The sequence below is a fragment of the Parasteatoda tepidariorum genome, chromosome 3, assembly GCF_043381705.1.
Source record: "Parasteatoda tepidariorum isolate YZ-2023 chromosome 3, CAS_Ptep_4.0, whole genome shotgun sequence".
Taxonomy (NCBI): domain Eukaryota; kingdom Metazoa; phylum Arthropoda; class Arachnida; order Araneae; family Theridiidae; genus Parasteatoda; species Parasteatoda tepidariorum.
The window spans coordinates 45,689,312-45,761,400 of NC_092206.1; the positions used below are offsets into that span (position 1 = coordinate 45,689,312).

A 72,089-nucleotide genomic window follows, 5' to 3' on the forward strand; every position below is an offset into this window, starting at 1 on the left:
TGAATGAAACTTGAAGATATTTATAATTATCGACTCATAACTCTTTTGTCAAACAATTCAATGAAACAGACTTTGATGTTGATATAAACACACCTTTCTCAGAAGTGTTTAGTCAAAACTCGACATCATATTTGCTCCTTCCTTGATTTAATACTAATTTGCAATAATGAAGGTGCATGTTTTATTTAGCTGCTTCATCGCTTACAAGGATTATAATAATATGTATTAAAACGTTGATTACCCAGAATTTTCAGAGAAAGTCACTTGTTCTTCAAACTCTATGTTTAGTGGCAGAAATTACAGTAAAAATACCAACAAAATAACTAGTAAATCACCTCGAAACTTTCATAAATAAAAATTATTTTAAGGTAAATTTTTCGACATTAAAGTACATGAAAAATTATTTTTTATACGAAATATTTGAATGTATATTTTTATTTGTAAATTATTATTTAATGTAAATTATGTAAATTAAATTATTATTATGTATGCAATTATTAAGAATGTAAATTATTATTTAATAATAAAGTATTTGAAAAGTTAATTTTTTTATGTGAATTAGGTACTTACAGCTGGAAAAAAGAAGTGATTATGTCTACCATGTGATTTAATTCATATTTTATTGGATACCCGTAAGTGACCTCACACGCTAGTGTCGAACCTGATTGGTTCTTGAAATGACAAATACCCATGATAATAGGATATGCCTACGATGACGTCAATTGCAGACATCCAATTATTCTGGAATCAAATGAATTAGTAAAATGTGTGGTATCATAAAGTTTAAATTGCTTAATTTTTTTACATGGTGCTAATTTTTATAAATAATATTAATTTCGATCTTTTTGCATTTATAAAAACGAAATAGTTCGTCAATTAAAATTATTAAATTAAAATAAATTTTTTGAATGTTTAAGTAGATCATAACCATATGTTTTATCCTCTTATTCAAATTTAAATTCGAATATTAACTATTGAAATTAAGTTAAATGTGTAACTTTGCTTTAAAATATTTTTTTTTAATTTAAAAATATTTTATTGAAAAATATGAGCTGATTCTTAAAACAAAATATCTTTTTTAAAAATTAATTTCCCTGTTTCAGAATTCCTATTATGCAGAATATAATAATTCTTAAAATATCCTCTTATAAAATGCGAAATAAAAGTTTTTCTGTTCATTATAATAATAAAGTAAATCGAAAATATATTCTTGGCCTAAAATCATATCATTTTAACAAAATAAAATGAAATGGAGATATCTTTCTTAAAGTGAATAAACAGGTTTATAAAAAGGGTAACATTTTCTTTAGAAGAAAAGAGTTTTTAAAATGCAATACTTCGTGTTTGTGTCCTGCAGAAAAATAATTCTCCGTAAAAAAGACCAAAAGACTAACGTTACTAAAATAAAATCACCAACAAAAAAAGCTTTGTTTTTTTCAAGAGAAAAAGAAATATCATGAAAAAAATATACTAAAATAGTGTCTTTTACATTTTCTATTCGAACATTTCAATGAAAAAAAAATTCTTGCAGTTTTCGTTCTAAGTTATTTTTTTAAATGTAAAATTTAAAGAAAATTTTTAAAAATGCTTTTTTTTTTTACTTATAAGACATTGAATTTGAAGCTGAACTTAAAACTTAATTAAAATTCTGTTTTATTTCAAAACTTATTTTGTCAAGAATTATTTTACACTTATTACTTATTTTATACCTATTACTTATTTTATTTGAACTTATTATTAAGAGTAAATAAAAATTTCGTTTTAAATAAGGGAGAGTGGGGTTATAACGGACATGGGGCAAGAGTGGGCAATTTTCATTTACTTGTCAAACTTCCTCTATAAGATATCGTAGAATGGCAACACTGATGCACACTTCTATGCGGAAGTGCAGACTCATGCTGCAAATATGTTATTAAAATCTATTAAATGAAGGTGTTTAAGTAGCAAGCATCTTTCAACTGTTTTCTTTACTTTTTTATTAACGCATTTTGTTTTCAGAATTTCAACAAAAGGTGATAATTTTATATAAATTATACTGTTTTTTTTTAAACCTATTTTGATATTAACTATTGATCTGTATAGTTTCAATTAACCAGCATTAGACATAAACAGACACATGTTTTCGTAAGGCTTGTTTAGACACATAATGGTGAACTGGTGGAGCTAGAGTGGACATGTCTACACTGTATTCAATTCCAGGGGAAGACATATGAATTGAGTAAAATGTAACACATTTAATTTTTTTTACTAAATTAGAATGATTTTGTTGAATAATATACCTTTAAATATAGTGGTTTCAATTCCGCGTAGAAAGTATATCACAAAAATTTTATTAATCAACTTTTTAAAATTTTTTAAAGGAATTTTAAAGGAATGTTTCATCAAATTTGCTAAAATTAAACTGAAGCAGAACATCAGCTCACTCCTCTTTTGTGAGTTGTTTACATTGTTCTAGTGAGAGAAATATCGATAAGGCATGCACTCCGTATGTTGTGCATTTAGAAAATTTGATCATCGAGTTGAAACTGGTTATTAAAATTGATTCGCTTTAAAATTGAAGCTATACTTGTCAATACTGCAAAAGAAAGCTAGCTAAAACCTATCTCAACCAATAAACACACAGTAAAAGCAACGCTCATTATGTTCAGATAATGCGTATGAGAGAATAAAAGCTCAATTTTTTGACAAAGATGATAATAAGAGTTAACGACTCTGAACTAGTCAGGCCTAAAAATCAGTGTTATGCATTATTTTGGCGGGAAGATAGTTGTTTATAAATATGGAGATTAAGATGGTCCAATTAATTATTAAAAAGAAAAGATGGACGTAATATAGTCATACAATAATTCTTTCTTTTTTCCAGAAAAAGAAATCTCAGGGCAAGAAATGTCTACTAAGCTTACATAGCCATGAACTGCTACAACTACCAAGACTGTATCCAAGACCATGATACAGACAGTTAAAAAAAAAAAACCCTGGGAGTTTTAAAATTGTAATACAAGTTCTATAGAGAGAAGAAAAAGAATAAAACTCAAATATGTCATTGGTATAGAAAAAGGATAGTAAAAGTATTTCATTTTAAAAACATAATATTCCAGGTGAGTTATGTCGTAAACTTTTACACTAAAATGATCAACATCCGCCCAAAATGTTTTAAAGGTACGCATGACAGTTTGATGGATAGCGTTTCATAACTTCTGTCTAAAAAATTTAAACCTGATTCATCTTTTTTTGAACAATACAGCATCAATCTTTCGAAATATTAAAAAATTCAGTTCGTTTTAGGTACATAAAATAACATATTACCGTTTTTTAAAGTGTGTTTTATGTTCTGTTTTAAATCGAAATAGTTTTTTTTTACGGTTTATTAAAAAAGAGGTGAATTAAATAGCATTTCATGTAATTAAAAAGAGGTAATGCTAAAAACAGGAGTTTAAAGCAACTGTAATGTGTTTTCTAAATTAATAATTTTCATCGAATTGGCAAATGAGTTTTAGTTTCCGTATCTAGCATAAAACAATACTTAGATAAAGATGTAAAAAATTTTTGTTGCAGAATTTTTAGCATTCGATATTAATAGTTTTATATTTAATAATTCAATTATTTTTAATTCACTATAAATGAAGTACATAAATAATTGTAAGTACCCTTTAAAAAATTAGGTTTGATAAACATGTTTAAAACATCATTCACAGTCATTTCCGATAAATGTAACCGAAAACACAAGAACCTAAGAATAACATTACTTATTTTTTTGACTTCAACTCATTTTGTTCATCAGTTATTTCAAAGAGAAAAAAAAATCAATATAATTTAAAATGTTCATAATTTAATTTTGAGACAGTAAGTTCAAGAAGAACTTTTTTAGTATGTATTTTCAAGTTTGAAACATGACACAGTTTTCTCTGATAGTTATAGCCACACTTTTAAAATGTTCCTTTTTTTATTCTTCTTATGCAAGATATTGATAAAAATAATTAAGCTGATAACCTCTACTTACTCCGATAATCCACTGAGAAGTAAAGTATGTTCAAAGTTATCAGAATATGGTAAAATTTACCGCGTTTCTGGTTTTGTGGGAAAATCAAGAACCTCTGTAGTTCCTACCTTGGCAATGATTTCGGTAAGAGTAACTATAAAAAAAAAAAATTATCATAAAATTTGATTATTTTTCTAAAATTTGTCTTAGGGACCTTAGAGCATGACCTAAATACGTAAAATTACTTTTAATATTGATAAATTTACTCTTTAACTTTGTATTTTTTTACTAAATGTGGGGTAATAACAAATATTATTTTTAAAATCAGAATTTCCGGTAGAGCGTTACCATATGAGCAGAACAATCACCAAATAAATGGTTTAAATACCGCATATTTTTAAATTTAATACCAAAATTATAGGGGTTTTTTTCCCAACCAGAAATGTTTAGAAAAAAATGAATACCTGATGTCTTTCTTCGAGTTACTAAATATCGAAATGAAACCTTTTAAGTTTATCTATTTATCTCATTAAGAACGCATGATCCGAACTTTAGATTTTGAGGTTGGTGAATAAAAGAGAATTAAAAAGTGGGGTTTTTAGTAAAGAGATAGCGAGAGAGTTATAGTTATGAGCATCTGACATAAATTTGACATAATGAGCAATTGACCGGAAAATGACGTAAATGTAAGTAATAGCAAAATGCAAGTAATGCAAAATGACGTAAATGTAAGTAATTTCTTAGATGTTTTCTAATGTATTTTCAAAATACTTATTAAAGGCAGCTACTTGAGGTTGAAATTGGGGTGGTATATAAATAATCAAGGGAACTAAAAATCCTCTTTTCATAAAGTTTCAAATATTTAAAAAAAATCTTCAGTGTTTAATGGAAGACGGCGAAGATTCCGTAATGACTCTTTTAACATGTTTATAATACTTAGGGATAATAATTTTTTAGTTCTTTTAAAAATGAATTATAAGGTAGACTTATATTTACAGTTACCATTTATGTGAAATTTAACACAATACTTATAATGTACAATATTTGCTTTAGCTTTAAAAGGAAAAGTTTCTCATTATTTAATTTTCTCTTTTTTCGATTAATTTTACCTGCTAGATAAAAGTTTAAACTAGTGAGGAATATTCGTTAAACAAAAAGGAGCAACTCCTGTGAAACGCCATCATTATTTCGTAGCGGAATCTCTTTTATCACTTCATTTATTAATTTGGCACACTCTATTCCTCCCAATGGGATTAATGTTGAAAATGAATATTATATATACGCTTCAATTCATTTTCTGTCATCTGTTTCTAAAATACGTAATCAAATTTCAACAAATCATCTTTATTACCCCATTAAACTGCATACCTCTGAAACATTATTTTCTGTTACATGAGTGCATTAAAATTTTATCCGTTCTTTCATGTGTATTTATCATTAAAATTGTCTTTTTTATCGATTGTGAATATAAAACAAGAAGCTAATGCGGTGTCGTTAAGATAAATTCAATGGTTAAAGATGAGAAATATTTTTCATTTCGCCATTTTAACTATTTTATATTTAGAAGTAAATTACTAAAACCCTTAATTGTTGTAGTATTGCAGTGCTTTTATTGTGCATTAGTTATATAAATTACAGTAACTAATGCCATTTAAATCTTACATGCGATACGATAATTTTGTTTTGGATAAAAGTATATTTAGACTAAAATTAGGTTTTTTTTTAAACAAAAACTATCTAGGATCAACATTTTCTTTGAATTAATTTAACACTGGCGTCCTTCACAAGTGCCATTTCGTAATATCCTTTGTTTAATATCTGATTCAATAATTATGTACTTGTGATTTAGAATTTATGCTACTTATCTTTTCAACATAGTTTTGTCATACTTAGATTTATTTTCATATAAAATTTTCCCAGTTGATGTTCTCTGTTTCTGGAATATTCGTAAAAGCGTGTTTGTCCCTTATCTTTTTGACAAGAGTTTAGATATTAGATTGGTAATTAAATTTCTCTGAATCTAATAATTTTTTTAAAAACAAAATGACCTAATCTCTTGTTATTTGTTTTAATTTTCACAAAATAAAAAAATGCTAAATTTTCGAACATTTTTTTATTTTAGTTTAGGATTAGTTCAAATTAATTACAAGTCTTTTACCTAAATAAAAAATCATCTCAGAAAAACTGTAAATCTCAATTTTAAAAATGTGCTTCTGAAAAAATGTATTTCAAAATTCGAAACGAAATTTAGTAAGTCAAACTTTGGTTTGAAAATTTGTGAAGAAAATTTTTGATGAAGAAAAATATTTTCACTGTCAAAAACAAAACTCTCACATTTGAGGATTCAACAATCCTTGAGCTGTATTTTGTTAACTTTCAAAATCATTTTGCCACAAAATCACGTGATTCGTGATGAAAAGCGAATTCTCAAATGCATGAAATGACGAAAATGTCTTTTCAATTCCGAAACCTCATCATACTGCATTGTGGGTGATTGTTAACTAAAATGACCAAACTAGAATGAAGAGTAGACGATCGAAAAAAAGTGACTATAAAGAGGAATGGATTGTATGGTGGTCTAAGAGTTGTCCTCATACCTGGAAGTATCAGGGTCCAAATCCCGCTCCGGGCATGAGTGTAGTTTATTTCTCTGTTCTATCAGTATTTCTAATATTATTTCTGCGACATTGATTCACTAATATGGTGCCCACGATAAAGTGATTATTGGAAAGTTCGATGCATATGATTTTTAAAAGGTAAAAACTAGATAGACGAAATATTGAATTTGCTTCCTCGAAGAAGTGACGATAGTTATTTCGTCATTTTGACAAAATTTTTACTCGGAGCATATACCAAGAAACGGTTTCGTAAAAAGTGATGAAATTTGCATATCCATTTTCTACAGTGTTCATTCTCAAATGCTCATAAAAATCATCAAATAATTTTTTACTTCTATATAAAAAAGTAAGAATTAGGATATTTATAAAAATGAAACGACTTATTTTTGATACTGAATAATTTACAATCACTAAACATTGATTTGATCATCACTGATTTTTACATCGGAAAAACTTTTGACGAATTCCAACACAAAAATCTTCAAACAGTTTTGACACGCAAATCAGAGATATTTCGCTGGTATACTTATATTCCACCAAAACAATTTTAAAAAATGTTGGCAGAACATTCTTTTTTCAGAAAATATTACCGGAGATCAGAATTTTGCACTCAAAAAAATAATTCCCAAAAGAGGAGCTGAAAGTTAAATTTTTCCCCTCAACTCTAACTTTTACGATAAGCTTGTTCAAACATGAAAAGTTAAATTTATGAATGGGATAACAAACAGTTTTGGCATTCACAGTTCTAAGATTCTTTCTTTTAAAAAAGTAATAGAACTTTTATGAACTTCATAGAGGTGATGTTTGCTTTTCAAAGTAATATCACAGTCTCAAGAAAATGAAAGAAACGTACCCTAGTTCCCCCTTAAATGAAAATTTATGTCAGAATATGTAATATTTTCTCTGATTTAGGTTCTGAAATAGTTTGTTCAATAGAAAACAAATGGAAGAGAAGATGTTTTATATTATTGTTTTGCATAATTTTGCATAAAACATGAATTTTCTTATTGTTTGAGTTAAGTAACTAACATAAATTGAGCAAATAAAAGATTCTGTGCTTTTTTCTTCAATTGTACGCTTACTGTAGCTTAAGATAAACGTACAAATATTGACAGTGTTTAAAATGAAAGAACATTAAGGGTAAATGAGTTTGATTTTTCAAGAAAGATTGACAGTTTTAATTCTACTCTTAGTTATACTTATTTTGTAATTGTCTTTAAAGGAAATATGAATGTTTTCCTTTAAAACAACAACAATTATATTATTATTATTTGTATATGTTCATCATATTCCTATATCATGCGTTTCTTTTAAAAAAAAGCAATATCTAACATATTTAGCTTAATAAATTTACTTTTGTTTATTTGTGTTTATTTACTTTTATGTAACTCTCTTAAACTCTTTTTAAAACAATTGCAGTTTCTGTCATTATTATTATTTTAAATTTATAAAATATTTGTTTTATCCTAAGCTTATGATTATCTTGTAAAACACAACATTACTTAAAATCAATACTTTCATTTTGTAATGTGTTTATTTTTATCTCATAATTTTTGATAAAGAAACAATATCGAATAGTATTATTTTTGTTTTATTTTTACCTCAAAAACTTTCGTAAGAAGCAGTAACAGTTTATATTATTATTACTTTAATTTTATAATATCTTTTATTCTTATCTCATAAATTGTTTAAATATACTATAAAATTAACAGTTTTATTTTGTAATATGTGTAGTTCTTTTCTCAGATTGTTTTAGATTTATTCTCATATTTATTTTTTTTAATTGTGTAATATAATTATATTATTCCTAATTTAATAAACTGGCTTTAAATGAACATCAAACCTTATTGGTATTATCTTTACTTTTTAATACGCTAGTTTTATTCTTAGTTAATAAATAATCTTTTACTAACAACACAAATTTCCGTTATTATTAAATTCATTTTATAATAGTACTTGTCAAATTCAATAATACTTTTAGAATTCATAAATGATTTCAAAAGGGTTCACGTACTTGATGAGATAATGATTTGAAATGAATACCGTAACCAAAATATTTGTATATAAGATTGAGACAAATTTTACGGTAGTGTGAGTTATGCACTGAATAAGGTTAAGCATAATCCTTTTCTCAAAATTAGAAATAGATATTGACAGAGAACTTTCATTATACCAATTTCCAACATAAATGTTACCACTGAAGCTCGAAAGCCGTCACATTACCTAGCTAATCTGCAGATTTAAGAAGAATACCAGAGCCAAAATATTTGTACAAAATAAGGTTGAGACAAATTTTCCAGTTGTGTCAGCTATGTACAGTCGGCAAAAAAAAAAAGATATCACCCTGAATAATTTTCGTTCTAATGATCGGATTTTCACGAACTAAGTGTTAATCTTAATGGTTCCTGGGGGTGACCTCAAATATGCTAATTAATTAGTGCTAACTATTAATNGACAGAGAACTTTCATTATACCGATTTCCAACATAAATGTTACCACTGAAGCTCGAAAGCCGTCAATATGCACATTACCTAGATAATCTACAGATTTAAAATGGATACCAGAACCAAAATATATTTACTATATAAGATTGAGACAAATTTTCCAGTTGTGGGAATTAATACTGAATAAGGTTAAGCATAATCCTCTTTTCAAAATTAGAAGTAGATAATGATAGAGAACTCTCATTGTACCAATTTTCAATATAAATGTTACTGTTGAAGGTTACTGTGAATGCTAATACGAAAACAGTCAATACGCATATTATCTAGCTGATCTGCAGATTAACTAGGATTAGTCTGCAGATTAACTGTTAAAATGAAAAATGAAGTGTTTCCATATTTACCTAGGTAATATGTGCATTAAATGGTGACGTTAAATTTCGGGAGTTTGCTTCTCTCATTCTTCAAACTAATTTGTTGATTGGTTGTATTAACTAACTTGATTCTTTAGGCATTGAAAAATAAATATATGATATAATGTTAGCTTCCTTAATTATAATAGTTTTTTAAACCATTTGCATTTTAGTGTTTAGGGCGATTGATTGATGATCGATTCGATCAACAAATGTGTTAATTGTTTGATATTTCTTAGATAGCTAACAAAAAATAAATAAATAACATAATGTTTTTTGAGAAACATTGCTGTTGTTCCAGAAAAGATCTCAATTTCACTTTAACAAGTACTTTTAATGTAATGAGCGTATTATCTAGATAGTTTGCAGTTTACAATGATAGTTTTGGAGGCCTTAACGGATCAGCCTAGTTAACCAACTATGAAATGTGTAAAATAACTGATTGCTACTGTTTAGTGGCAACATAAAAACATTTTTATACTGAAAATTTGTATTTATACCGTATTGGATGTAAGTTTGAAACTTAAATAGCTTTATTAAAGGTTCATATGTATTTGATATAAGGATGTGTATGTAAGGACATCTATCGGATGTAAGAACGTAGCAAATGTATCAAATGCATGCTGCATCAAATAAAAAGCTTAATCCAGGTACCAGGTGTATAGAAGGTACCAAATACTTATATTCCCATATAATAGATAAACATTAATAAAACCTGTTCAAACAATAATGGATTTTCCTTTTAGGATATCAAATTATTGAGAAAAAAAATATTACAATAATACGACTTGTGCTGCGTATTTTTTGATTCTTATCTCTTACTGGTATTGATTGAAATAGATACTAACTGCCTATTATTATCTATTTCAATACCAGTAACTATTATTTCAAAATATGTGTATATTAAAACTCTTAATAAATTTAATTAATTTTTTAACTTTTGACAATTTCAATTAATGTTTCAAAATTCCAGAATTTCGGAATACGAGCCGGAAAAGAACATGTAAAAATTATTAATAGAAACATATTTTCTTAATTTTTAGTTAAAAAATAGTGCATGATTAATATATAAACTATGTTGAAAGAAAAGTAGGAGAAATTACAGAAAATTCAGGATATTACAGAAAACTTGTATAAAAATTGATAGGGGATATGAAATGTAAAAAAGGATAGTAAAGAAATTGAAAGAAGAAATTTCATAATTAGAAAGGGAAAAAACTCAATCTAATTGCGAAATCTCCTTTTCAAATGTTTAAATATTAAAATAATTTTAAATGATTAACTATTTAAATTTTATTTAACTATTTAAATGTTAAAATGGGATTTGCAAATTTGTTAGTCAAAATTGCAAAGTTAGCAGGATTTGTCAAATCTAAAAAAGTACTGTATAGAACAAACAGCAAATCGTAATTACTTTGATGAAAAAGATAGAAATAAAAATAGAACAGTTAGAAATAAAAAAAATATTTCCTTTAAATAAAATATTGCAAGTTATTTCATCATTATAAATGCAAAGAAAATAATTATACAATAATTTTCACACATTTTCGGGAAAATAACTTTTTACTTTTATCAAAATAAATTTTTGTATGGAAATGTATGTGTCCATAAAAAAGTCACAGATCAATACTTTAAATATATCGGAACTGCTACATTCGCATAAAACAAGAAATCTAAACGAATTCTTCAAACAGAATTCTCGCTTCCTCTGTTAAAATTTTTTATAGAAGATTCGATGTTACTATGATATCAATCTGCATGTTATGCAAAAAAAATGCATGCTTTAAAATATGAGAATTTTGCAGAAATACAAATTTGTAACTTTCAATTTTAGATTTGTTTTTTACATTTAGAAAGTAAAAAACGAAAATAATATGAGTTTGCGTCGCAACAAATATTTATGAAAAAAGTAGGCTCTAGGGAAAATGTTAGAAGTTGTCAAAGCAATTTCTGATGCAACATATTTATGTGTTGAACGCGCAAAAGGACGAGCTCTAATGCATTTTGATTTTATTCATTTACAAAATTTCAAAAATCTAATAGAAGTTTGTTTCAAACGGTTTCGGCTTGTCAGAATAGTGTGATACATATTCATTTCCATTAACATTTTACCTCTCAATTTCATCGTTTTTAAAGTTTTAGTTCGTTAATACAAATAGAGCGTTTATTCGAACGTTTCACTTAATTTTATTGAAAAACCATTTTCGAACTATTTCCTCACAATACAGATCCAATTAATTTATTGAAAAACCAATTTCGAACTATTTCCTCAATTTTTTTGAGCTATTGCTCATAAAAAATGATGGTAAAATGATAGAATATTTCTTATTTAATTCAAGTTCGGTATCAGTGAAATATTTCAAAATACATATTTTTAATCAAACATTATTATTTGAATAATTATTGGATAATCTATTGATGAGTTAGTAATGAAGGGTTCAGAATTAATTTCATAATCAGAATTAATTTCATAATCAGAATTAATCAGAATTAATTTCATAATCAGAATTAATTTCATAATCAGAATTAATTTCATAATCAGAATTAATTTCATAAAAACCTCCACTCAGTACACTGAAAAAAATTCCGAATCATATTACGGTATAAAGTACCCGCACTCTTGGGTGCTTCATCCGCAAAATCCATATTATCGTGCAATTTATTTTACCGTAAAATATTATACCGTAATTGTTTATTTAATTAGAGTGATTTTAAGGTAATTATTATTTCAAAAATTACGGTATGTTAGACTTTTTGTGCTCCGTCATGCATAACCTAACATGCTCCGTCAAAAATGGATTTTACGGTAGAAAGAACCGGCAACCTGATTGCCGGTACTTATAACTGCAATTTGATACGAATTTTTTTTATAGTGTGTGTATGATATGTGAAACAAAAGATACTAGGATACTTATTTGCAAGGCATCTGCGTAATTAAACTCTTAAGAAAATTTAGTTTTTGCAATGCAGAATACAATTATACCAAGAATTTAGAAAACTCACAGTAATGTGATCAATTATTTGTAATAAGAAATACAGAAAAGTGAATTCGCAGTTTATGTTTTTCAACATTAAAATTTTTCCTCTGTTTACTAAGGGTAGCAACAATGTGGAAAAATTTTAACAGAGGTGACAGATACAATATGAGACTATTGTAAATTTCATAAGCTTTGACTTAACGTCTATTTTAGGAATTTAGTTGGTCAGTTGTAACAATAATTTACGAATATATCTGGTCAATCGTAATTTAATATCAAAATGGAAGAACGGTTTATGTCCATAAAAGTCAATTCCGAAAAAAAAGAGAAAAAAAAAGAAGAAACAAAAAGAAAGGAAATTTAAGGCAGACAAGAACAGTTTTTTCAATGCACGACTCAACTTCTTTATTCTGCATTAACTGTCGGGGAGAAGTGATTTTTCAAGTTGTTGATGCGTCAAAACTTTGCAATTCACAAAATACAAGAGATTGCAACCTAATCGTCATTTTTGTGAAAAATGGACATAAGCCGATCTTCCCCTTTGTTAAAGCATTTTGTTTCCACATTTTCAACCAGTTTTAAAAGTTTTCCATAATGTGGCTATCCTGCCTTACTCTACTATTTTGTCCACCAAAACACTTCAATGTAAAATTAGTTATTAAAAATATTGCAAATAAAAAGTAATTTGCATAAATGTGAGCTTCACGAGGTTAAACTCCTTGCCAGTGTCGCTCAGGCAACTACTACGTGCGGTATTTGCGATGCCAGTATAATTAACGTTTGTATTTTGTGAAGTCCAAGCTACATTGTTTCTACTCTAAGATACTTAATTTACTATTTTCCTAATAGATGGCATTAGTAGCCCTAGTTTTTCACCGATTAAGACTTCAACCAAGGGAAGGAAATGTGGGTGGGGTTTTTGGGATATACCATACTGTAAAAGATTTGTAAAATTTGTGCATTGAAAATCGTGTTGTTGTGCTTTTTTTTATTATATTATACTAGTTATATTATATTTAGCTACGAAATTTTGGTTAATTTGCTGTAATTGATAATCCATTTATTTTTATGTGCATGTAAAAATTATAAATACAGAAGTTATTGCATTCAAATTTCTATTTTAGTAATAAAAAACCTTTTTCTAACTTTTATAATAATGTAAAAAACAGAATTGAACAATCAAAAATTTTTCCATATTTGGTCCGTTTTTCTAAATATATGTCACTGTTAAGGGGTTAAAAGAGTTCTATTAAATGGAAATTATCTTTTAAGCCCCGGTCATCTTTTAGCAAAGACGGTCGGCATACGGAGGATGTATATGATGGTTCTTTCATAGAAGGGCGTCAGATATTTTGTTACACTTGTAATGTGAGCAATCCACCAACCCGTCTGAATTGCCCGTAAGTTTTATTGAATAACTTAATGAAATATTAATTTTTAATAATTATTAACTATATTTAGATTAATGATTCTTGACTGCATAAAATTCACTAATGTGCTAAATTAAGAAAAAACAATTTTCATTTTTAAGTAACAACTTTCGAACGAAAAACAATAGTAGTAAAAAGATATGTTGTCTTACTGAAGTTTATTTTTTACATATTTATTTCGAAGATTTCTTTTTATGCAGAAGTAAATTTTTTTTACATGCATACTTGATATTCATCTTTTCCGAAAATAGTTTTTTTGTAATGCAAAACTTTTGTATCGTATTTTCAACTTTATTCTTTATTTTTTAACTTTCGTCATTATAATAAAAAAAACATCATTATAAAGTTCAGTAAAAAAGAAAAAAGACATGATAAAAAAAGCAGTTTGCTTTTTGTAAATTAAAATAAAGCAGTCGATTTGAATCATTAGCATGTTTATTAATAAACTAATATAAAAAGTATTTCTTTTAACTCAGTGATATTTTTCAGATTGATGGTTTACTATTTATAATGTTTGTTATTTTCTCCTAAGTTTTTAAGGAAAAGAAAAAGAAAGAGAGAGAATTTCTAAATAAGAAAAGTATCAGGTTACTCATTTTCTTTTTTCAGCAAATTTTTTTTTTAAAGCAACAAATTTTTAGCAGCAATTAGAGGACTTTAAAAACAATATTTTTTATGAGAATTTGCTTATTATTAGATTTTGTTAAGCGTTTATATTACGTTAACCGTAGCGCTAACCTTACTACAATTCGCAAAGAAATTTTCAATTTTAAAGCTCGAACAGCTCTAGCTTTTGAAGGAAAAAAAATTGATTTTTCGTTAAAATATTTGTTTTAGTTTTTTTCCAATGTTTTTTTAAAGGAGAAAGGAAAATGTATTTCCTTTAGTTTCAGTTAAGATTAAATTTACAAATTTCAAACTATGTGAAAAACACAAATTCGATAAAGAACTTTTCAAAGCTTCGTGATTTTAAACTCAAACTTAACTTAAGCTTTGTGATTTAAATGTTCTACAAAATTTTATTTAATAAAACTTAAATCTTTGTTAAAAATTTTGTATATCATTTTGAATCTTAGAAATCTAGCTCTTATTTCAACCTGTTTGCTATTAAAAATAAATAAATAAGTTCGGTGATTTTATAATTTCAATAGTAAGTTGAATCATAAAAAAGAGATTTTGTGCTCTTTCACATAGATTTTCTGCTCAGTCCAATGACTACAGAAAAAAACAGAACATTCTCAGAACCAACGAATTTTTACGTGGAAAATGCTACGAGAAAATGCGTAACTTCTCTATTTTGCTTATGCACATGCTGCACAATCATGTGCCTCGCTCGCTCGCCGACTACTTACTGATTTTTATTTTCTGTCATACTATTAGGTCTGCCGACCAGGTGGCCGAGTGGTTAGCGTGTCTGACTGCGGAGCCATTGGCCGCGGGTTCGAATCCTGCTCAGGGCATGGATGTCTCTTTCTCTCTCTGCGTTCTATGTCCTTTATGTGAATGTGACCCGCCCTATAAACGGGTTTGTGGTTGTGTGACGTGGGCGACGCTTCTCCACCGTCGTGCCTTCCCCACAGGTGTCCACTGGATAACAAAAAGAGAGTAGCAGTTCTGGCATTTTTGTGGCCAATGGGACAAACCCCAAGTGCCCGCCATTAAAAAAAATACTATTAGATCTGGTTTGAGGCTATTGAATGTTGTTATTTAAAAACAGTTAATATGTCCATATTAATGTGTTACATATTTGATACTTCTAATACTATTTGTAATAGATAGGCTTCGATTTCATTTGACTTGGTTTTTCCTTATTTGATTAATCCTAAAAAATTCATAGGATCTAAAACTTTGCTTTTTTTGCACAGCAATGTACTGTATGAAAAAGCTTTTGTATTCACAAGAGCTTTTCTAACTTTTGATCTATTAGATATCGAAATAATACGTTGCTTACCTAGATAGCAAAGTGTTAGTCCCCCACCTTTGTCCCTTCCCCTTCAGTAAGTACTAGATTGAGACTCCAGCTCATCTGAGGTAAAGTGTTAACTTCAGATAATTGGGCCTAAATTGCGTCTTTTAAAACAATTTACTGCATTCTCATAACTATTTCCATATTTAATTACTCACGAACAGGTCTCAAACGTTAGGGCTATATTATAAAAAAATTAAACCATTAACCATTGGTCTGTGTATTGATTTTGTTTCTGCTACACAAAAGGCTTCTTTTCCAGAAAATTTTAATATTTACTCAGTAGTGACGAAAGCAGTTAATGACCTTGAAAATTCAGTAAAACTTCGATTTTTTAATTATTCTAAGTTCAACATTAAGGTTATGCTAAATATACACCAGGCATATGTTAGTTATTTTTTGGAAATACCACTTATTGATATGTATTTACAGAAATATGCATTTTTGTGGTAATCTGTTGGTACTAGTAGATTTTGACGGTTAAAGCCTAAGAATATTGCATTTTATTTTGAAGATTTCTGACTGAAGTTTGGCCTTCAATCTAAAAGTCCACAAAAAGTATTTATGTCATAGTTAATGTGAACGTTGGAATAGTGGTGGTCAGTGTCGTAATACACTCGTTTCTCAAAAAGTATTGCCTCTTGTAAATTGATGTGTTTTTCTTAAAATTTCAGAGGATCTGCAGTTTTGATATCACAAATCTCCGAAAAAATTTATTTTTCTCAAAAATAAAAAAAAGTATAAACTTATGTCTTATTGTTTCATATAAAAATATCATAAGAATTCCAACAAAATCAAAAATTTTAAGTATCAATCCCTACCTGAGACTTAAAACTGGCTTTCAAATAGCAATCTCTAAACTATCTCACCACAGTGATGTTGATCCAGTAAAGAAAAACAGAGAAGATAACCTTATAAGAAAGGATGAAAAATCTCTCTATCCTTCTAATTTTGTCCTTTTGTGTGTCTGCCATAAGGAGAAAATAAAAGACTATCAAACACTCTGAACTGAACATTTTAGGTCTCAAATATACGACATTTTATTCAAAAGATTACTTCTTGCAAAACGTTAAACAAAAAAAGAACTACTTATTATTTCCGTAAAGTATGAAACAACTTTCAATGATAAAGTTTAGAAATATTTCCATCTCATTAAACAAATAAAGATTCGAAATTTAAGCGAAATTGAATAACTGTATAATGTGAATTAAAAATTTAAACCTTCTATATGGATACTATTTAACTATGAAATGTGAAAATATCAAACAATGTTTTTATTTTTCAACATCTATTTGATAATGTAGCAAAAAACAAAACATTTCAACAAGGAAATATAAAAATAAGAGACCACAAAATACTCCAAGAAAAGTCGATGCTATCCTAACTCAGAAAAGAACTTTTAATACTCCGTCTTACAAGTTTTGAAAGCAATAAATTTCCTTTGACTTAGTTCCGCCCAAATGTGGTATGATGTAGTTACTGTGACGTAATTAGCAAGAGACGTGACGTCATCATTGCCGGATAAGAAAACCTGAAGATGAGTTCCGATTATTGTTTTTCGATTGATTAAAGTGTTGTGAGATCTAATCAAGTGAATGGAATCAGGACATTATTCTGAAAAACTGCTAACTGCATTCCATTCCTTCACGTGTTCTCTTTCTTTCTTTTTTAGTTTGTGACATCGTTATTTTAGATGTTTCTGCTCTAAGCTTCGTTGATGCTTGTAAAAAAAATTATTTGTTTCATATAAATCACTCATAAAAAAATAAAGCGTAACATTATAAAAAAGTATTTCTACTATCGAAGTATCCACACTTTTCAAAGATAATCTGTATTTAAGACTTTTTCCCGCAAATATTTTTTACTGTACTTTATGAAAAATGACATTATTTTGTAATTTAAATGAAAATAATAAATATGTGGTAGTGCTTATTTAAGAAAATCAACGGAATGATTTTGGCATTATATCAGTGCGCACAAGCCACTTTTAAGGTACCCGACTTTTAAGTCGATTTTGACTACAAAATCCTTTGATTTATTTTTTTTTTTTTAACTAAGGTAAAACTTAGAAGTTTTTTTTTCTTTTTAAAACCCATAAAGTTTTGTTTCTACGTCAAATTATACAGAACTGATGATGATGGAAAAAATATTTTTTTTGTTATTCTATTGATAACTGTACTTTTTTTGTTCTTTTCCTCAAAATCAATTTTCGGTTATTTTCCTTCATTTTAAATGCAATATCTTCAAATATTTTAATTAGAATTACTTGAAGTTTTGCATGAATGTTTTCCATACTTATGTCTATGGAAAAGGCTACGAACTAGCTGAGTAAACTATTATTTTATATTTTACAGATAAAATAAAAATAACTAATTGCAACTTTTCGGCTTTTGTTGCCAAATTTGTAGTAAGTGTCGATATTTGCTGTAAAATATCTGACATTAGTATTATGCCTAAAGAGTTATCTGTTCCTTTAGTTGAGTTTTTATAAATTTTATAAAGCAAGAGTAATGAAAAAAAAATAACATTCGACAAAGCTATGTGATTTTGAAAGGAGATCGGTTTTTGGTATTTTTTAAAAAGTCCTCCTCCAGCATTTTCCAAAAAATTTTTTTTTCATATTTTTTATATTTATATCATATCTTAGTGTATAATGCGCACATGGATCCAAATAAGAAATTTCTAAACTAAAAATCAATTCATTCAATCTATTTATTTTGCCTCTGAAACCTGCCGATTACATTAACTCACAAGTAAGCTGGTAGCCATCGATATAATGCTGGGTAAGTTACAAGCGTTTGCAAGAGATAGAACCTTGGTCGTATTCATTGACAGCTCAGTGCCTTAATTCTGCTATCTTTGACTAGTACATTATTGTATTATAATAATAATCAGTATTTAGGAATGAAAAAGTAAAGCAATAAAAATGGTCAAAATTCTTCAACTGGATTAAGTTATTCGAAAGATAATACCGAAAAATGAATTCTAAAAACAGATAAGCAGAAAGAATACAGATGAAATTTGGTGTTTGCTTTTTTATTTAAGGGAAAAAAAAGAAACTAATTTGCAAAATAGTTTCTAATTATTATTTTATAATATGAAAAGAGATACAGAGAGAGGATGGAATAAGTTAAACAAAAAAAGCTAAGTCTTGATGCTAATAAAAGCCTCAGCAACTAATAATGTTTTTAAGCATTTATTTATTTTTTTGCACCTGAAATATTGCAGCCAATTTCATTTAGAAATGCTACAACGCATGTTGAGGGTTGCTTGCAAGGTTAACACTAATTATTATTTTTTGCCCAAAATTGCTGAAATTTTTTTCTTTTTTTTACAGTCTAGCATTTACACTCCAAAATATTAATTTTTTTATGAAATTACATGTTTCTTACATCACAAAAACTTTACCCAGTGTATAAAAATAACAATGAAACTTATCTTTTTTTACTAGAATTAAATGTTATTGTGGGTAAAATAAAGGAAAACATTTTTGAATAACCTTAAAGAATTGGTTAGCTTAAAAATATTTTTTCCACGAATTTTAAGTTTTTGACTAAAATTGCATTTAAAATTATTTTAATCTTGAATGTTTAAATTTTTCAACATTAAATATAAACTATTTCCTGATCTCAAATGGTCAATTTTTATATCTTCCCTCACATCATAATACATAGCACTAAGGGAAACCAATCCCTGCCATTCCTTCAAAAGACCGAGGAGTGCAAAATGTGGTGAACGAATACAGTCAGACGACGATCCGAAGCGCTAATCAACTGACGCTCACTTCCCAACTTCTCCCGGAAACGGGAACACATGCTATGACTTTCGCGGTGTTGTTTTTCCTGTTTTCGGCGCTTTTTGCTTCTCCTACAGAGGGATATTATAATAGTGAACGATCATCTAGAATCGGGACAGATAAATTACTTTTAATTCTTGTGGATGGTTGTCGATGGGATTATCCTGACATGGCCAAACTTCCAGGATTCAAAAAATTGGCTGAAAATGGTGTACGTGCCCCGTATGTTACGCCCATTTTTCCTTCGAATTCTTATCCTAATTGGTACACTATTGTTACAGGTGAGTGCATCTTTCAATGATTTTTTTTTCAGTTAAAACTTATTTTTAAGCAAAATTTCGTACACATAATATATAAGTTTAATGTAACAGTTTTCTTTCTTTAAAAGAAGAATTAAAAAAACTTTTGTTATGCGTGTTATGACACTAAAATGATATTATGACACTAAAAGTATTTAAATTCAAAAATCAAAAGTTAGTGACTACAGCGTAGTTGCATTAGATTAGTAAAAGAAAAAACGTACAAACATATTGCATAAAAATGAGTAAAAAAGAAAATGCAATAAACAGTATTATCCACTTCAACAATTTTATTTTTTTACAGTGCTTGAATGTTATTTCGTAAGGTACAAAGGTAACTTTGTTTTGCATGATACATAAGTTTGATACACGCAAAATTAGTACCCATTAATGTTAATTTTATTCTTTTTACAGTATCTTGTAAGGAGTATTTTTTTAATTAACTTATAAGGAGTGAATTTTTAAATGGAGCTGTGGGCAAAAGAATGTTCTTATAAAGGTTTTGAGAAGCATATGTTGTAGACTGATTTTAATTTTCGATTTGAAATTTATTGACATTTTTAATAAATTTCAACAACATTTCTAATTTCTTAATTCTATTTTTTAAAATTTTCTAAAGTCTTAAGGGTTTTTCTTACATAAAATTTTCAACACAAACTACGAAAGTTTAGAAGTTCAACTTTTAATTTTATTGATATTTTGAACAAAATCTCTTTTTACTCGATACTAAAGTAGCATTTTTTTCTGAATTCTAAATTAAAATCATTAGAAGTTAAGAGTAAGAGAATAATAGCGAAGCTGAATAACTATTTTTTCTTGTTCTAAATTACATTTCTATAATAAAATTTTGCGAAATTTTAGATTGTTAATTTAGTGAGTATTCTTTTTATTTGAGAGTAATTTCTTTTTTCTTAAAAGTATCTCCACAAGCTAAGTGTCTACTTTCATAATCAATGAAGAATAATAAATAATATATATTATGATATATTAGTCAATAAATAAAGCAACAATTATTTATTTTTAGAGAAACATATCAATTTTATTATTGCTTGCAGATATTGAAACTTATACTCTAGTAGAGAATATTACATTGTGATAAAACAAACAAAATGTTTTATTTTCACAATTTTTGTTCTCACAAAACAAATGGAGATATATATTTTCATAAAGTGATGGTACTTTCTAATAGTTTAAAAATGATTCTTGAAGGCATTAAAATTTGCTTAAAATTGGAACATTTTATTTTTTGTTTTATAAAATTTCATAAAAGCCCATTCAGATGTATATTTAAACATACCGATAACAAATATTATCGGTAAGGAAAAAGGTTCTTAAAATCGTGACAATTTGTCTGAACATGGAATACATTCCTTAAGAATTATTTAATAAAATGTTAAAAGACACATCTGCGAATATATAAAATGTTTCAACAACGAATAAGAGAACGATTCATGTTAAAATAAGCCATTTAATTTAAGGAAAAAAAATAGAAATCAAAGATAAGATTATTATGCTTGAATTAGTGGATGCTTATTGCCCACTTTTCTAACGGAAAAAATATTGTAAGAAATGAAAGCGTTATTGTTGCTTGCTCTAATTTCTATTATTCTTGTGTTTCAGACAAACCTTGAAAACATTGTAATTTCTATAATATTTAATATATTATCATATTAAAAATGAAATCGCACAACAGCAACAACTATTTTACTTTTTGCAAATCACAAAAAGCCTCTGACAGCGCTCTTTTGTGAGTTAAGATTTATGTTACATTTTGTTTTGCTGCGCAAAAAGTATAAGACTGATGAAATTACTAAGGTGTGCATAAAAATGTACAGGGAGTACAATGGAATAAATAATATAACATGTGATAATTAGTTCAAGCATTATTAACTGTTAAACTTGAAGTAAAATTATTACACCAGCAGTTCTGCAGGCCATAGAAATGCAACTGCAGAGTGAAATCGCATGCTGAAAGTTTTGTTTTCGTTCATGAACTTAACACGAGTATTTTTTAGATATTTCAATTAGATTGAAAGCTATTGCAGTTTTTAGTGCTTCGTTAGCAAACTGGATTTTATTGCTTTGCATTTTAATAATTTAGTATAAATAGTGCAGTAGCAAGCCTTCACTTATCATGCCAAAAGTATCTCGACACCCACTTGAAGCATCATACTGTGGGGATGATTTTCATGGTTTTCAGTTCGCTTGAATGGAAACACGAACTGTGCACTGTGTGAGGAAATTCTGATTCATAATCCCATCTGAAATCCATAATCCGACCACCAATGAGGATATTTTACGTCAGTACTGTGGTTCGTGTGATCCAGGTGAGAAATTCGCATCAACCAGCCATCTGTGGAACTCAAACCCAGGTCTCCTCATTGGGATGCGGGCACTTTATCCCCTAAGTCAAACAGGGTTTGACTATATTGATGTTCAAAAAATGGACTGGAGTTCTCCGAGCCGCGATCTAAATTTTATTAAACCCTTAATGAGTGAATTAGGTAGCAGTTTACGTAGCCAACTAAATAAACTATTATTCCATCAACCAAATCAACCAGCAGCAATGGATTCCTGGAAGTCAAGAACAACATTATATGTCGTCAAGATTTTGCGCATCCGTACTACTTGAGTCAAATGTAAAGTTTCTGATTTTCAACTTAATAAAAAAAAATTTCGGTGTTGTTTCTCATACGACAACATAGGCCAACTTTCTGCTGTTTAACGAAGGATTAACATCACCCATTACAAGAAATTAATAATAGAAAGAATGAGGTCAGAGTTAAAAAAGAGATTTCCATCCAAAGATGGAACTTTTCAGTTGGACTTGAACCTTTGCCATAATTCCAAAAGAAAAAGAAAGAAAAACTTTCAAAGTGGCCATTTTAAAGCAACCAGAAAGTTATCTGAATTTTAATTCCATGGACAATTTGAGGGTATCTGCAGGAAAAGACTCGCAAAAATGGATAGCAGAGTGAAAATACCCTCTTTTTTTAAATTGATCAAAATATGGTTTTGGAATGGGGTAAAATGTCGAAAACTGTAAAAATCTGGTAAATCTTTGTCAAAGCAACTAAACTGGTTCAATAATGGTAAGGAGAGCATCTTAAACCAAAACGTAATAATTTCAAAAGTATGTGTTTAGTTTATTATCGCATTTTCTACTGAACTTGCACTATTAGTTCACATTGTTATGAGAAAATTAGATGGAAAATATGTGCATGTACGCTCTAAAGATGCAATAATAATCTCGTGCTATTGTGTAAAATTAAATATGATAAATTGTAAAAAGTTTTGCTTTTGTATAATACCTATAGTTTTGATGCGACGAAGCCAGTTTATTCAAGGCAACAACCCGATCTCTTACAAATGAAAAAATATGGAATCAAATGTTTTATTTGCATGCAAGTCAAAAATTGAAAAGAGAAAATCTCGTATTAAAGATTGATTGATTAGTCACTGTTTATAATTAAGTAAAGTACTCATGGATTCCAGCCACAGAGAGGTAAAATGTGGGTCAAATCCTAGAAGAATAGAAAAAGTAACTAGTACTTTAACAAATGAGATATAAAGATATTCATTCATTTTTAATGGATTCTATAGAATCCATTAAACCATGAAAATAGAGACATAATGTGTTTCGATTATTTAGCTTTAGTCTTTCGTTCCAAATAGAATAGATAAGTTTTAGATAAAATCATAAAATAATTTTTAATGATTCAAAAACGTCAATGGGAAGTTTTAGTTGCAGTTATAGAAGCACTGAAGAAAGAATAATATATAAATATTTCTACATCTATATCTATCTACCTATCTACATATATATATATATATATATATCTGGGTGTGGGGTGTGTGATTGATTAATTTTCGTGTAGTGGTAATTCATAATTTTAATACATTCACTTCCAGCTGAGTGCTGGTGGTGAAATGAAGAGTGGTACTTTAAAAAGATNTATATTTAGTAATGAATACAAATACGGTGCAATGAAAAAATATAGTAAAATTTCGTAATTTTATCATGATACCTGTGATATGATAGAGCATGGCATAAAAACCATTTATTCGGTTAAATTCACTTTTCAGGGTTGTACTTTTATTAAATGTGTGGTAATAAGAACTATAATTTTGAAAACCAGTATTTCCGGTAAACTGATCCCATACGAACGAAAAAATTACCTAATGCATGGTTTAAATAGGGTTTACAGAATTATGAAATTTTTAGCAGAAATGTCATTACCATAAAAATACGGTAATTTACCAGGATTGTTTTAGCATGAATATTAAATACGGTTCCCAATAAAATGATAGTGCATTTTACCTCAATATATAATTAAGCTGGCTTTTATTGAATTTAACTCATCGTTATTTTTCTCATGAATCTTGCTAATTATTTGCCAGGAAGCTTTTTTTCCCTTCCTAAATATTAAATTACGACGCTTTATATGAACAGTTTATTTATATCATTAGGGTGGGATAGCCTGGTTGGTACGACGTTGGGCCCATGTCCAAGAGATTGTGAGTTCGATCTTGGCCGGCCAATGACTCCCCATGTAGTAAATGGTGACTGGTTCATGTTAAATCTGTCGGATCACGAAGTCCTACATGTTCCCATCATAAATAATACCCCTGGAGGTACTGAATTGAAGATTCATTGATCTCTGGTCGGGTCAAAATTACGATCTGTGGATGAGGGAATGGATGTATGAATGGATCCGCCCTATAAACGGGCTGTGACGTGTGCATGGTTGAAGTCGTATAAGTCGGTTGAAGTCGGCCATAGACGGCGCCTCTGAGAAACAAGAAACGCTTCGGAAGTGGCATTAGGAGCAACAACAACATTGATATCATTTTCGAAATGGAGTTTAAAAGCTGCATTAATGGGTGTTGTTAAGATTATATACATTTAATTATATACATTAAGATTATATACTAAGCTAACATTATTTCAATTATTTCAAATTTATGTAGCACTATGTTAATTTTATTCACACTTTAACCAATCAGAAAATGTTTGCCGTTCAGACAATATTTTACTCTCTTTTTTGCAGTCTATTTGGGCAACACAGCTGTTTCAATTTCATTGTTTTATTCCATAAATAATGTGTGTAATCATCCAGGAATTCGGTTTTCGCGTTAAATAGAGAGAGAAATAAATAAAAAATAGTAACACTAGCTTTGGTTCTGTCATATGAGTAATAGTTGTAATCAAATAAACGGTGTGCTGAATTACTTCATGGTGAATGGATATATATATTTGACAAGTATCTCTGAGGCAGAAAAAATGAATGGTTCTCTCGTTTTGCCAACCTATATTTTTCGGTAAAAAATATTCTCAACGTAATTGACCATATGGTAGATAAATCAGGCAATGGTCATCAGCCATTAAAGTCGGACCAGAGTGTTGTTTTCAGTCAGATATAGATGGCTATGTAAGAAAAAGTGGAGTAAGAAATATATCTTTAAGACATTTTTATGTGTAAAAAAATCACATAGACTTTTTAAAAGGTTGAAAGGTAAATTTTTCTAAGAAAAATTTTTTTTGGAAGTTAAATGTTTCAAACAATGCATCATTACCTACTACGAAGGTTAATTTTACAGTTTATTTTATAAAACAGCTAATTCAAGTAAAAATACTCTAATGTTTTCATAAAATCTTGAAGCGTCACTTTATGTTGATGGGAATTATAACTATTTATGTCTGTCATCACTTATAGCACAAGCACATTGGATTCTAAATAAAAATCATTTTATTTTTTTTACTTTTTTCATAATAGCTATTTTTGATAATTTTGTTCCATTTTATTACATATAAAATAAAAACTTACATTTATGATTAAAATAAATAGAAAAGACAACGATGAACAATAGAAAATTATCTGTATGGCAAATACTAAAATGAAATAGAAATTTGAAGAACATCATTTTTGAAGTGAACTGAAAAAGAAGAAATAATTTTACTATCTTTAGATTTAAAACGAAAAACATATGGTTATAACTTTTTTTGAAATACTGAAGTACAGTTTTAAGTGGTGATAGAAGCTTATTACGTTGTTCGTGAATTAAACGTAAAATATTCTCATTTTAAGTCTAAAGAATACAATTTTTTTTCTGAGAAAAATTATATTATTGTTCTTTGTTTTAGTTTTTTGCCTGTTAGTTTATTCATATCGGAAAAAGATGGAAATTTTGACAGATGATTAAATATTTAACTTATTTACTACACTTACATGTACTTATTACAAGGAAAAAAAGTATAACTTATATTGTCTTTATGCACATAGTTCCAGTAATAAGCAATGAACATTCTAATTAGTTGCAAAGAGGTGAAAATTTGTTTACGCATTAAATTCCTTGTAATAATGTATAAATTGTTCTTGAGTAACTATAGAAATTATCCTGATTAGTCAATAAACGATTAAAGTTTTAATTAAAGATTGAGCATATTTCTTGTAAGAAACTAGTCAACATTTCAATCGTCAGCAAGTTCCAATCGGTGATAATAAGGTGATAAATTCTACTTGTAACTGTTTGGAAATGACTGAAGTATGTCTTTCCTTCAGGAACAAAACTCTAGTATGGATTTGAGTGCTTTAGCTAGACCGAAAGTTGTCAAAATTTAGATTACAAGATTCCCCCCCCCCATTAGTGATTTCTATTATTTTTTATTAGAAAAGTATTTTTAGTAAATTATAAATAAGGGCAGTAGAAAATTGTAAGACAATAAACACATATCGAGCTATTAAATTTATTTTTAAATCATTTTAAATTTTATAGATTTTCTACTTTGTGTTTTTTATGTTATTGTATTTTAGGTAAAGCTTTAAATTAAACATTCAAAAATACGATAAAATTAATTTGCTTTTATTGTAATTTTGACTTGTAATATATCTATCACAGTGGTTTTAGAACCATGAAATGAAATGCTCAAGCTGCTACTTAAATTAAACTCAAAGGCATAATCATCTAGTAAACTAATTATAGTAACCTCTTATGTAGCACACAGAATTCTGGTAAAATTACCGTATTGTATGATAATGACATTTCTGATTTAAAAAAAACATAATTTTAGTTAATGAAATCAAAATATACGCTATTTAAACCTTTAAATTGGTAATTTTTCTATCAATATGGTAACCGCTTACCGGAAATTCTGGTTTCCAAAATTAAAATTCTTATTACCACATACATAAGGTAAAAAATACAAAACTGAAAAGCAAACTTAATTTGATAAATAGTTTTAAACTCATGTTCTATCGTATCACTATAAAATTACTAACACAATTACTAAATTCTATCACATAGTATAAAACCATATTTTAATGGTACTTTTACTAGAATCATTACAAAAGCGTTTTGTTAAAAATTACCTAAGCTTTTCCCGTATAGTCAGAATCAAGGGTAAATTTTACCATAGTTCGGCAACGCTTTTGGCTTTGACCGCGTTTTTTCCCCCATAGTATGTTTCTACTACTTTGTTTTACAAAAATTATATCATATTGTAAAGTTCCGAAAACAACAATTTTATGCAATGATTTTTTCATAAAAGGAAATCCTAACCATCACTTAACGCTAACTGTAAAAATCATGAAAAACTCGTATTCTTTGTAACAATAAACTTTTATCTGGTGCACGAACAAAATACAACGGAAAGTCTTTCTTTTAAAACCTTTCCTTCACTTGACATCGATCGAATAATAAATTGAAGAGTTTAAAAGCATACGTAAAATTGACTTTTAGTATTTTCTCATATGTTTTGTGTTTTTTTTTCTCTCTCTCTATCCATTAGCTTTTTGATGAAATGGTGCTTTTTTTTAACTTCAGAATTTTTCCTCTTTGCGAAGTTTTATAAACAGTTTTTAGAAAAAGTTTACTATCCATTATTGGTCGAAAGCTCTTTTTTAAAGCTATAAAGTGACAGGAATAATAATGGCAAATGGCCAAATAAATGAAAAATTTTAAAGATAGTAAGCTGTACTTACACTTTATTCTTCATGGGTGGTACGATTTTGTAAAAAGAAAAAAAAATTATTTCTGGCAAATTTTACAACAATCTATCTTCTTTAGGCATCTGACCTAACATATAGAGATTTTTAATGCATTAAATGAGTTTCATACTTTAATATTAAATTTATGTTTATGATTAAATAGTTCTTACTTTAAAATATGAGGCATAAAAAGTTTAGTTATTAAAACAATTCATAAAAATAACCACACAAAAAAACTTAAAGTACACAAAGAAAAAAAATCTGGTAAAATTATAGTACCGTATATTAATGACACTATTTAATAAAAGAAAAACTTGATTCTGGAAATAAAAATAAAATATATGGTATTTAAACCATTCATGTGGTAATTTTTCCGTTTATTTGGTAACGGTTTACCGGAAATGCTGGTGTTCAAAATTACAGCTACCAGACATTTAGTAAAAAATGCAAAATTGAAAAGTAAATTTAACCGAGTAAATGGTTTTTACTCTTTCCTCTAAGAAATCAAAATAAAATTTTAAATTTTTATTTTATTTTATAAAACAATATTTTAATTTTACTAAAATCATTACCAAAGCAATTCGGTATAAATTTCTCATATATTTGGTTTTCCAATACAGTAAGAAGAACGGTAAATTTTACCACATTCAGGTAGTCTTAAAAATACTTTTTTCTTTGTGTAGTTTACATTAAGAAAAAAATTAAAAGAAGCGATTGACAAACTTTTGGTATTATGAGTAGACTTAAACATTCTAAATTGCAACCGTTATACTTCTTAAGATTCTAAGTTGGGAAGACGTTATATCACGAAGGAAATATTCAATGACACATTTTCTCCTAATTACATTAGTAATTTAAAATATAAAGTATTCAAAAATGCGTACAGATAAACCAAGAATAAACTATAAAGCTTCAAGTTCAGAAAAACTTTTTTTTCTCCAAATATCAAATTGAAAAAACAAATTATGACAATGTTTCTTTTCCTCTTTATAACAACAGCTAATCCTGTTAAAACTTATTTTAAATTTGATATTCTGAAGAAAAAAAACAATTAGCTTTTGACGTTTTCTTTTCCTTTTTTTTGACTTACCTGAACTCATTATATTATGAATTATAAACTACTAATGTATTTGATAGAGAATTCTCCATGCAACATTTCTTCTGCGGCATTTGTCCTCTTAAATATGTTATTCAATTTGATATGACAACTTATAAACTTTGAACAAAATTTTATAATTCTATAGAAAATATAATGAAAAAATGGCAAATTAATCTTTAAAAAATCAATAACAAATCTTAAATAAGAAGTATTTTTTAATATTTATTATTACTCTAAATAGAACAACGCTCAAAATTTGGAATAAAGTTTAGAAAATTAGCAGCTTGAGTAATGAGCTTTTAAGCAAATTGCAATGAAGTGAACTGTCTTTCAGAGCAATATGGCGTTATGGACAAAAATTCTGGAATAGATGATTGCTATTTTTTTAAGAATTGCATTGCTTTATTTCTCTCTACCAACGAATTAATCTTCGCAAACTTTCATCTCGATTTAAATAACCATATTCATAAACATATTTATAAAAACTTCTATAAACGCATTCGTGATGCTTGAAATATTCTAATCATTATGCATGATGGTTCTTTCAGATGCCATTCATTTAAATTCGATAAAAAGTTTTAAAAAAAAATAATTTTAATTTTTTTAATGCATAAATAATTATAGTTCTTTTAATTAACACACTTTTTGGATATCCCACTAAAAATGAACTTCTGATTTCTAATTATATAAAGAATAATTATCTTGTTTGTATTAAATTAAAACATCCACAGCCGAAAACAGGAATTATTATAATCTGACAACATTTCTCAAAAATGAATTAATCTTTCTTAATTAAAATTTAAATAATACTGCATAAGTTTTGACTGAGTAGTTCCCAAAATTGATTCGACTACAGTATTCTACAAACATTTTTCAGACATAGTAAAATTTTAACAATTTTTTTAAACTTATAACGAGATTTAATTGCAATATTTTAACTTACAAATATTTCTAAATCACAGTGTTAACCCATTACGGACCATTCTCTCCACTAACTTTTTACTTTAAATAGTTTAATAGTATAATTTACTTCATTTACAATAAAGACTGGTAATTTGATTTTTCAAACTTATAATTTCATTTTTTAATAATTAATAATTTTAATTAATAATTTTGTTTTTGAAACTTATATTTTGCTTTATTTTATAACCGTCGCTGAACAGACGATCCAATTTTGGGCTTACTGCAACTAATGTTTAACTCCGTAGTCTTGTAATTTTAAACCCAATCCAGAAGACAAGGGAACTCTGGATCAAGTATTGGAAGAAATTTGCCCTCGTTTGGGATTTTTTGAAGAAACTAACCCGTATTTACTTTTCATGGAGAGGAAAACCATGAAAACCTCAGACGGTTAGCCTCATGGAAAGGGGACTCTAACCCATGATGCATCTAACACTGAGGATATCTTACGTCAGCACTGCAGTCGGTGTGAGCCAGGTGCGGAATTAGTATCAACCAGACATTGCTGGGATTCGAACCCAGTTCACCTCATCGGAAGGCGAACATTCTATCTCCTCCCCATGGCTCTTGAAACTTTCATTGGATAAACAAGATATTTATTATCACTATAATAATATAAATAATTTTTTTATCTGATATGAGGAAACCTTGACAATTTAAAAGCAAAGTGGCATTCAAAGCTAAAAAGTTTTACACTTGTCTTGGCATAAATTTCTTTCCACTTTTCTCATAAATTTTCTCTTACACCACTACTAAGAGTTGCGTTTTACAACAATTGGCAAAAAGGTGTTACTTTAAAAAAATTATTTTTGAAATTGTATGAACTTCCCTCTCAAATTCTTAGTTGTAATTCTTTTAGACAATTATTATTTGTGCTTATTTAGCGTTTCTTTTTTCTTCTTTTTTTTAGTAAAATTATCAGTTTGTGATAAAAGCCTACATTTTTTAAATTAAAAAAACTAATATTCTCAGTTATTTGCATTACAAACTCGTCGTCCAATCCAAAAAAAAAAAAAAAAAAGCATCAGTTTGAGGAAGTCTAGACAATTTTTTTCTACAAATATTGCATTATTTTATAACAGAAATTCTATCTCAATTTCGCGCTCCAGCTACTAATTTCCTCATTGATCAAAATGTTCTATGAAATGCTCCAGATTCGATTAACAAATAACTTCGGAATTAAGATATCTCAAAAATTGGATTAAATATGACTGTACAAGAAAATCATATTCAATTATAATACTTATCCAGATGCGATTTTTTTTCAATCGTAACTAGAAAATAAAATGTACAGTTTGATTAATTCCTAAAAAAATGAACTTAGAAATATGATGTAATTTAATAAGTTCTTTTTTTCAGTTGTATGAACTTGTATCTGTGGCGTGTAATCTGTGTGTGTGTATAATCTATGTATCTAGGGCTCCAACATAGTTTAACACTATGTTTTTCATCTAATGTTAAAATATATTCCTTGATTTAAAACACAACATTTAAAATGCTTCAGAATCAATGAAAATGAAACTAAAGTCAAACCATGATTAGAGGGTTTCTTCTAATTAATGGTATGATAGTGGTATAATGAATGGTGCAGAAGCATATTTTGCTGCTCACTGAAGGCACTAGCACAACACATGGGGTCACAATCAAGGATAAGCTGTATAAAATGCTTCATAACCAATGAAAATGAAGCTAAAGTCAAACCATGATTAAGGGGCTGATAATTAATAATATGAAAGTGGTATAATGAATGGTGCAGAAACATATCTTGCTGCTCATTGAAAATATCAAGTAAAATAATTGATTAAAAAATACAACACAAAATAAAAAATAAAAAGTATGACTTCTCAATTATGGCTAATGAATCAGGCAAATCTTTTCCTGATAAGCAAGTGCTTTAAAATCAGTATCCACATTAAATGCAATCGGTTTTTTAATCAGATGAAAAAAGGGATCAGAATAGGGAAAGAATCCGTTTTGACATCATGGGTGAAAAGAAAGCTATCAGGGGATTCTAATGACGTTACTCTAGACCAGGGATGGCGAACCAATGGCACGCGTGCCATTTATGGTACGCGACACAATATTTTGGGCACGCCACCGATCACAATTGTTATTGTACTATAAATTGTTATTACACTAATGTTATTGCACTATGAAGCATATGTAACAATTAAATTAAAATTCACAAAAACAAACAAAATAATAAGCAATTATTAATAAAAAAATTAACAATTAATGCTAAAAAACAATTAATAACCATAAAAAACAAGCTAAAAATAAATAACCAGCAAAAAAAAAAGCAACAGTCCTGCTTAAACTAATATCTTACAACCTAATATAAATTATTTGTCATCTAATCTGCAACAACAGAAGTCCCACTGATGTTGCTTCAAGTTGAATTACGCGTATAATTGAGACATTGCGAAATGTATTTTTTTCAATGTAAAAAAAGAGTTTCGAGTTGATAGCATTTAATATTATTATTTTCCCAATAATTATCAAGTCAAAATTAATTGACTGTGACTTCATTAAACAATTTTTTTTGAAAAAATGGCACGTTGGTGTATAAAGGTTCGCCACCCTTGCTCTAGACTGTAAAAATGTAATATTAATGTTGAAATTCAGTAGATGCTATTGAATGTCACTAATAAGGCATACATCCAAGATGTAGAATTAAACAGGCAGGAAGAAGCTAAAACCTCCATGAATGCAATGAGATGACATAGGACAGAAGAAGCAGTCCGTGAATTATTTGAACGTTTTTGTTTAATGAAAACTCATGTGATTTCGAAATGAAATTTTTCTCAAAAATAATAAAACATAAGATAAGAATTACTAAATCTTTTAAAATTAGAGTTTTATTTCTTAAGTTGCGCTATACAATTACGCATACGCTTTTGCATAAAATAAGCAGAGTCATTATCTGTTAGAAGTATTTTGTCAGTATCTTCGTTGCGAAAGATTCAGTGGTAAATCTAATTATCCACTTTTCTTTAAAAAAATATGTCTATTGATGAAAAAATATCAAAGGAGGAAAGACAATCTATTTATTATTATTATATCTTTGGAAAATGTCAAAAATTGAATGTTTATTATGAGTTATTTACTTAGTGAAATTATAAACTGATTAAAAAATTTAAACAAACACTGTGATTTCAGTTAACTTATAAGAGCTATAATTATTTCCTTTGAAAACTTTACAGACGTTTAAGAAAAAGCCTTAAATATTCCTAATTTTAGTTTTTAAAGTAGCTAAATACATAAAATCTGAAAGTGAACTATATAAGACGCAAATATACAATCTGGAATTTCAAAAAGCAATTAAAAACATAAAAACAACTATTTTTCCCAATTTATAGAAAACATAACGCCAAAAAATACAAATTTACCTCAATGCTAATGATTAGTTTGGAATAATTGTCATGAAACATCTGTTCAAGAAATAAAATATAAAATTAACCCCGTGCAAAATAAAATATTATTTTTATTTTACTAAAAGAGTGAAACCGTTATTAAAAATAATTGGTTCAAAAGGAAATATAATTGCATCGGAAGTAAATTGCATTTAAGTATTTAGGAATTCGAAAAAAAGCACTTACAAAGAATAATATTTATACTAGACCTAAGAAAATGTTTTACATATATATAAATGTGGTGCAATAAAGCGAAAAGGATAAAAAGAGAAAAATGGAAAAAAAATTATAAGTTTCATTTACTGTCCATAAGCTGCAAGTATGTAGAACTCATAAAATAAGCTAAAAAATATAGATAAAACATGGAAGATAATAAAGATTAATGAAAAGAGAAGGAAAAAAATAAAATATTTTTAAGATTATTTTATAATATTTCAAGAATATTATTAAAAATATTTTATTTCAATAATTTTTCTTTTGCATATTTACATTTTACATAGAGTGTGTCGGGGTAAAACAAATATACGAGGAGATACGAGACTTTTTTTGTACACAAAATAGAATGACGGAATATTTCTTTAATTTTGACGAAATTCGTTTCCTCGAAGAAACGACGAAAATTATTTCCTCACTTTGACGAAATTTTTGGTCGGGGCATATATATATACCAGGAAACGGTTTCGTCAAAAACAAGTTTCGGGAAACTTGAGCATCCAATTTTTACCACGTGTTCAGTTTTTTTGTTGTTGAGAAGATTAGTGAATTAGGCAAGGGAATTTCTGCGATTTAGGTTTTTATTTACATTTTTAATATATTCAGAATTATTAGATTTTGTTTATATTCCGAATTTCAATACGCGTATTAGTTTTTCAAAACTACTACTAGCAATTCTGTTTTTTTTTCTCTTTTTTTTAATGAAGGAATTACATTATTAACTTAGAGGTGAGTGCACTTTAAGTCCCAAGTAAGGATTACAACTAGTTATAAAGGATTCCAACTTATTCAACATTGTAAATAAAATCCATTATTTTTCGCACATAATTTGTAAATTAAGTTTACTATAAGCACTTCTATAGTAACGAACAGTTACGATATTGCAACAACTTCCAATTAAACAAAACTTAAATGCATATCTCAAATTCAATTTTATAAAAATATACCTTTGCTCATAAATTAACACAGTCAATTAAGATATTTACGTTCGAAATTTTTAAAGTCAGATCCAGCACATTTTCGGAAATAAACTGTAGTACTAAACTAATGAAGTATTTTAAATAAGTGCAATACACTACATAAAATACAGAAAAGTTTCAGAGATGAGGCTATTAAAATTTAATGAGCTGTTCATACGACTTGTGTAAATTCAGAAAAATTACACTTTGACCTGCAACAAGTATCTATCCCTTTTAGAGTTTATATTCCTAGAAGTGCAGTTACATTTAATGACTCAATACGTCATGAGTGTCTAAATTATCATAGGTTTGGCTGCTACTGTTAGAATTAAAAGTGCATTCTTACAATTATAATTCTAAGAATTAAAGTCTCGTAAAATTATAGTTTTAAGAGGAGAGTACGTAGTTTTAGTGTTAATTATTAAGTGCTGTTTCTGCTGTCAAAAGTTCAAATGATTGAATTTTTCTTAATTTTTGTTTTAGTTTTAATTGTTTAGAGTAAGATATCAAACGTTTGCAGTGATAAAATTTATTAATTTGAATAAGTGAGATTTTTTGCATGTAAATCATGAGATGCAGTTGTAAATTAAAGGTTTAAATAACGCAATTTGGTTCTAATTAAGAATAAAATCTTAACAAAGATATGTTTTTTACGCAAAATTATGTTTTCTACACTGAGAAAAATATTTTGGGTAATAAATAATTCTGGGTAAACATAATTCTGGGTAATAAATTCTAAATGTACGGTATTTAAAACATTTATTTGATAATTTTTCCATCATATAAGGCAACGGTTTACCGGAAATTCTAGCTTTCTAAACTGTAGTTCTTATGCCACATTTAGTATAAAATACAAAACTGAAAAACAATTTTAATCGAATAAATAGTTTTTTATGCTTTGCTCTAATGTGTGTTAAAATTAACAAATTTTACCACATTTTATCACGTATTATAAAACCTTATTTCATTGTCAAATTTACCAAATTATTACTAAAGTTATTTTGTAAAAAATACCGAGTTTTTTGTGCTTCCATATAGCCAGAAACAGGTAAATTTGACAATATTCCGGTAGTTTTGACTGTACTTTTATTTCTCAGTGAAACTACAAGTTTTTAATTTTATTCCAATTTTCACCACAAATAGTTTTTATGATAAATTTCTATCAATGCTTCATGAAATATGTTTTCAAAGTAAAAACCCATCTTAACCAATCTGAAGCCAGCAATCACCACTGCAAACTTCTCAAAGGAATTTAGAATTCAGGGAGTTTACCAACACAATGCTTGACACTTTTTAACGAAGATCTTCATGCAAATAAATTTCCCATGGTTTATTCGTACCGCCAATATCATTCAGCATGTCAACACGTAACACTTTATCACGTTTATTTATGACTGAATCATTTTGCATGAAAATCAGTGGAGTCAATTATGTCCCAAATACGTATAAGTAAATTATGTCCCAAAGAAGTGACTTGTATAGATTTTTATTGATTTAAAGCATTATATCCTTGAATCAGTTATTAACCAATTTGTGCTTTTGTATTTAAAAGAACATTATAAAATTTTTTATACGTTGTTTGCTAAAATCCATTGCTAGGGGTAACTGTTTTTCGAAAACATTGCATAAAAAATTATTATCAAATTACAATTCGTATTTTCACAAAATATTCCGTAACTTGTTTCGCTATTACATCTGCATATTTTAAAAATTATATATTTTAATTAGTGACTCCACCCCTTGCTCGATTACCTTCGTTATTGATTATTCATACATTATTTTTTCCCCTTAAAAGTAGTCCGTTAATTTTTACAAAACACAGAATATTTCGTTTTTGAAATATACAATTATTGTAGTTTTATGCAAGAACATTTTGCTAACATGTTAATCATAAAGAAATGGACGATTACTAAGATTTGAAAAATAATGATCTTAACTTCAAAAAAAAAAAGTTTAACCTGAAGAATATATACTGTGTGACTTAATAAGAAGAAATAAATCAGAAGTAATTATACTCGTTGACGTAGACCAGTGTTTCCCAAAGTGTGGTACGCGTACCCCCAGGTGTATGGGAACAGTTTAGCGGGGGTACGCGTTCTTATGCGAAATATCTTGCAACAAACGAAAATTTCAAAAAATTTTATTTAAAAACAAAGCTAGTCTTGAAAATTTACGATTACGTATTTTTTTTATTGGCTATTTTTGCAGAGTTAACAGTTAATAATGCGTGGTTTCAACAGCCAATTGTGATTTTTAACTTTTGTGCAATTTTTTATAGTAAAAAATAAATTCATTTTTTTATTAGTGGTACGAAAAATTTAGAAAGGGTACGCAAAATTCATAAGTTTGGGAAACCCTGACGTAGACAGTTCTTATAGCTATACTTGTTAATGGAATTTTCTGATTGGTTAAGCGTTAGTAATTGTTTTAAATTTTAGTATAAGTGACTTAGTTTTTCACATGTTTCAAAAATAACACCAGTGATAATTTCTAACTTATAGCCCTATTTGAACAAAAAAAAATAGCTTATTGTGCAGATTTAAATATTTAATTATTTTATATTCTGTGATAAATTCGATAAAGAACATTACGTGGTAGCACATGTGGTCCACGTTACGAAATTTATACTTTTATAGTTGTCGGATACAATGCTCCTTTTTTGTTTCAATTCTTGCAATTAATTAACACTCTCCCTATATATATTTCCATATATTGTTCAAATTTTCTATCGTCATTAAAATACTTTTTATTCATTCATTCAAATTCAAATACAATTTTTTAAACTTATAGTGGATGACACTTGATGTTAATACAGTTTTTTTTTCAAATATTAATTCATTAATTAAATTTAATTAATTAATTTTAGTTTCATATGGGTGAAAACATTGTAACTATTTAATAAAAATTAGCTAAGATAATAATTTTCTTTGTTGATCTAAGTAGGAATTGGCTAAAAAACATTTTATATTACTTTTTTTACCATTTTTGATTGACATCTACTCGAGCGTGAGTTTATAAAATAAAAATAAAAAGATCTTATGAGGGAAAAATAAACTTTCTACAACAATGGATAAATAGTCAATATTTAAAGCACAAAAAAAACTGAAAAAGAATCACGAAAAAACACTTTAAATTACAACAACTTTCAAAAAATAGATATTTCGAAACAAAATTTGCGTTGCCTCATTTAAAAATAACTCTTTCAGTTTGTCAAACTCCGCATTCGCGTCTCAGCTGGCTATATATACGACCAAACATAATATATTTCCCCCACAAGCTCGAGAGTTAATGATTCTCGAACTGATAGTTCAATTAAATTAATAATCCCAAGAAACTGAAGCGTTAAGATACTATCTGATAGAAAGCTTCATACTCTACAAAAATATACAAAATTCAAGTGACAGTCGACCTGTTTCAAGCTCATCAAAAAGAGGTGCCATTGATTTCAAATGATACTGATTGCGTAAATCTACGGTTGCAAGAACTTCACTTCTCTTTTATTGAAATCGGAGATATTATTTCCCTTGTGTTTTCCTGTATGCGTTTCAATTCAATGGTAATTTCAATAAACAAACTGAGGGTTTATCCATGAGCAACCCTCTCTCGCCCTTTTTTTATGATATTCTAATGCATTATTTCGAAGAAAAAGTTTTTAAATCGTTCGAATTCGTTCGAACGAATCGTGGTATAAGAGATATGTTGAAGATACGTTTGTCTTAATTGACAGTGAAACTGATTTTCAAGAGTTACTTTCTGTTGCCAACTCGGTTGACTCCAACTTTCAATTTACATTAGACTCGGAAATTAATTTCACGTTACCTTTTTTAGATGTCCTTGTAACTAAACACTCTGATCTCATCTTGATCACGTCAGCTCATCTTGATACCCTGGAATCTTATTTTATTCATTCGAGTGCTGATTCTCTAGTTAACGGCATAAGTTTCTCCCCATCTTTCCATGACGCGTGAATCCTCCTTTCGACCACTGATTTTTCTTTTTTGTTCTGTTTTTCATCTTTTTTCTCTCTCTTGGATTCTGTGGTTTTTCTAGTTCTTGTTTTTAACCTTTATTTTCCCATTTTTCGTTGGCAATTTCGCATTTTTTTTTCTATTCAAATCCCTTTTGTTTCGTTACATTCACGCTTGTAAAGTCTTGAAAATAGGTGCAATTTTTATTTTGAAATTGACTCATTTCATTTTTGTATATTTTTGAAGCGTATGAAGTTTTCTATCACGTAATAACCAGGTGCGCAATCGTAAATTGTTATATTTTCTCTTTCTTCCTGTACTTTTTTCTGCATAACTTCGTAATTTCAAGTTTCTAAATTCTATTAATTATGTATAGAAATGCAAAATATTTTTCATAAAGGAAAAATTCCAAAAAAAAAAAAAAAACTTTGCGAAAAAAGCATTTGAAATTGCATTAATTTTTGAACAAATTTGATTTTCGAAAAAAAAAACTCTATGTACATAAACAAAGATGGATCTCTCAACATAACAAATTTCAACTTTGAAGTTGCATTCTTGTGGTCAGTAGAGTGGTACGTATGGTGTATTTTCTTCTGATAAGCTTAATAATTCCCAAACTAATCATCGAAGGTTCTTTTCCTATTTCCTTGAACTCCCTGTACAGTTTTCTACACAACTTCGTAATTTCAAGTTTCTAAGTCTTATAGTTTTGACGCAATGAACAAAATGTAACATTACAACAAATAAGTTGACCAGCCAAAACCACGGTGACGTTGGCAACCTTTAAGATTTTTTTAATATAGTGAGATAATAGAAAATAAACGACATGGCACGAAATGACACAAAAACTTACTTTTAATGCAAAATAAATTCTAATGCCATTAAAAATCAATAATACCTTTTTCAAGGAAAAATTGATACCGTTGCTAAGAAGGATTGAATTGGATAAAAAGAAGGATAAATATTAGTTCTGCACTATCCATATCATGAAGATGCGTTTCAATAGATGACAGATATTCGATAAGGACATGATTAATGCCCATATCATCATAACGAAAGCATCTGAAAGAATAAGCTTTTTTTTCAATAACGTGTCTTCCCCCTTTTTCTTTATGACAAAATTGCAGCAAATATTTCCTTTTCGTACATTTTCTAAGAAAGCATGTAATCTCTCAAGCATAAAGAAATATTCTGAAAAATATTTGCTTCACTATGCAAATGAATTTCTTAAACCAATTGAATAAAACTGTTAGCAGAGACTTTCAAAAAGTATGATTTTAAACTAGTGGGCTGCGCCCCCTGCCCGCTAACGCTCGCCAACCCCGGAAATTGCAACGCAATGTTATATGATTTGCTTCGCAAACCAAGCTCGCTTCGCTCGCTACTAACTTAGGTGCATTGCAAATGCACAAAATTCTAAAAATTCAAAACAATCATTCAAATCATTATAAAAACTTTTTTTTTAAAAAATTACATCTTTTTAGTAAATACTAAGTCATTAAAATAAATTTGAATTTAAATAAATGACATGTATATCGTTAAACATGTAATTCGTTAAAAATGTTAAAATTTTGGCTATAATTAAGTCTATTAAAAATTGAAATAAGTGAATTGCAATGGAAAAACCTGCATAAACAAATAAATTCGTGATATAAATCAAAAATCGTCAAATAAATTCGTGAAAAAAAGCGCATTCGACAAAAAACTAAAATAGAGATCTATCGACAAAGACTACTTATTTCTGCCTAGCTTATGCTCTGTCTGGTTATTTCCGTTTCCGTTTTTAAAAGCGCTATATGTTGAGCCATCTCAGCTAGATTTGGCATGTGACATTTTTAGCGGCAATCATTGGTCGATTTTCTAGCGTTGCCATTCGGGGAGTTGTAACGAGGCTTTTTTTTTGTCGCCGTGTAAGAGAAATATATATATAGATATTATCTTTCAACTCCAGTTCTCGAGACGAGTGTCATTTTACTTTTACAAAAAAATTATAATGGCTTTTGTATGAAAAATTTCTCATAAAATTTATTAGAGAAGACACTATGAGAAATTTGTAGGAACGACGGCTTAAATAATTTTATAATTCTTAAAACGGTCTGACAAGACAAAAGATTGCAGGTATTAAATTTTATATCTGCAAAGATGCCAACTAGACTGTTCAGGGATCAGGGAACTGGTCTTGCATCAGAAAGGTTCTGAATTCGAATCCCGGATAAGACGTGGATGTTCTTTCAGTCTCTGTAATGTCTGTCCTCACGGTGTTAGCTACGTTGGCCCACTTAACATGGTGCCCCTGAAAGAGCAAGAAACAAATACGCTTGAATTGACGAATGTCAACCCAGTGTGCATTGGAAAAAATATTTGCAAGAATCACATATGACTGTAATTGAGTATTAATCATTATGATTTATTAATTAACTGATTAAAAATTTTATGTCATAGCAATTTATTAAAATTAATTTCCTTTTTTAAGCAAATGTTTCTTCACTTTTAGCTCTAAAGATGTATTGCAGAAAAGCTATCATTAAAGGTAATTGAAGTTAAGTGAGTGGCAGTTTTGAGAACTTAACTTTTACGCAATGTGGGTGATATTTTCGTCAATTAATATTTTAGACTTGTTACAAAAACATTCTCTAAAGGGGGAAATATATAGTTAATGTTAGATAATAATATATAATAATATAATATATTAATATAATATAATTTTATAATATATTAATATAATTTAATAATAATAATATAATTTTACAGTTGAAAATGCAAACTTATTTAATTAATAAAAATCTATCGACAAGACTTTTTTCACAATTATTTAATAAATTATTACAATCTTCCAGTTCTGAAAGTAAATAATCTTACTTAGCTTACAGCTCACAAGCCTTTCGAGGTCAAAACCAGGAAGATCTTTTTTTCTGCCCTAATTCTAGCTCTGGTATGGTGTTAAATTTTTTTTAACGGCATTCAGATGTTCCCCATACCTATATTACAATCTTTGTTCTAACCTTTGGTTTTGCGGAAAATTTCACTTTGTAGCTTGCATTTATCGTAACTTAACCTTTTTTTCTAATATCTAAGCCATCACAATTTTAAAAAAGTTTAAATCATATGCATTGTTGTATAAAACCATACACAAACAAAACAATACATTTTGTGCAATGCTGCCAAAAAATTATTTTGCTATATAAATGCTGATTAAATATACTTTCGCGCATCATCCATTAGAGCAAAAATATTTTTTCTGCTCAATTTATATTTCTATACACAAATCTATCGACGCCTTATCACAGCATTTAAAGTCAGTTACTTATTCGTATTTTTCTAAAAGGTTTGCTTTGTGGTAAAATACAATCCTACTGTAGCTAAAGGGGTATTAGGTGTATCAAAAATAAATGAAAATGCCTCTGTTTATATTTTCTTAGTGGAAATATATAAACAGCCTAATTTAAAATATCCGGTATATTATACATGCAAATAAATCACAAATGTGTGTTTTTGATGTAATGATCGATCAAAATTTACATTAAATTACACTGTAAAAAATTACCGTACGGGCAATCAGAGAGCCTTTACTTTTTACCGAAACATGTTACAGATAAAACAAATCTGATATAAATCGTAATTTTTACAGTACTGTAAAAATTAACTAAATAAACATTGCTGTTAAAACTACGATATAATATTTTACGGTAAATATAGATTTTACTGTAAAAATGGATTTTACGGATAATGCTCCTTCGTACTGTAATTATATCCGGGATTTTTTGCATTGTACATGCTTTTATAATCTTATCTGTAGTTGTAGGCATGTAATTTCAAAAATATAAACATTTCTCTCAATATACCGCATATTCAATATAATCCTAGAGACCTTTTGCTATTCTTTTCAATATCCTTAGTGAAAAGACATTAATTGAAGTAAGTATTATAATAAATATATAAGTTTGACAGTAATTGAAAGTAGATTAAATTGAAAATTATCATTAGCAAACTATTCTAGAACAAACAATTGCAAGCTTAATCATTTATCATCACTAGTGGTATATTCAACATGTAATTCGACTTCATAGAAATATGTCTCCATTTCAGATTAGTAACGTTTGCGGGATTTGCCCATGGCAGTTATATAATTTTGTCAGTTAATGTTTATCCAAGCATGATAACTACTCATAATTTCAGTAGCTGCCTTTAAATCATTTAAGGGAAATATTAAACATCGTTTTCATAGATTTTATTCATTCATTGCTTTTGCTAAACATTTTAAGAATACTTTATTCCCAAAATATGCAACTAGTAAATTGTTCTCTAAGACAATAGAAACATTTTTTACATTGACAATTGATTCTAGCACACATTTTGGAAATAAAGAGTTTATTGAAAATGTTAATACAATTTATTCTTAATTAATATTTAATAGGCTATTTCTTCAATTCCAGAACCAATTTATCTTTTTTTGGCATAGATTCTACCATTTTTGGTCAATTTTGTTATCTCGGTATAGTACTTAAATTATGGAACAACTGAGATCTTTTTTTATTTCCCAATCTTTTTTCGTGAATTTTTTCTTGCTGATATCCGAGGAAGTATCATTGGAATCAAGATCAGGAGAGTTAACTGGCCATTTTTATTCACCCACTTATTTTTCAAATATTATTCAAAAAAAAATTTTTTTGGAATTTCCGCAATTAGCCAAGCAGTTTTTGACTGTAACATCTGATTCACCTCTGACCTCATTCCTTCTGGAATCCTTTTTCTCGCGTATTTGTGAATCCTTCAATAGGAATGGGTGATCCAATGGAATCGTCTAAAAAATACCTCCAAACTAGTCCAAATCCAAAAATCAACCTTGAATTAATTAGTAATTATGGATAATCTACTTCACAGACTGACAAGGATATTTAATTACATATCATGGATAATCTTTTATTAACAACATGGATAGTCTTTTATTTACATAATCAAGCTATGTTCATGGTGACATAGCATCTTTATTTAAACAAAACCGAAGCCAAAATCAATGATTATTCACAATATAATTCTCAAACTTATCTGAGCGCCAACTGAAAATGATACTCTTTTATTATAAGACGAAGTCCTCCAACTCATTTAGTAAACATGAACTATCAATACTCTTCAGTCAGAAAATATTGATATCTTGAGCCATAACACAGTACAACAATAGTAATTCAACTTGTATTAAGAAATCAATTTTATGAAGCACTATAATATGGATAACGCCAAATTAAGGTTACCGCAAACTTGCATTGTAATATCTTTTAAGTTACATCAAAATTTCTCAAAGTGTAGAGTTGAGCCGTGGTGGCTCAGAGGATTGAGCGTTCTCCTTCCAATTAAATGAATTGGGTTCGAATCCCACCGATGGCTCGTCGAATAGAATTCCACACACGGCTTGCACCGACCGCAGTTTTGACGTAAAAATATCATCAATGGTTGGTAGACTGATCATGGGTCAGAGTCTCCTTGCCGTCGGACTAACCTTGGGATCTTTTCATGGTTTTTCTCTCCATGTAAAGCAAATGCGGGTTAATTCCATCAAAAAGTCCTCCCTGGAGGCAGAATTTCTCCCAATACTTGATCCGGGATTTACTTTGTCTTCTGGATCGGTTTCAAAACTACAAGGCTACGTAGTTGAACATTAGTAGTCGTAAACCAAAAATTGGGACGACTGTTCAACGACGGTTATAAAATTAAAGTGTAGAGTACTTATAACATGTCCACAGTTAAATAACTTTGATCGGTTTAATATATTTTAATGAGAGGGTATCTAAATCGCTAAAATTAAAAACAAATTGACTTAACAACGCAATTTCCGGCCAAGATTTTTGTTTTACTAGAATTTAATTCTGCAGTTATTTAGAAAACAAAAATTTCGTAACTATTAAAAAATTTTGCTAAGAAATCGCTTAAAAAATTTCATTAAATTATTTTTACTTTCTGTGTGAAACAATGAAAAAAATATAGTATAGCAGAGTTTAGTATAGTTCGAAACCTCAATAAAACATGCTTTAAATTTCAGTTAAAAATAAGACATGTTACGTCAACTTTATTAAAAATTAGCTTGTAATAACAAACAAGTGAAATACTGAAATTTATGGACATTGAAATTCAAAAAATATTAATTTAATCGTCTTTACAGCATCTTTCAAAGTTTGTTAAATCCTTACAATCAGGATAAATTGAAAAATTAAACGTTTATTGTAATTTTCATTAAATCAAGATAAAGTCTACTTAATGAATTAACCAGTATCTTTCCAATTACGATATTATTTTAATAGGTTGCGATCAAAAGCAATTAATTTAATTACTTTCCTACTTAGCTATCATTATCATTAATACCTTGAAACTTTCTTTTAAATAGCTTGATTTTCAAAAGAAAGTAGAATGAACATGAATAGGCAATTATTTAAATTAGGTTGAGAACTTTAAACTATTACTTAAATAAGCTTTTAAGTTATTAATTTTGCAACCTGTATGAAAATAATAAATCTTTATGAATCTTGACTATGTATTTTTCTTTCAGTCTTCTAAATTAAGATTTTTTATACCTTTATATGAACAACAAATTTCAATTTTGTGAATATATGTTTATTTAGAAAAATTACCATTGTCCTTTTTAAATTTAAGTAGAATATGAGCTTTGTCTTGTAAACATATTATTCACATTATTGTTGCTAAAAATATGCTTTTGAAAGAAAAAAGGTACTCGTTCATTTTATTTTTGTGGCCTTAACATGACGAGGAAAGAATTTGTTTCCATTTATGCACGTTTATAGTTGTATCTCTTGATTATTAAGTCGAAAATGAATTCCATTTAGTAAATACTTTTCTCGAAGCAATCAATCACTTTTATCATAAAAAATGAAGTATTATAATGAAGATCACGAAAAATATTACTTAATGAAGATTTAATAGCTTATTACTGAAAATGGAAATTGTTTATCTATTGTTTAAGTGATTTAAACTATCAATAGATAAGAAAGTGAAAATACATTGTTAAAAAAATAAATTTGTGTAAATATTTTATACCTTATTTTTTTAGGAGTAGAAAACAAACTGAAGCAAATTTAGAATTAGTTTGAATTTCAAATTTAATTTCAGTATACCAATTTCATATTTTATAATTACGTAATACAATATTAGTTTCCTAAAAAATAGTTATAAATACTTGTTAGCTAAGCGAGTATATTGTTTAGGATTTCAAGTTCAACTTGTTTGGTATTTTAAAACAAAATATTGTTAGAAACAGGCTAAATTTTGCATTTATAAACATTGTAAGGTACGTAATTATATGATATGCTATTATAAGATATATTGCATTGCAAAATACGCAAGATATAATTTAGGTTTGTGATAATGAAGTTCAAAATTTTGAAAATTGCATTTCCTTGTTGATTATTATACTGATTCAAATTAATTTTTTTAATGGAGCGCAACATAAAGTGAAAAATTACCAAATTTATTTTTTTAGGTCTTTATGCCGAAAATCATGGATTTGTGCAAAATATGATGTATGATTCTTACTTCGGGGATTTTTTCTTAATGGGTCCGAATGACACTGCTTCAGTTCCGCATTGGTGGGATAGCGCTGAACCACTTTGGATAACTGCTGAGAAGAATGGACTAAGAAGTGCCCTATATTGGTGGGATGGTTGCCAGGTAGTTGTACGCTAATTATTACCCTTTTTTCTTCATCTTTTATGCTAACTAATTCCGAAAAATATTTTGAAATGGTAAAGGACATTATTGTTTTTTGTGAATCGTGCAGTAAATAGTCTTTCCGATAACTTTATCAAAATTACTGATAACACATATTAAAATACGTATCAACTTCAGTAGGAAGTCTTTAGATCTTCTCAAATCTTCTTGTTCAAAAAACACCAAACAAAAGGAGTTCAAAAAATAAATTTTTCTATTTTACAGAATAAAAAATCATCGCACAAGTGTAATTTCATTCTTTTAAAAATATCTGCAAAAAACAAGTAGCATTCTAAAAATATAAGTTTTTAGATGATGCTTTCCACTATAGTTATTACTATTATGACCAGTTTATTGAAGTTCAGGATTATATAAATAGAAGTAGGCAATTAAAATTTAGTAAAAAAAATGTTTACGCAATTAAAATTTTCAAAAATTAAAGATGTTTTAAAATAATTGGGGAGGAAAAATTTAGTGCAGGAAAACTATCATTCATACTAAAAGTTGAATAAACAGAAATAGAATATAGTCATTTTGCAAAATGTTTAGTTTTTAGATGTTGTCTTATAATAAGACTACACAACAATAGTTTTTAGATGCTTTCTTCATTTTTTAATTAGTTGTCTTAAAGATGATATCAAAACGACAGACATTTCCGACGCATAATAATAAATCAGTCATTAAATATTAAAATGCTGAAATGAAATAAATCAAATTATCTAGCAAACACTTAATGTCCGGATCTTCAAATATTAAGGACATTGTAAAAAAAATGTTTCTCAAAGTTGAGTTTTATGACAGAGCTTCGAAACAAATAATAGTCGAATTTGAAAACCACATGTATTCAAAATTGAAACAGCACATGTATTGAATTCCTATGTATACTCATTTTTGAGCATAATGCATGGGTGTGAGAAAGATTTTCGTTGAGTTCCAGGAGAACTCAAACCAACTTAACTCCACATGCATTTATTAATATTTAACTTATCTGAAATTGATATATGATTCTCCACTTTAGGTTGAAATCCGAGGTAGAAAACCAACCTATTGCCGAAAATATAAGTATGTTGGATATTCTTGGTCTACTGTGAACGATGATACGAAAGATGCTCTGTTAGTAGCTCTACAACTTATGGAGAAGAATGAAGTACAATTAGTTCAAATTTACTACGAATCTGTAGATTTTAATGGTAAATTATATTTTACAGAAACACGAATGTATAATATTTAAAATAGAAATCTTACTCACTGTAAAGAGAATTCATTTTCACATTTAAGTAAATTAAATAAAATCTCAATAGGCAGAATTCAAACCATTCTTCCAGATTTTAAAAATAAAAAATATATATATTGATATATGTATATTTATATCAAATCTCTTATATCCTAACTTTTGCCGTTCCAACTGCGGATACATAGACTATTAGTTTTAGTTTTGAAAGCTTTTATAATATTTTTTTTTAATGTGCGAGTAGTTTAAAAGATCTAGTTCTCTTCATTTGGTGAAAATATTGTTTCAGTTGCGATTTAGTGTTTTTATTTTAGTTTATAACCGATGTTAAGCATCCAACCAGAAACTGAGTTTACGATTATCAATGTTCAACTCCGTAGCTTTGTAATTGTGAACCTAATCCAGAAGACAAGGGAACTCTTTGATCAAGTATTGGGAGAAATTTGCCTTCGTGGAAGGCTTTTTGATGGAGCAAGCCCACATTTGCGTTCCATGGAGATGAAAACCACCCAAACCTACCACATTTAGCCTGACTGCAAAGTTACTCTAACCCATGATCCGTCTACCACTGAGGATATTTTATGGCAGCAGTCTGGTCGGTGTGAGCCGGGTGCGGAATTCGTACAGATCAGTCATCGCTGAAATTCGAACCAGGTTTGCCTCATAAGAAGGTGAGCACTCTATCCTCTAAGCCACCACGGTTCTCATCATATACTATTTATGACATGCGACTTTCAAGTGTAGTTGATGAATCAAATCTTATGTTTTCATGAATTATATTCAAATGAAGCAATTAGTACAATGTGTAATTAATTGTAAAGATTATGCTTTTAAGCAATAATTATTTTTAAGTGTTAGATATCTTCTCATAGTTTGATTAGATTATTAAATATTTAGACATTTTTAACACCATTTGAAGTAAAATTATGGAATATCAGAGCAGGAAAAGAGAATCTTTTTCGAAATGATGATAAATTAGGGGAAAATAAGTTAAATAAGGGGATAACGTATGAAAATACTGTTTATAAAGAAAATCTAATAATTTTAAGTAACAGTTCCTACACAAATTATTTATATCCATGCAGTGAGTTACCTAGTTCATAATAGGATATTAAAGCTAAATTAATTTTAAATTAAACATTCATTCCATAAAATCATAAGAGCATTACATTAACAAAAAAAGAAACGTAAAATACATTAAATTATATTTTGCATATATATGAAAGGGATTTTAAGTAATCTTACAACTCTAAAGATAAATCAATTTATCAAAGTTAATACATTTTATTTCTGTAACTAAGTATTTCTAAGTGAGTTTTCTTGTGTAACTTTTACAAAAAGGAATTTTAATCTTTAACATTTTAACTTGAAACATTTTAATGATGTTTTAAAACTCAAAGTTAAAACTGGTAAGACTCAAAGGAAGTTTAAAATCAAGCGAATACATTTATTTGAAACTTTAATTCCAATTTATTTGTTTAAAATTTTATCTCCATCTAAAATAATGATTAAAATAGTAGATTAACATCATTTGCATCTCTTTCAATGAAATGACCGAAAGGTTCATACACATTGAGAAAAAGGAATGGTCAAATCTTAGAATTTGGTTTCAATTATTGTGTTTCTGGGTCTATTTGAATAACAAAAAAACCCAGAAATATTTACAAATGCGCTTTGGTAATGTTTTAGGCAAAATTTATCTATGATAAAGTATGGTAAAAATTTTATCATGATACCTTAGTTCATGGCATAAAAACCATTTTATTGGGTGAACTTACTTTAAAGTTTCGTATTTTTTGCTAAGCGTCTGTTGATAAGAACTATAATTTTGAAGCCTAGAATTCCCGGTTAACTGTCAACTTATAGAGGGAAAAAATTACCAAACGAATGGTTTAAATACCATATATTTTGATTACCATAATTAAGAGTTTTTTTCACCAGAAATATGTTTATCATGCAGAATGGTAATTTTACCAGAATTATTTTCTCTGTGCATTTCCTAACCACATTTTCAAAAAAGTTGTCGTAATATTACTGACTTATAATATTACGAAAATTTTTGCAACTTTTATTTCACTCTCTTTTATTTTAGCAATTAGAAAAACGGATTTCATTTCAAACGATTGACAAAAAAGTTATAAAAAAATCAAATTACAATCAAATTTAAACATCTTTATTTTAAATTATCTATAAAAATATTTTTTCAGAAAGTTATGATTATTTGTTCGAGGAGTTTCAATAAAAGAATGGAAATTTACTAGAGCAAGTCACAAAAATGGCTTTAAATTCCCAAGCCAGAAATGTTTTTTATAACCACCACCGATATTTCTTGATTCAGATTTTGCTCTCGAAGAGATTCGAAATATCTAGATCGTAGATTGAAGATCTGTACTTGATCTGTACTAGATCTGTACTTGAAAGAAAGTATTTCACAACATGTTTATACATTTCCCCAAGCACACTGCAGTCAGTTGAGGAATCGCTTTTACATCATGATTCATGATAATAGTTCAAAATAAAATGATGACTAAATGTGTTTCATAAAAGTTGTTAACAATCGTAAATGTATACTAAATGTGTGATTCATAAAGCATATATCTTTTTCTTAAAGCTAAAACAAGTGACTATTTATTCTTCAGTACCTTAACAAAAATTTATCTGAATCAAAAATAGGGTAATTTAAATAACTTAAAAATAGGGTAATTTAATCATGGACATTCTGTATAAGATTCATAAATTAAATGAGAATTGAATAAAAATTTAAACAATGTTTCAATAAGGAAATGCTAATGTATAATAATCATGTTTAGACGTATGATAGGAATTTTAAGAACATTCATTTGGATTTTTTTTTGTTTAAACCACAGGTCATAAATATGGTCCAAATTCTTTTGAAAGAAAACAAGCTGTGAAAGATATTGATAATATATTAGATTTAGCGCAGCGTGAAATATCTAGAAGAAGACTACATGATAAGGTAATTATTAGTTGACAGTATATTTTCCTTACACTGCGATGTTGTTGACATTCTTATATAATAAAGCTCGAAACGTAAACTGTACACTGTAAGAAAATGGATCCTCAAATTTCATGAAACATTCTTAGTTTTTGACGAAACCGTTTCCTCGTATACGCCCTAAGCATACATTTCGTCGAAGTAACATAACTTCATGTCTTTATCGGGGAAACGAGCTTCGTCAAAAGTAAAAAATATTTTGCCTTTCTAGTTACGACTGTCTAGTCTTCATTTTAATTTCGTAATTCTAGATAGCGATTTCCCATAATGCACTGTGATGAGGTTCTGAGTTCAGAAATTTATTATGTCGTTTATTTGAAAGTTCGTGTTTGTCATAAATCCTGTAATTTTGCAACGAAATGAGTTTCCAAATAACGAAATACAGCTTAAGGACTGCTGAATCGTCAAAAGTGAGAGTTTTATTTCTGAAAGTCTGGTGCATTTTAAATAGTTTAGTTTAAGAGTTTAGTTTAAAAATATAAACGAGGAAACAAATTTTATTTTAGATTTCTAGTTTTTCCGGAATGACTTATTAACCCTTTTACTTTTTAATAATGCTCTTTAATTCGATTGATAAATATGATATAAAGTTCATGAACTAATGCAAGATAATTAGATAACTATTTTCTACTTTTGAAAGGTGTATTTTATCAGTTATTTTGAAAAGTTGTGATCTTAAGAAATAAAAATTCATTCAAAAACTAAAAGAATTCTATTGTTGAGAATATAAATTTTGAAACCTTCAAAAATATTTTTAAAATCGTTAAAATTACATTGCTATAACTCTGAAACTCACAAAAATCAAGGAATAAAAAATATCATCAAAATAAAAATTGGATATTTTCCGCCTCAATGATTGAACTGAAAGTTTTATCAAGTATTCACAGAACGACTAGATTTTACAAATCAGTGGACCTTAAATTTCATGCGAAAGGGTAGGTAACAATAAAATCTAACTACATTTAATTTAATTTGATACTTTAGAAATGTGAGTATTTTGAGATAAGAAGCCTTTTCCTTACACAAATTGCACTTATTTTACACTTGAATGATTAAAATCATGTATTCTGATTTAAAGAACAATACAGAAATCACGCCGGAGGGAATATTTATAACTTGCAAATTATATAGAATAATCCGTAAAAAGGTAGCGATTAAAATAATACAAAATTTAGTAGAACATCGGAATTAAGAATTATATTTTGAAATTAAAATGTTTTAGAATAAAATCACACATTGCGATATTGTATATATATATATATATATATATATATATATATATATATATATATATATATATATATATATATATATATATATATATATATATATATATATATATATATATATATATATATATATATATATATATATATATATATATATATATATATATATATATATATATATATATATATATATATATATATATATATATATATATATATATATATATATATATATATATATATATATATATATATATATATATATATATATATATATATATATATATATATATATATATATATATATATATATATATATATATATATATATATATATATATNATGTTTATTCAGAGAAAGTACGTTTTTGTGTCTGATTTCGTAACTTAATTAATAGTTAGCACTAATTAATTAGCATATTTGAGGTCACCCCCAGGAACCATTAAGATTGACACTTAGTTCGTGAAAATCGGATCATTAGAACGAAAGTTATTCAGGGTGATATCTTTTTTTTTTTGCTGACTGTACATGTAGATTTATTAAATACATCTTGTGCGCCACCTAGGAACCAAATCTAGAACCCGACATTCGAAAGTTTTGCTCTGTTACAATCGTACCCTGTTACAATTGACCCCACTCTCCCCTACTAATGATTAACAAAATTACTTTAACAGTGATTTTTATCAATCAAGGTTCGCAAACATCTAATAGTGTAGTGTTTCTTGATAAATTTCAAATATTTATAAACTTTTACTGATTTTGCAACGACATATTTTGTTTTCAAAAACTTTAAGGTGAATCTTGTGGCACTTTCTGATCACGGAATGACATCGACGGATTCAAGAGGCTTGAACGTCATAAATCTGCAACAGTTGGTTGATGTTTCTGATATAAAATACATGGTATATTATGGAGCAACAAGCATGCTACTGCCATGTGAGGGAAAAACTGAGAAGGTAAAACTGAAAACGCAATTCTGATATATCATTAATTTTCAAATCATGTAATGATATTTGTTATCATTATTTCTCGTTGATTAAAAAAACTGTTTATATGTGTGCGTCGTATTATTGATCTTATTTTGGGAGAGTTTCCCGACACTGAGTTTTTGAAACGCACTTTAAACTCTTTCAACTTTTTAAATGTAAACAGTCGTTTGACTGTCGGCTTATCGAGCGATGAAGGTCATAGCCTTTACGTTTTTAATAAAAATTATTTTTATCAATGTTTTTCATAATTCATCATAAAAATAAACTACAGCAGAAAAAACTAAAACCCTAAAGTATAATAAAATTCAATTCATAATTTTTAAAAATTTAGATAACATTCTTAATGGATCTGATTTGCCCATTCTGCTCAAAATGCACAAATCAGATTCTCAATTACTAAATGCATAATAAAAATGGAATTTTTAATTTCAAGAAAATTTACAATAAAAAATTATGTTGGCGTATTGTTGGGAAATATTTTTAGTATAATTAATTTATTATACTCTGTAGCAAGGCAAGAATAAACCATTACCCCTATGGGAAGAACCTGTTTGCATCTAAATGTATGGCAAGCTTCCAACGTAAACGAATATTAACATTGCCAACTCCTGAAGCGACGTAGCACGGTCTTCTTTTTGCTTATAAAAAATAGATCGAATTAAATTTCTTTTCGATGAGTTTAATTTTTAAAAGCTTTTATATTGTTTTAAAAGAATAATTTTATAATTTGACAGCTAAATAAAACGGAACTATATGCAGTCGTGGATTACTTAAATCCTATACCATAATTCTCTTTTCTGAACTTGCCACGCGAATTGTTTTCAAAACATTTTAATACAATACAAAATCATTAGCTTTTAACAAAAAAAGGGAAGGGTGGGATATCTCCACTATTCTCTCAAGAATAAAATGACTAATCTTTTTCGGTCATTTTCGAACGTCCCCGTCATAGCGCGCTCCAAAAACACCAAATCAGGGAACTCACCCAATATTAAAATATTTTCCAGCTGTATGAAGAGCTCAAAGGAATAACAGGTCTTCATGTTTACCTCAAAGAAGAAATTCCTGAACACTATCACATAAGAAATAATAGACTAACACTTCCAATACTTTTGGTGGCTTCCAAAAACTATTATATCAAAGGAGTAAGTGTGTTGTTTTTTTTTTACCAATAACTGTCTATATTTGTTCTGTTGTTCCTTATTCAAATTTATTAAAAGAAAAATAGCAAATAAAAATCATGACATAAGAAATACTAAGAGATTTAACTGTAATATTAATTTGTATATTGAAATTATTCATTTGATCTGGATTTATTATATGAATCAAACAGCAGACAATAAGCAGGGTGTAAATAAACAGTATTTAATATTTACATTTGCTGCATATTTACTACTGTAAAATTAACTGTTTATCTTTTTTTAATGATATATCAATATATCATTAATTCAGTATGGAAAAAAAATTACTGAAATATTTTTTATGCTTACATAATCAAATTATAAAGCAAAAATACAGATATTTATATAATTCGATAAAATACGCAGATCAAAATTTTTTAAATTATAATAATTTTTAAGTGTACCGTGTAAATAACTTAACTTAGTTAAAAACCTACTATGATTCATAACAGAAGTGCTAAACTTTTATTTATTATCGTTTGCACTAAAGAACTATTTTAATCTCCAGGTTTACGTATTTTAAATTTTTATGTAAATGAAATGCATCTTGTTTCTAATCTTCATATACATAACGTAAAAATCAGTTATGTGTATTTAAAAAAATCAACCAGTATAGTTTATGATATTAGAAAAGTTTTTAACTAAGATAAAGGAAATAAAAATATCGATATGCTATTGTAAAAATAATCATTGTAATTTAAAGTGTAAATTATTTTCATGGCTAGAAACAATTAACGTTTCTGCATAGTAAAGCAAATATATAGCGCCAAATTCTTTTTAATAACTAATTTTGTTAACAAAAAAAATATTTATGTTTATCAAATGCCAGTAAAATTTAAACTCAAATTTAGTTCAACTAAAAGTTACGGCATATAAACTGCATTAATTATCTAATAATATGTTTATGTATTTTTCCTTTTCTTATACTGTGCATAGCATTCAATAGAAAATGCATTCAACAATATTTATTTAGTTCGCATTCTTCCATCATTTATTCCCCAGTTAGATATCCCTGGTAAAAGCATTCCTACTGGTTCATCAATATCATTAGGATCTCATGGCTATGATCCATATGAAGTTCCAGATATGAGAGGCATTTTCTTCGCTAGAGGACCAGGTTTGAAAATCTTTTAATCATCTCTTTCATGTAGAAAATAAAATGCCTTTAATAATCGAACAAAAGAATGAAAAGTTTGGAATAGAGAAGCATTTTTTAAATTTTTTTTTTTTTTGCTTTGAAAGTGTTATTTTTCTGCAAATCCTAACTAGTTATTTTATGAAATAAATGCAAAAATATTTTTTTAAATTAGGAGTGTGTATTTTCCCTAAATTATGCTTTAAATAAGTAATTAACAAAAAAAATGTATTAATAAAGGTTAGTTAAAGTTTTTACAAACTTGGCAAAGTTGAATTTTTATACTTTCAAGTGTGTCAATTAACTTTACAGAAATCGTGTCACGCATTTATCTATAAAGCAGTGTTTACCAAAGTGTGGTACGCGTACCCCCAGGGGTACGGGAACAGTTCAGAGGGGGTACGCGTTCTTATGCGAAATATCTTGCAACAAACGAAACAAAAAAATGTTTAAAAAATTTCAAACAAATTTTATATAAAAACAAAGCTAAGCCATGAAAATTTACGATTACGTATTTTTCTATTGGCTATTTTTTGCTGAGTTAACAATTAATAATTAGCGCTGTTAAGAGCCAGTTGTGATTCTTAACTTTTGTGCAATTTTTTATAGTAAAAATAGACATATTTTTATAAAATACATTCATTTTTTTATTAGTGGTACACAGCGCTACGAAAAATTTAAAAAGGGTACGCAAAAGTCATAAGTTTGGGAAACACTGCTATAAAGAGTTCCATACGATTGCCTTAAAGATATGTTTTCAGAATTCTTGAAAAAAATATTTTTTTGCAGATTTTACAAATTGATGTTTATACCAGAAAAAATATTTCATAGTTTTGGATATAGATATAGTTATATCTATATCTAAAATAATAGTTACAAATACCGTAATATCTTTATTATCCTATTAATTTTGCTTTTTCATAAAGAGTTATTTATTTGTAAAATATTATAGCGAAACATTGTTCTTTATTTAGTTTATTTTCAAAAATTAAATCGAAATAAACATATGTTCTGGTGTTAATCTAGACTCCCGGGTTAAATAATTATTTTTATTCATAAACAAAAATTAATAATTTAAATCAGTCATAAAAGTTGATCAATTATTTAATTAAATCCTTCATAAAAATATCAAATTTTTTCAAGCATCAAAAAATATAAACTCATTCCATTCGGTTATATATTTTAATGGTTGTAAAAGAGTTCCAGATCAACAATTTATTGATTTTAAACCTTTATTAATGCTAAGCAAACCAGCAAGCACGAGGTCATCGAAATTCCAAATATAAATGAAGCTACAGTGTCTAAATTGCTATAAATCTTTTTCTGCATCTTGTAATGAAGTTGGAAAATCAAAAAGTATTCTAACCTATTTCTGCAAAACCACTCCAAAAGAGGTAATTTAATTTTCATATCAATGATTGATTGCTGTGAGATGAAAATAAAACCGAAATAATAAGATGCAAAAGCGAAACCTATTATCCATATTTCTCGCCATACTTAAATTCATTGATTTAAATACTCATCGAAATAAGTGTTTGAATTCTAAAGAACTGAAAATTAAAGATATATAAACTGTCAAGGTATTGCTTGTGTATCTGTAGGCATTTGAATTATAATAAGTAAGAACATTTTAACATTGCTAACTAAAACGCTTTGTAGAATAATATTTTGAAACCCCTTAAGTTTAAGGGTTCAAAAATATGTTATTAATCGCTTACAAAAAAGAAAATATATTTTTCTGCCAAGTCTTTAAATAAGACATTTTTCAACAGAAAAAGGATTTTAAAAACAGGTCAATACATCGATACGTATAGATACGTGATACATTCATACGGGGTGAGTAAATTAGGTAATTAGACTAGCGACATCACGTTCAATATGATAATCCTGGGCGCACCAAATTTCGAGAGGTGGTTGGTGCAATTGTCATGTTTTCAGCATAAGTCTAAACTTGATAGATTCATGTGGTCAGACGTGGTCTATAAAATTTTGTAGTGCATTATTAAAATGAGTGACATTGATAAGGAGCAATAACGATGCATTATCATATTTGACTTCAGACATGAAAACAGTGCAACAAAAAATTTTGCAAGGCTCCAGCTGTCTTAGTGAGACAGTGTTTACTCAATTTCCCTGGTTTTATAATGGTTTATGGCATTTCCAAACAGAAGATATTCTTTGCCTTCTGAAAATGCCTTAATCAATTAGCAGAGGAAGACCCTTCATCTGTTAGAGTAGATGAAAATGTATGAAATCCGTTATCTTGTAGCATCGGTTGACGGCTAAAATAATAGTAGAACAGTTGAAATTGAATCCCACCAATGTACATTAGACTTTGACTAATACATTCCGAAAAGGGACCATACCTGTGAGACAAAATACCAAGAAGGAGCATCACGACTCTGTGATATCACTAAATGTAATCAATGTCACAGCAATAACAATAAATGCGTTTTTGGACAGCAAAAAGATTTCTGACTCTTCAAACTCTTTACTTACCTAACATGAACACTTATAATTTTTTTCCTATTTTCGAAATAATAATTAATTTCAAGGGACGTCATTTTAGGACTCAAAAAACTTTTTAAAGGCTGTATGAATTCCATCACTAATATAAGGTGTAGAGGAAACGTCTTGTTGCTTATTAGGAGTATTATTTCAAGGTAGACAACAATAGATTGTAATTGCTAAAGGCTGTATGAATTCCATCACTAATATGAGATGTAGAAGAATCATCTCCAACGCAGTGTTGCTTATTAAGAGTATTATTTCAAGGTAGGCAACAATGGATTGTAATTTTTAAAGGCTGTATGAATTCCATCACTAATATGAGATGCAGAAGAATCATCTCCAACGCAGTGCTGCTTATTGGGAGTATTATTTCAAGGTAGACAAAAATGGATTGTAATTGTTAAAGGCTGTATGAATTCCATCACTAATACGAGATGTAGAAGAATAATATCCAACGCAGTGTTGCTTATTAGGAGTATTATTTCACGGTAGACAACAATGGACTGTAATTGTTAAAAGTTGTATGAATTCCATCATTAATATGAGATGTAGAAGAATCGTCTCCAACGCAGTGTTGCTTATTAGGAGTATTATTTCAAGGTAGACAACAATGGATTGTAATTTTATCCAAATAAAAAAAATTCAAATATCTGTCTAATTTCTTAATTTACACACCTCGTACGTTTTAAAGCTATTTATATCAAGTTCACTAAAATGTCACATATTGAGTGTCTCTTCCATTACGCCTTTGAAAGTATGATTGACTTGTAACATATTTTTATTATATATTCTTATTACGTTTAGTCGATTGTAATGAGAATATCATTTAATATAAAACGAATATTTTCAAGAAAACTAACACGAAAAATATACATAAAAACAAGAACTTATTTTGTCACATGGTTAAAATATAAGATAGTACACGACAAAGCATAGTATCTAAATAATTCTATTTTGACTAGCCTCTTTGAGCTATCTTGCTTTCTCAAGTTATGGTTTTTAGCTCATTTATTTTTCTATACAATTTTTTCATTGGCAACTGCCTTCTCTAGATTTTAACTTGAATCTGTTTTTAAGCTTGTGTCATTCGCGTGCCGTTCTGATAGAAAACGTAGTGTTCTGATCATTCGAAACATATCGAACTCTCTTTCATATGAAGCAGACGATTTTTTTAAAATTTAAAATATTATTTCGTGAGTTCTTTCATGAAATGGCAGCAGTTTTTGAAGCTCGCAACAAATTGATTTCATTACCATAGAAATTATAAACTAAAACTTTATTTTCATACATCATATAAAGAACTTTTTTCATTAAGATTTTCACATAAGATTTAACGGTGGGTGTGGTGGAATCGTCCATTTTGGATAATTTATAAATTTTATGAGTACTTTTGTTCTCTCATATTTAAAAAAAAAAAAACTAAATTTGACCTTTTCTTTGCAGGACTAAAGAGAAATTACATATCGCAGCCTCTACAGATGGTTGATATTTATAATATTCTTTGTGAGCTTTTAGGTATTGAGCCATTGCCAAATAATGGAACAAAAACTGTGGCTAACGGAATTACAGCATTAAGATACTCCTCCGCTAATCCACGCATAAGCTTCTGTGCTAAACTTTATTTTTATTTAGCACTTATGTTGCCAACAATATTTTATAGATTTTTATCGTCTGTCACGTGATTAATATAATTAAATTCCTATGAAAATAAAACAATTAGTGAGATTTTTTAATTTGAAATCAAGCAAGAAAATAGATTTGAAATAAGAGCTCAATTATACTTGTTCTCATCACCGGAAACTTTTCATATACATGAGCCATGAAGAAACAAAGAAATCATAAAGTTGTTTGATAATTATATTTTTAGTAAATACTTATTTTAAGTAATTGCAGACTGACAGAATGTATAAGAGCTGTTCTATTTATATGGTTGTTAATATTTGTATAATAAAATATTTTTTTACTGATTCTTATGTGTTCATTAAAATCTCGTAAAAAAGAAAAACTTTATAAGACATTTTAAACATATCATTTTAAATCTACGACTCTTATAATTATAATTGTTAGTTCTATCTATAAGAGTAGTACTAAAATATTAAGTTGATGTAAATAAAGCCTGTGTGTTTAGCTGTTAAACATTTGAGAAGCAGTTTGACTGTCCTGGATCTCTTCAGTGCAAAGCTGAATCTTCTGTACCGACTAAATCAATGGAAATCAAGTTTATCTAAATTAAAATATCACAAATGGTTCTCATAAATAGCTTATTTAAAATTCGAAACTAATAAAAGGAGACTTGAATAAGCGAATTCTGTTTCTTTCAATGGCTGCAACTTTAAATATAAAACTATTTTATAGCAAACTAAACTAAAGTTCCTCGTTTCATTTTCCTCCGTAATAAAACTATTATCAAAATTTTTATTATTTAACAATAATTAAGCTTGTCAATAAATAACGAGTCAGATATCAATTAAACGAAATTATATTATTTAAGAAATGGTGACGGACTCAAAATGTAGATTTTGGTATGACAAAAAGGATTCATGCTGTTCGCTCGCTGTGTGGCAATACTTGCTACACAAACTGCGATAAAAGGAGGACAGTCAATTCGTTTCTGAATTTAACTCTAAGTCGAAGAACCGAATGTGAAGAGCAGCTGCTAATCGATTTCTTATAACTGAATTCAATGATTATCGGTGGTTGGAAGCCTTTGTTATATTAGGCAACGTAATGAGATCGACTGATCAACTCTTTCGTATACATCATATTGTTGCTCAAAAACACTAGGCAACCGGATGGGAACATCTTGGAAAACTCAAATGGGCAATGCAGCGTTACTCACCCTGGAGTTCTGCCTAAATGTGATTGCATATCTTCAATGTTCTCAAAGAAGCGCATCGATGAAAACAGTTTCAAATAGACGATGTATAAATGCGCAACTGGTCCTATATCCTGAGTAGCATTGGCTAACAAGTGTCTTATTGGGACAAATGCCTACACAATTGTAAGAATGTACTTTTGAGTTTCATATAATTAACTGTGTAAAATCGTCTTTAACTGATTATTTGTTGAAGGCATTTAATTTATTTATTTAATCTAAACATCTCGCACTTTTGAAATGAACTGAGTACATCAGTGTTTTTTTATTAAAATTAATCCTTAGATTTTATAATTATACGGTATCAAACATATAAATTCATTTAAGAATTATTTGTAGTAGTAGAATTCATATTTCAAAATTTCTGTTTCGAGATTAGTTATGATGAAAAATATTCCAGTTAAAATATTCTTGTTAAAAATATTATGCTGGATAATAATTCTTCCCTATTATTAAGATGAAAAGAAATGTTAAACCTTTCATACCGAGATAGTTTACGTTGTTTTAATATCTAAAACTTTACTTCAAATCATGGAAGTCATTAAAAATATATATATATTTATATGATTTAGTTATGATTTTGTTCTATCGGGTCTTCTACTATTCTATGACTTATTCTACTTTGAATAACCTTCACGGATAAACAACGCGAGTTATGCCTTTAGTTGTCATGAACTTTAAGAAAAATTAATACTGAAAGTTTTATAAGCATATGTTAAGATACAAGGACTGCCATAATCTTATTTCTAAATTTCGTGATATATTCCCCGTTTGGAAATGCTTTTCTTCTATGAAATAAAAATAGTTCCTCAGAATATTTTTCTAAAAATAATACAGAAATAAATTCGAAAGACTAATAACCATTCAGTTGAATACCAGATAGCATAAACATAATGAAATATAAGTTTTGAAGCTAAAGATAAATGATGAAAAATAAGCCATATAATATCTGTAATTCAAGAATAATGAAAAGAATTGTTCAAAGGATTTATAGTAATGATATAGATGAGAAAAAAAAACTAACGCCAACTTTCATTACGTTTCTTAAGTTCCTTTCTATTATAAATCCTTTAACACTATTAAGACTTAGCTATGACTCGTCAGTTTAGGAAAGCTATATAGCAAGAGTATTTCGCTTTAGGAAGTATACAGTAATCAGGAAAAAATAATTTTCTTCTGTATTTCCATTATTTTTCTTTCCAAGAAAATCAGTATTAATTCAGATATAGCTTATTCGTAAGAGTATTATCAATTTATGTGTTTGAAACCCAATTTGAATTCAATTTAATTGATATAAATTAAATGTAAATTATTTGTGTTACAATTCGGCAATAAAAGACTGTCATAATGCCTTTTATTATGACTTTATTAAAATAATAATAAAATTTAAAACATTTCCCTTTTATTTCCCTTCAGCTCTTCTTCCAGAAAATTCGTAATAATTTAGCAAATTTATTCATAAAAATATTAACAATTCATATATTTGAGAACCAATTAGAATTTAATTTAATTTATATGAATTAATTGCTTAGACTTTACGTTACTTTTGCGCAATGAAAACTTTTATTAAATTTATTAATAACATTTAACCTATTTGAACTGTTTTTTTTTTAAAAAAAAAAGCGGCAGTCAAAACTCATAATATCAAGTCTCAATGTTTTTGTGATACATTTGCAGTAAAGTTTATTTAAGCTTGTAATTACATAATCATTGTAACATTAACGTAATCCAATAATTTTTTTTTGTCTAATGATAAATTTTATCACCCATTAGCTTAATAGCACGATCTTGGTTAATTGAACTAAATGCTAAATGCATTTTTAATATTAACTTTTAACTTTATAAATTAATCTATACAAATATGTTAATATTTTTGTTTTTCGTTTAAGCATGATTACAATCCAATAAAAACGTGAATAAATTTCTATAACCATTTTTAAGTTTAATAACTACACTCACTTTGAACATATTTCATTTTGTACAAAAATGACACATATTTTTAATATATGTATTTAAGATTAAGTTTTTATGATTTTTTTTTATTTTCTTTATAAAAATAAATAAAAAAAACTAGATTTTACTAGTATTTTTGCAGTAAAAGTAAAGCAATTATGTAGCACAGTTTAATGAAGATAAAACTACATTTCAGTTATCTAATATAATACACCCCATTTTAAGTTATTTAATGCATACAATATCTAACAAAATTACTATTTTGTAACACCACAGACATTTTATCTCATATTTTGATACTTTACATTAATTCTGACAAATCCGAAATTGTGACATTTTTTATCTCGTAGGCATATAAATTGTAATTTTTTGAAAATAAATACGAAATAGAAATGATTTTATTTAACGTAAAGAAGAATTGTTTTGTGAAAACTCAACTCCTTGTTTCAAAGAAATAATTTCATTTTTTATTTCATAAATCAAAGTATTTTTGATATCATAAACAGTAGAATTTTATGACTCGTGTATTAAATGACATTTCTGAAACGTTCTTTGATATTACTTTCGATTCTTATGCAGAAAAGTACAAATCGACAGAGAATCGAAATGACTAAACTATTCAATGTTTTGGAAGAAAATATCTCATAACTTTTACTTAGACATAAGTCTAACAACACGAGCAAAAAGAAAATATTGCAGTTCAGTGAAGAAATTTAAATAAATATAAAAAGGACATTTATATTGCATACTTTTTTATTAAGACATAGAACAGAGAAATATTTTTTCCATCGTTGTAAAATATTGAATGCTTTTCATCAATTTTTGATTTTGTTTCAAAAAACAGTAATAAGCATTTTTTTCTAAAATCTGTGAATTTTTTAAACTGTCTGTCTTCAAAAACATCGAATACAGTAAGAGCCACGTTAACGTGAACTTGAATGTATGTTCATGTTATCTGTTCACACGGAGAAAACAGTACTGGTAAACTTACCGTACTGTATGATAAGGACAATTTTGATATAAAAAGAAAAAACGTAATTCAAAAAGAAACGTGATTTAAAAAGAAAAAACGTAATAAATTTAAAATATACGGTATTTAAATCTTTTATTTGAGTAATTTTCGTACATATGGTCGGTTTACCGGAAATTCCAAATTTCAAAATTATAATTATAATTAACACATATTAAGCAAAAAATAAAAAAAGGAAAAGTAAATTTAACTGATTTTTTATGCCATGATCTAAGATATCATGTTAAAATTAGCGAATTTCAACTCATATTATAAAACCATATTTTAGTGTTATTTTAACCAAAATCACTACCAAAGCATATCGAAAAGTTAGCTTTTTAGTGTTTTTATAAAGCCAGAAATACGGTAGATTTTATCGAATTCTGTTGTTTTTGACGATGCTTTTTGAGTGCAAAAATGTTTGTCAAAAACGTAAACAAGTTTAATGTATCTCAACACCAAAAATAGTACAAGAATGCTACACCAAAGTGATGTAGTGAAACGCTTTACATAACTTTTGAGTGTTATTATTTTACTACAAGAATGTTCTTTTAAACTAAAATAACCGCAAATTTTTTTATTCCGTGACACTAAAATTTAAAATTACAAGAAGTTAAGATGCATATTAAAGTTAGTAAAGTTATTTTCACGATACAACATAAAGAAAGAGTCATTATATTAAGGATATATATGTATAAAATATTTATTAAAATGAAATTAATTTGTTAATCAAATATACACATATCACAGTACGAATATTAATATGAATTCGAACAAGGCTTAACAGAACCGAAAGTTTGAATATTATAAAATTATTTAATACAATTGTTATATTTAAGTTATTCTGCTTAGAAGAACATAATTATCTTTCGTATGCAACTAAAAACATGCTATTCTCTTATTTTAACTAATATTTAGTTATGATTCTGCGAAACGTTCAGCATCATGCGAACTGAAATCCGAAATCAAAATTTAATCTCTGTAAAATTGGTTAAATTGATAGTAAACAAAAAATATCGATCATCTGATGGTTTATTTACCCAGAAATCGGTGAAAATAATTCACGGATGGAATAAATGTATGAGCTTTGTGTAAGCTTTATTGGTGCTGATATTTAATAACCATTCGGAATTATCTGGAAGTATCACCCAATTTTTCGAGTGTTTGAACATTGATTTCGAATAGGTATGACACCAGTTTTTGCAGTGTGCAAAATTTGAGATTTGAACAAAATGACATTTTGTGTCAATTATACTTAACATACATATTCTAAACTATTATGAAACTATTATGACATTCCTATTATGAATATGCGGAAGGATATGGATCCTTCAATAAAGTTACAATAATTTAAGAAATGTTTAGCTTGTGCACACTTAAATTCAACTAGTTCTCACACTTCGTAGGAAGAACGCTTCTCTCGTAGGAAGAACGCTTGACATGCATATTGCTTTTAACATTATCAGTTAGTATGCAGAAAAAAGTTTTGAGTTTTCCGCAAGAATATTTTAATGTCATCTTTTTATTAGTTAAATTTAGCAGAAGCATGGCAATGTGTTTTTGAATCATTGCAAAAGTACCTTTTTAATAGAGATTTCATATGCATATATTTTGAAATTACATGTTTTTAGAAAAGTACAATAAAAAAGTGAAATAAATAAAACGATATTAATTTCCTTATAAAATACATTCGTAAGCTTTTAGATATGAAATGCGAAATTTCATGTATTTTAATAAACGCAACAACAGTGAGGAAAAAATAAAACGAAAAGTGGGGATATAATATATATTATTTTATGTTGTTTAATAGTTTTGTATAGTAAAACAGAAATATGTGAGTAAATATTTTTTTCTATAATGATTATAGCATGGCTTTCATTTTTACATTTGTTAAATTTTTCACGTTTTTGCACACTAGTTAATCAATCAATAACTTAATAAATCTTACTATATTGCATTATTGTGTGAGATGTATTACTAACAAAAGATTCAGGATAAAGCTTAAGTCGGAATATTTACCAATTTATTATGCATTATGTATTCGTATCAGGCAACATATCATTCAATTCTCTTGAGACAAAACCCATTTAACTTAACTTTCAAGTTTCCGAAATAGAAGGCAGAGTATGTACCATCTTGAGACTCAATTAATGATGTTAAGTTTCTGAGAGTTTGGAAAAGTCATATTTATCATAATGAATTTTATGAGTTTATTTAACTGGAAGACTTTACTTATTAGGAAAAAATAATTGATATTGAATTTATCATTAGTCAAGAGAATTTTAACCAAAGGATTTATTAAAAAAGAAGGAAATTAGAAAAATCTGGAAATTTTATCGAATTCTTTACTCAGTTAATAGGAATGTTGTATAAGTTGAATCATAAATTGATTTTTTTACTTATATTATACCCTGAGAAAAAAATAACTGTAAAAAAATAATAAACAAATAAAAATAAATAAACATAATTTTGGTTAATAAAACCAAAATATACAGTATTTAAACAATTAAGTAACCCAGTAAAAAATTCATGGTACAATTACTGCTAAAAAAACGGCACTTTAGATGTTCAGTCCATAAAAACCATTTGACCGTAAAATAGTATACTGTCATTTTTGCAGTAGTATCTATTTAATTAGAGCGATTCAGCGTTTTTACGGTTATTTTTACAGTAAAAATTACGGAATATTAGATTTTTTGTTCCGTAACATGATTCGGCAAAAATGGATTCTACTGTTAAAAGCATCGGCACCCTGAGTACCGGTACTTTTTGCCGTAATTTGTTTATAATTTTTTACAGTGTAGTAATTTCTTCGCTCATATAGTAACAGTTTACCGATAATTCTGGTTTTTAAAATTATAGTTTTTATTACCACACATTTCGTAAAAAATACAAAATTGAAAAGTAAATTTAACTGAATAAATGGTTTCTTATCCATTTGCTAAAATATCGTGGTAAAATTACAAAATTAATCTTATGAGATATTATAAACCATATTTTATTGTTAATTTTCCTGCAAATTTAGTCCCATAGAGCCAGAAGCACGTTAAATGTTGCAATATTTTGGTAATTTTGACCATACTTTTTTCCCAGAGTAAAAAGGGATAACCAGTATTGATAACATGAACATAAAGATGACAAATTTATTGAGATTAGTTCATGAAGTTATTAAAAATGGAAAACTTAACGAGGATGATTAATAAGAAAAATAAATTCAATTTTAAAAATTATTCATTTAAGGTGTCTGTGCAAGCGGGAATAATTGGCATAAATAGTTCTAGGGGCATATAGCAGAAAATAAATAGATAGGGGTATAAAGTATAAATTTTAATTTATTTTATAACCGTCGTTGAACAATCTATTACCCAATTTTGGGTTTATGACTACTACTGTTCAATTCCGTAAAATTGTAATTTTGAATCCAATCCAGAAGACAAGAGCCCTCCATGATCAAGTATTGGGAGAAATTTGCCTTCGGGGAGAACTTTTAGCTTGAATTAAACCGCATTTGCGTTACAAGGAGAGGAAGACCTCTCCTTGTAACGCAAGGAAGACCACGGGAACCTCCCATGGTAAGCTTGACGGCAAGGGGACTCTAACCCATGATCCGTCTACCACTGAGGATATTTCACGTCAGCACTGTGGTTGCTGTAAGCCTGATATGGAATTCGTAACGACTAGCTATGGCTGGGATTCGAACCCGGGTCACCTCATTGGAAGGCGAACGCTCTATCACCTGAGCCATCACGGCTCAAATTAAAAATTAATCAAAAGCGGCTAAACTTTCAATCCCTTTCCTGACATAACTTTTAGTACTATGATTTTCAAGTTATAGCTATTCCACCCCATCTCCACATTTAAGTAAAAAAAACTACATTAGGAGAAAAAATGCATTATATTATTCATTAAAAGAGCATTTTTTGTTATTATATGTTCATCATAGTTATAACAAATTAATTATCACATTCCATGTGAGTTCTTCAAACTATTGAGATTTCGTAAAAATCCGATCATTTGATACAAAATTAATTTTGGGCGATGCTTATTTTTTTTCAAATTCTATCTATTTATTATAATTCAAAAAACAGGTTAAACAGAATAAGTCTTTTGAAATATGTTGCTCTAGGATTAGCGATAGCATATCCAGTCATTTAATCAATAGTCTAACAGTTGCAAAAAGTTGGAAGACTGTCCTAATTCCTAATTTTTTGTAAACTGCACTGCAATAAAACGTTTTTAAGTCTATGGGTGCATAATTTAATGTCTGTGGATGCATATTTATTTACTTTTGTTATAAGATTTTGATCGAACTAGAATAGTTTGAGATAGCGTACTTGATAACAAAAGTCATTTTAACTAATATTTTAATATAATAGTAGCATTGGGAACGGAAAATTTTAAAGAGTATTAACTTCTACGGTATTTTGCTTAGTTTTTCTCTAATGATTGAGTGTTTTTATGCAAAATATTCATGAAAAGTTTATTAATTTAGAAAGAACTTTAAAAAATCTAACTGTGATTTTACTGACATACGTAAATTTCAAGCAATTAGATATAAAGAAAATTGATAAATTTCTCATGTTGTTATTTAAAAAAAATGGTGTACAAACGTTTTTAATTCATGTGCTGAAATTTTTATTTATGGAAACATTGAAATCATTCTTGAGCAAATAAAATTATAAATATCTTTTTAGGATAAAATAATACTTAATTATAAAATATTGTTCTGTAACAGTAAGAACTGAACAAGAAATATCTCAAACATTATATTTTGCTTAATTATATTACACATTATATTTTCATTTAAAATAATTATTAAAGCCAGAACTTTTCGTAAAAATTTTACATTTCTCTGTGGCTTGTCAATTTTAGTTGTTATCAAAGTATCTAATCATAGTACATAAACCCATGAAAAACTTAACTTGATAGTCGTGCAAACAATTTTCTAATTGATAAAATCACTATTATAACCAATATTATTCTACAAACCTCCTTAACAAGACAAATAGATTTTTCCAATATAACAAATTGGGAAACATCCATTTCTTAATTAAATCTTTCTCTCTTCAATTCAAACACAGTCATTTTTTTCTGTAGTAAAGACGATGTTTGCATTCTGGATGACATTGCTCGTTTATTATATTCTAGGGTTCACTTATACCATATGTTGTGTCCCTAAAGACTTTATATGACAAAGAATATTTGCTTTGGAGAAAAGTTTCTTGAGATGTTGGATAAAAGAGAAGTGGGAGGGGGAGAAGAGATATAAAAGAGCTCATGCACAATCGAAGGCACCACAGATATTTTCCTCCTTATAATAAATTATTTTGATTTGAGCAAAAGTACTTTTTGGATAATTTGTTTTATTGGTGTTATAATAATACAAAGTAATAAAAAATAATAAACCTCTAAAACAAATCAATATTTTAAATACGTTGCCTTAGATGTTTTTAATCTGATTCAATGTTTTTAATAAAATAGACAATTATTCTCCGTACATTCATTGTGAATTTCAATCACGTTTACATATTCATTAATATTATTTTTTAATTTTTTATTTACATTTAATCATGTTTTATTCATTATTAGTATTAGAAACAGCCTATATTATCAGAGACTTTTCTACTCGGTTCTTAAGATTATAAAGAAACATATATATATACAGTAGAGTCCCGATTATCCGAGTTAATGGGGACCGCAACAAACTCGGATAACTGAAAACCTCGGTTAAAGCGAAGAGTATAAAAACGGAAAGAAAAAGAGAAGGCATAAATGTAATATATTTAAGAAATACAAAAAGTATACGAGAATACCACACACAATTCATATTATAATTAAAAAGCTTACTTAGAAACACTACATAAGAGTTTTTACTTTAAAAAAGTCCTTAATCGTTTTTCGTTCTACGTAACTTTTGCGCTTTTCTGTAGCAATGTTTCGCCTTTTTTAGGGATAACAGGAAGGCTGGTGTCGCCTCTCTTTGTTCTATATATACATTCGATAGCTTTTAGTCCATCTCTATGAGAGATTTTTATATGTTGATTTTAATAATCACTGTCTTCATCCTCTTCGCTAGATTCATTATCATTATTGACGATATTAACGATAATTTCATCAGACCAAGTTGTTGGATTTTGTTTTTCTGAGTGTTTGGAAGATAAAATTCAGATTTATTTTTCAGCAGTTTTTTTAAAAATAAACTAGAACAAAGAAAAATCCTTGAAATATTTGATAGCTCGGTTAAAGCGGAAACTCGGATAACCGGGGTTCGGATAATCGGGACTCTACTGTAATTAAAAACTTTAAAGCTAAAATGGAGACCATAAGAACCTCGAGTAACCCTATTGGCCTACACTTCTTCTGTTGTCTATTCATTTTCTGTGGACTTACATGTTAAAATAGTTTGCTTCTTCATCTTGAGGTCGTAACAACGTTTGCGCTCGGTGGAATGCAGCTGACTTCTGCTTCAATGTCACATACAATGATTTTTATTCGTGATACAGTTGTCCGTTAATATATCTTATTTTATTTTTTTACCGCCGTGGAACAGCAGACCCAATTTTTAGTCTACGACAACTAATGTTCAACGCCATAGCTTTGTAATTTTGAACCCAATCCGGAAGACAAAGGAACTCCGGGATCAAGTATTAGGAGAAATTTGTCTTCGGGGAGGATTTTTCGATTTAACTAACCCGCATTCGGGTTACATGGAGAAGCAAACCACGAAACCTTCCACGGTTAGCCGGATGGCAAGGGGACTCTAACCCATGATCTGACTACCACTGAGGATATGTTATCTCAGCATTGTTTTCTTTTAATCGGACCCTTAAGAAATTTGTTTATCTTCATTATTGTTTTGTTAATTGAATAAACTCTTCCCAGGGCCAGGAAACTAGAAAGAAAGATGGGTGTAAACGAATTAAGTTTTGTCTTCGGCAGACGATTCTTCCATTATTCGTCCGAAATTAATATTCTGCGTTCAGCAGTATAGGCTTAATACCAAATATTTGCATGTTGCATCTCTAATTTAAAAGCAGCAATTGCTGTTTATTTTTGAAAAGTTAATCTTTTTTATTATAATTTTACAGGGCTGAGCATAATCTTGTATCCATTTACAGTTTAAAAAATCCTTGAATTTTTTTTTTGCAATAACCGGACCCTATTTGCACAAGTTCATAAAAGCAGGACCCTGGTTGAAAGAATATGAGTAATTTTTTCACAATTTCACAGAAACCGGATTTTTCACAAAATGTCTGGACAGACCCATGCAAAGAAAAAAAATCAGATAAAACTAAAAAATAACAGTTAGAGACTAAGTTACGAACTTTCATAAAAAGGACGTTTTTTAACAAGATTTGGCAACTTTCCACTCCACCCCCAACAAATGAAAAAATAATTTCACATTTCAATACATTAATATCATGTTTAGTAGATAATTCATGCATGAATCAAAATTAAAATATCCTAATCTAAATATTTCAAAATTCGATACTTGAAGGAAATCAGAAACCTTGACGCGTTTTAATGATTTCCCCCCCCCCCCCCAGAGATATTTTGCAATCATAAGTGCGAATAATCCCGATACCTTATGTTGACTTTGAAATGAAATGCATGTTTTCAACGATTTCAGTTTACGTGTAAGAATGAAACCACGTTAACCGCACATTTCACGTTAAAATACATACTGTTTTCCCAATTGATTTTTCGTACGTGCTTCATCTGTAATAGAAATCCGTGTCGTTATTAAAGAGAATGTGACTTGTAAGGAGATTTCTCCTGCGTGACATGAAAATTGGAAATGTAATATGTTTTCAATTTTTCAATGTCATAAAATCCTACACGCAACTGAAGTTATCATATCTTTTCATCTTTTTTGCGTGAATAATTTTTCTTCTGGAATTTAGAGTTTGGAGAATGCTGTAACAATTAAATGTTGAAAAGAAGTATCTGAATTTTGAGTATGCCTTGTAGCTTCTTTATATCATAACAGTATTGTACAGTTTTACTTTACAAATTAATCATCTCGAAATACATACTGAGAAAAATAATGTATGGTGAAAACTACCATAGCATATAAATTTTATGTATTTCTGGCTCTATGACAATAACAATAAGTTCGGTATCTCCTTCCGAAGCTCTTTGGTAACGATTTTAATAAAATTAACGATAAAATATGACTTCATATTATTTGAAAAAAAAATTTTTAATTTTATCATGATACTTTAGAGCATATGGCATAAAATCATTTACTCGGTTAAATTTACTTTTCTGTTTTGTATTTTCAACTAAATATGTAAAAATAATAAATATAATTTTAAAAACCAGAATTTCTGGTAAACCGTTACAATAACAAGTGGAAAAACTGCCTAATGAATAGTTTAAATACAGTCTATTTTAGTTTTTATTACCAAAAGTTTGCCTAATGAATATGTGGCGTAACTACTACTACGAATATTAAACATCAATTCACTGGTATATAAGACATGCTAACTTGATTCAATCACGAGGTACCTTTTGATAGATGAAGGTTGGCATGATCGATAACTCTGCCCCCCCCACATTGGTGACCCGGGCATGATTTGAACACGCAGTAACGTCCAGTTCGCAAATAACTTGGCAGTAACGCCTACTTCGATGGATAGTCCACATTGAACAGCTGACTTGCTACTTGTGACTGCATCATTATCCACCTCCTCACGCTGTTGCTGCTCAGTTTCACTAACACTC

The 72,089-nt window shown here is 28.0% G+C and overlaps 1 protein-coding gene across 1 annotated transcript; it reads left to right on the forward strand.

Annotated features, from left to right (window-relative positions):
* Nucleotides 1–19,552: 19,552 nt before the first annotated feature.
* LOC107456211 (glycerophosphocholine cholinephosphodiesterase ENPP6) lies at nt 19,553–59,492 on the forward strand. The gene is made up of 8 exons (XM_016074014.3): nt 19,553–19,902; nt 46,007–46,194; nt 47,252–47,423; nt 50,332–50,441; nt 52,504–52,665; nt 53,706–53,843; nt 54,882–54,996; nt 58,969–59,492. The coding sequence occupies exons 1-8, from the start codon at nt 19,644–19,646 to the stop codon at nt 59,205–59,207; spliced, it is 1,383 nt and encodes a 460-aa protein (XP_015929500.1). The 5' UTR covers nt 19,553–19,643; the 3' UTR covers nt 59,208–59,492.
* Nucleotides 59,493–72,089: the final 12,597 nt, after the last annotated feature.

Bases quoted from the DNA above. Each gene is read 5' to 3' on its own strand.
- LOC107456211 (XM_016074014.3), top strand. From the start codon at position 19,644: ATGACTTTCGCGGTGTTGTTTTTCCTGTTTTCGGCGCTTTTTGCTTCT. The intron at 46,195-47,251 runs GTAGTTGTACGC...TCTCCACTTTAG, and splicing joins ATTGGTGGGATGGTTGCCAG to GTTGAAATCCGAGGTAGAAA. The intron at 47,424-50,331 runs GTAAATTATATT...TTTAAACCACAG, and splicing joins CGAATCTGTAGATTTTAATG to GTCATAAATATGGTCCAAAT.